The 72,089-nt window shown below is 36.9% G+C and overlaps 2 protein-coding genes across 5 annotated transcripts; both read left to right on the top strand.

Moving 5' to 3' along the window:
- The first annotated feature begins 3,458 nt into the window (after window positions 1–3,458).
- On the top strand, window positions 3,459–21,729 carry pycr3 (pyrroline-5-carboxylate reductase 3). Its single transcript, XM_028804252.2, has 6 exons — window positions 3,459–3,723; window positions 5,756–5,820; window positions 12,691–12,870; window positions 13,992–14,204; window positions 16,102–16,194; window positions 21,216–21,729. The coding sequence occupies exons 1-6, from the start codon at window positions 3,636–3,638 to the stop codon at window positions 21,396–21,398; spliced, it is 822 nt and encodes a 273-aa protein (XP_028660085.1). The 5' UTR covers window positions 3,459–3,635; the 3' UTR covers window positions 21,399–21,729.
- An 8,344-nt stretch (window positions 21,730–30,073) lies between these two features.
- On the top strand, window positions 30,074–71,403 carry eef1db (eukaryotic translation elongation factor 1 delta b (guanine nucleotide exchange protein)). Of its 4 annotated transcripts, XM_051929200.1 has the most exons (10): window positions 35,535–35,545; window positions 39,481–40,802; window positions 48,385–48,517; window positions 57,842–57,913; window positions 63,882–63,950; window positions 65,199–65,283; window positions 66,553–66,668; window positions 70,143–70,349; window positions 70,682–70,876; window positions 71,300–71,403. In XM_051929200.1, exons 2-10 carry the CDS (start codon window positions 39,481–39,483, stop codon window positions 71,336–71,338), a joined length of 2,238 nt encoding a protein of 745 aa, XP_051785160.1. In that variant the 5' UTR covers window positions 35,535–35,545; the 3' UTR covers window positions 71,339–71,403. The 4 variants fall into 4 exon arrangements, with proteins under 4 accessions (XP_028660082.1, XP_051785160.1, XP_051785161.1 ...); XM_028804249.2 differs by lacking the exons at window positions 35,535–35,545; window positions 39,481–40,802 and adding an exon at window positions 30,074–30,194; XM_051929201.1 differs by lacking the exon at window positions 63,882–63,950.
- Window positions 71,404–72,089: the final 686 nt, after the last annotated feature.

Here is a 72,089-nt window from a genome sequence, read left to right as displayed (position 1 = left end):
AATGGAAGGACCAGGAGAATAGACTCACCAGGAGCAGGTCATTCCCCAACACAGCAGGTGGCAGTGTTCCTCAGGGTTAAACCTGATTAGGACACCCGCAGGGCTGCATGGGAAATGAAGACCGGAAACACAACCCTGTCGGGGTCTTTGAGGTCTGCCAGAGGAAGCTGTCAGGGGAGGACTGCCCTGGTTTCCGAATGACCCGGAAATGCTGAGGCAAGAGACCGAAAGCAATTTCTGGGTCTGGCTTAAAAGATAGCCCATTGCCTCATTTGGATGGAGCCAGAGTCGGGAGGGTGAGGATGATGCTTTCCCTTTATTGTAATGTGCTTTGGTTGAGGAATGAAGGAAAAGTGTTTCCAGCACTTTAATAAAGCCTTGTGAGTTGCTGGATTTGTGCCTGTGCCTGTTGTGTTGGGGTTTTGGGGAGCTGGTGCACCCCCTGGTGGCCACAATATTTACAAGAGAAAGAATGATTGTAAGACGGACTTGTTTTTAGTGAAGACTTCATCTGCATCCATAGACACAAGAACCATAGACACGTTCAATAAGCTGCCACATAGTGTGGTAGACAGTAGGACTTTTGTGAACTTCAAAACTCGACTTGATGTTATTCTAGAAGAATGAAGTGGATAGGAATGGCATGCTTTGTTGGGCTGAATGGCCTGTTCATGTTTAGATAGTTGAAATATTCTAACTTTCACTAATTTCTGTGAGCCGCTTCATTTGCATTAAGAACATTTAAAAACCTGAGACCGATCAGCATACTGAGTTCCAGTTACTCCATTCATTATTCTCATTTTTTTGGGATGCTTGCTGCACAGAAAGTGAAGTCTGTATCTTTGACTATATTCCACAAATAATGGATTAAGAAATGATTCAGACCCCTTCACTTTCTGCACACTTTATTGTTTTGTAGATTTAATTTTAAATGGATACATTTGCCATTTTTATCCATCAATGTACACTCAGTAAACCCTAATGAAAAATGTGAAAGCATGTTTTCAGAAAGGTTTGCAAATTTATTAAAAATCAATAACTGAAATCTCTCATTCATTTAAGTATTCAAACCCTTAGTTCAGCCCTTTGAAGAAGCCCCTTTGGCAGCAATTACAACTTTGAGGCTTCTTGGGTAAGTCTCTGCAAGCCTTGCACACCTGGATTTGGGCAGTTTATCCCATTCTTTCTGTCAGATCCTCTCATTCTTCCGTAGATTGGATGGAATGTGTCAGTTAACTGCCACTTTTAGATCTCTCCCCAGATGTTGCATGGTCTTTAAGTATGGGCATCAGTTGGACCATTCAAGGACAGTAAGAGACTTGTTTCAAAGGCAACTCTGGTGTTGTCTTGGCTGTGTGCTTCAGGTCATCAAAATGCTGAAAGATGAATCATCACCCCAGTTTGTGGTTGTGTTCATGCTAGAGCAGTTTTTCCTCAAGTATTGCACTGTTTTTGACGCATTCATCCTTCCCTCAAATCTGACCCGTCTCTCTTTCCCTGCCACTGAGAAGCATCTCTATAGGGCACCAGACATTCTGCTTGGGGTTCTGCCTAAGGAGTTCAGTTTTGTCTCAATGGACCAAAGAATATTTTTTCTCATGTTCTCTGTGTCATTTAGAATGTCACATGCTTTTGATTCAAGAGTGGCTTCTGTTTAACCATACTACCATAATGCTTGAATGATGGAGTGCTGCCAAGACTGTCGTCCTTCTGACAGGATTTCCCATCTCAGCAGAGGGCTGCTAAAGCTCTGTTAGAGTGACTATGAGGTGTTTGGCCAGCTCCCTGAATAAGATTCTAGGAAGACTCCTGGTGGTTCCAAACGTCTTCAATTTTACAATTACTGTGTTCCTGGTAACACTCCAAGCTTTGCTTGTATGCTCCTTGCGCTGTTGTATGCTTCACTATGGTTTGATCGTGGAGGTCTACAAAAATTTACTGGGAATTCATAGCTTGGTTATTGTCCTGAAGTGCACTGTGAATTGTGTCTTTATGAAATGTCCAATCAATTCTGTTTGCCACATGTGGACTCCAATCACATACTAGACACATCTTGAGGAGATTTAAAGCAAACAGGATGCACCTGAGCACAATTTGGAGTGCTGCAGCAAAGGTTCTGTATCTCTCTATTATAATAAAAAAATCCAGGGACGAGACGAGACTTTTTATCCTGCGACAAGACGTGACTTTTTCAGAGAGATACTTTCACGTCCTGCAAGATGAGTCTTTGTGCCAAAAGATTTAACCACGCCTGGGGCCATAAATAAAAGACAAAGAGTAGATGACAAAGCAGAACGTTGTAAAGAGGTTCAAAAACGCTGGCGTGATACAAATGCAGAGCAGGTTAGATAATGAAAGTACTAAAATTCGAAAATCTCAAAAAAATGACAGTAAAGATCACATTAGTGCAAACGAACGGAAATTATTACTCAGTGAAATAATGGAACAGAGAAAAGAGATCGAATATATTTTTCAGAATAAAACTTGAAGTCGGAGACTTGTAGATTGTCTAATTCGTGTTGCCATCAGGGAAAACTAGTGTTTCTTCCCAATGAAGAGACGTATCCGTGAGAATAAAAAGCTTTGTTGTTTGGTGAAAGCGAAATCCACATACGCAAGCGGCAGAGACACGAAGTGGCTGGCGCATAGCGCAGGCCGGGGGGTTGGTGAGTGAAGCAGAAGTCCCCTAGTGCTTATATAAATTAAACATATCAGTTTTTGATTTTGAATGTATTTGCAATTTCTGAAAACATGCTCTCACTTTTTCATCATGGGTTATTGAATTACATTGATGGGCAAAAATGACAAATGTGTCCATTTACAATTACATGTACAACACAATTAAGCGGGCAGAACGTGAGGGGATCAGAAACTTTTCTGAATCCACTGTAGATAATTGTCTTGATGGGGACTGGAGCCAGAGATCTGAGAGCTGACGCTGTGCCACTCTGAAACAGTCAGTGTTTCACTTCAATGGCCAGAGAATAATGTGCATCACAGACCATGGATGTTATAAGCTATGATTTGTGATACAAGTTTAACATTTAATAGACTCTGTTCTAAAAAAAGAAAATAATGAGTAATAAAATTAACAGTAATTCAAAATTACATTGTTTTAATTTACATTAAATTAGATACAGATAAATGATCCTTGATGAAAAAACAATTGTAATGAGCCTTTAAGCAAGTCTTTAATGATTGATGAAAAGGAAATAGATTTCTCATCCTCAAAAAAATAATTCTGTTTCAAAAAAATATATTGTACATCAATTCAAATTTCGTAAAAGTACTTCACACTTTATTATAGATACTGAGCTTCCTTCAAGTTAAACAATGACTGGACATTAAATTATAAATCGTTTGCCTGTCTTCCTTCTCATTGTTCTGTAGTCCTTGCGGAACCAAATATACGATCCTAGTGGTGACGCGGGGAGCCCTTAGATAGGGGGACATATTGGTCTGCGTCAACACTATGAAAGGAGGCGGGCTGCTCTGCTAACAGAAGTAGTCACACAAGTTACTGTTTGCCAGTTCTTGTTAGGTTTTTTATTCACATACATCAAAAATACTTTCATTAGGTTTGAACAGTTTTACAACTCTCATAAAATAAGACGCTTATTGTATTGAAGTACGCAATGTCTTTTGATATCACCAACCTTAAAGTGGGGTTTATTGGGGCGGGGAAGATGGCACAGGGCATCGCCCGGGGTCTTCTGTCATCGGGTAGGTGCCTGTGATTTCTATACTTTTTTTGTTGCATTTTTCAGTATAGCCACATACAATGTGCAAATCCTGACTTAACCTGGAAATACTATAATAATTGTAACGTTCATTGTCATTGTAGCGTAACCTGGACATAATATAATGATTGTAACGTTCGTTGTCATTCTACAGTTTTCTTGTCTGACAGGTAGCAGCTGGTCTCATCACTAGATGCCCCAATGCTGTTGAGCTCCGCTGATCAGGTCGCTTCGGTGTCCACTCCAGCGAGACTGCGATCTCCACGTGTGGGCGAGTCCGAGTCCCGATGTCAGTTTTAAAGCTAACTCTGTCGTGGCCCCGAGCCAGGGTTGCCAAATCGTTAAACAATATATTGATCAATGACGGCTCTAAAGTCGCGTAGTGGCGCAAAAAACATAACGTAGACAAAGCAACACACCAGAAACCGGTTTGGGGGGCGAGGATCTTGTCACCCAAAATACTGCGTTATTAAAAAGGGCACCTTAACCCTTGAAAGCCCAACTTTTCTCGCGGACGCCGATCTAAACTGGCCAGTTGGGTGGAAAAAAAGCACTGTACAGTATATGGAAGATTATTTGTGCTAATATTAAATGCAATCTATCCAGTTACTGCATTGCAATGAAATGTAGGCCTATATGCACTTGGTACATTTAATGTAATCGTGTCATGATTAAGAAGATATCACCGAAACGAATGATTGCTTTACACTACTGCACGCAATTTTCGCAATTTTTTGCAAAAGCGTATTGTATTTTAATTCATATTTATAGATCATCTGGCTTAATTTAAAGCAAATCAAACATGTTGCATTTCACTTAACCTCTGCTCCGAGTGGATTGAATTTTGATTCAAGACACGCATTGATTGTGCCAAAACAGAATGTAATCAAATGACCAATCTGCGTCAAAAGGTGGGGACAAGTGGCGACACCAGTTGGGATAAGAGGCCTTATAACAAATACAGTACAGGGTGAGTCAAAATTAAGTTAACACTAATATTACTACTATGTATATACTTATATAAAACTTTTATGGACAATTTATGTGCCACATATGGAAAATGTGTTGAACATGATGGCGAACAGGCTGAGACATTCCTGTAAATCATTTTGCACATATGAAGTATGTTCTGTGAATAAATTGTTTCCGCCATTCAAATGTTAACATAATTTTTACTCTGACCCCGTATAAGCATTCTGTATGTTACTTACAGTCTGTGTGTGTTTGTATTTATTTATTTGTCTACCTATTTGTGTATTTATTTAATTGAGTCAAATTTCCCTCTTGGACAAATAAAGTATCTCTATCTATCTATCTATCTATCTATCTATCTATCTATCTATCTATCTATCTATCTGCCTGCCTGCCTGCCTGCCTGTCTGTCTGTCTGTCTGTCTGTCTTTGTGGTTGTTATGGATTAAATGACTATTTTAGGATAGTTAGGAAAATATTTATATATTACAATATGTTTATTAAATAGTGAATATTGCCACTTATGCTGCATTCTCCTTCTGAGAAGTCTAACTTTTATTAACCTACATTCGTATACAAATAAAGTGTCTCACGTTTCTGAAAAATACTCATTATCTTAATCCTGTACTAATAGTTTATCCTGGATTAATGGTATTAATCCTGTTAATCTAAATGCAAACACAGTTCAAAAGTTGTACATTTTACAGTGATTATACTGTTAATTATTTCTTTTACTTTTGTGACAAATTTGTATTATATTCATTTATAAACTCCCTTCCAGTACAGCTCTTAGAATTATACAAGATACTGTAAGTCTTTCACAGATAGAGAGGAGAATGTGACATCAGTATTCATGAAAGAGAGTAAGATTTGAAAAATGTGGAAGATCAAGATTAGATGTGGCAGGAAAAGCATGCGGTTGGCTATTAGAATGACATACCTTACATGTCAAACTAGACGCTTTGTTAATATTTACTTTTAAACTATAGTCATGCCATCTTTCATCTGTAATTGTGTAATTTTGCACGTTTCATTTTTAACAGGCAAAGTCCAGCCTAGTTCTGTGATTGTAAGTTCACCTTCTTCTAAAAACCATGGATTCTTCTTGGTAAGTTAGCTTTTGAAGGTAACTGAATAATAAGGCAATGTGCACTATATTTTGTAAAAATCAAAGAATAGATGAAACTTAATTCTGTGCTGTAAAGTTAAAACCATAATGTTAAAGTGTTCATTTTTGAGCATGGAATTATACTTTATTAATCCCCAAGGGGGAAATTGTCTTTTCGCTTGACCCTTTGGGGGTAGTAACAGGATTTGAACCAGCAACCCTCCAGATAGCAGCACAGATCCTTAGCCACAGAGCCACCACTCGTTCTAATTATTTGTGAATACGTTTTATAGGCAGTATAGTAATTCCTGCCCTCTGATGTATTTGATGAATTTATACTTCAGATAAAGCATCACCAGGTCTAAATTTTTTCTTTATTTGTCAGATAGTGTTTGACATACAATACCTCCACCCAGTGCCATTGAATAATTAGGAATAACAGATGGGATAAGCATATATAAAGATACATTCATTGTGATTTCTGCCCCTACATTGCGTGCATGTCAACGTATCATGTTCAACTGGAGGTACTGTATCTTATCCAAAATGCAATGGAAAATCAATTTTTTTCACTATCTAAAACTAGAAAAAAAGTTTCTTTGGAAGTGATGGTAAACATCTTTTTCAGAATTTGGCAAGAATTTATTAATTATTAATGTTTTTCTAAAATAAGACTTCCAGGCCTCTGCCTCCATTCTGTTTTCTTTTTGATATAATAATATATGTGAGGAATTGCTTTATAATGGATGTTTTAGTCACATAGCTTTCCAAACAGGGTAGGGTAACGGCAATACTCCAATTGGTAAGAGAGTATTATATTTTATTCTCATTTCATGATTTTTACTCTGTTAAATAATAATTAATTTTTCTTTTACATATTTATAGAATTTCGTGAGTTTGACTCCAATAAATAATCATTTTTCTTTTGTACATTTACAGATTTTACTAATATTCTGGCCTCAACATGGTGTTGGGTGCCAAAGGCGCCAGGGGAACTTGGCCCCCCTAGTATGATATAATCCTCCCAACATCTTACTTTCCTTTTGTTATAATCCATTTTAATTTAAAAAATTAGTAACCTTCATTTATGTCTTTTGTAATCATTTGTTTGTCTGATGTGGAGTTTTTAAATATAAGGATTTCAATTTTTTACTTCGTTTTTGTAATAAAAATGTATTTGACATAAATGAAATATTTTGGCATGTTCCCATGATGTCATGTTGTTTTTCATGGACTCAGCTATTTTCCCCATATACAGTAATAATAGCATTACTAAGAAACAAACAGCATGTGACATCAGAGATGTGACCACATAAAGGCCAAGCGGCTCACTTCCACAACGATCTGAGTTTGCAGATAAACCTCTAAAAGACTACCACACATCTCTGTTTACTTTTAACTCCCTGGCATATGAAATGTTTGGCGTCATTACTGGCTAAAAGTTTTAGTTTTGTATTTGTGTTTGGCGAAAGAGCTGATTGTATTCTGAGCTACAATCTTTGTGTATATTTGATGACATTTCTTCTCCTGGTCCATCTCTTTAAAATACTGTCTCTCAGCTTTTTGAATCAGTATACCTTTGAAAATATTGTTTTAGTATATTTTGATGGATTGTTTTTACTTATAATCTGACATTGTCCGGCAACATGATCAGCAACTGTAGTTGTCAAGTCTGACATTTCCTCCCCTCTATGACTGAAAATAGCTGGAAAGATTGTATAATGTGACATGGTGTACATAAATCCAGATTAGGACCAAATATGAATGTGTGAGGATAAAATTTGTACACTCGAAAGCCTTCATTTGTAGAAACGATATGAACTCCTTTCTCAGGTTGTGCAACATAACACCCATCAGAAATGCTTTCTATCACCAGGGGCCTCATGTATAACGCCGTGCGTAGAACTCACACTATAACATGGCGTAAGCACAAAAGCGGGATTGTGCGTACGCACAGAAAAATCCAGATGCAGGAATCTGTGCGCACGCATACTTTCACGTTCTTCCACTACATAAATCCCGATTTGCGTGAAAAGTAACGCACGTGCACGCGCCTTCTGTCCCGCCCCAACTCCTCCCAGAATTACGCCTCTTTGAATATGCAATCAATATAAATAGCCTTCTGAGAAAAGACAATGTGAAAAGCACAAGGGAAAATATAAGAATTTCAGCGAATACCAAGTGGAGGCAAAGGAAAAACGTACTATTTGTTGGTTTAAACAGTGGTATAATCAACAAAAGAAAGTTGATCGAGTGACAGAGTGTCGGAAAAACTCGAAAGATCAAATTCACAAAGTCGCACAGTGCCCGAAATTAAAAAGAAATCACATATCAAAGTCGCCGTGAAAAGGCGACTCGCAGCAGACCGTCTGAGTGTCATATGAAAGCTTATTAGGGTACAGACAAAAAACATAGGCACACAGTGGGAAAAAAGCACGAAATGTCAACTTTAATCTCGAAATTTCTTAAAATCGTTTATTTTACTACCGTAGTTTCTCAAGTAGCATGTTAAATGCTTTTTTCTGTGTTTGATCTTCTATGTGCTCTATGTGTGTGAATCACTACGTGCTTCCGTTCTTTCTCTTTCTCCGACAGGACACAGAATGCATTACATTCGAGATATTACAGCTCTCTGAATAATTAAAATACTGAGATGTATACGTGATATCATTTTCATGATGATAGGAATGAAAGCATGTTATTAAACATGGGAACATGGTGGCGCAGTGATTGTTCATATCTCACGCTAGAGGCTTGTTGCACCATGTGTGACCTTCGATGAAATAATTTATTACAGAAGTACTGTCTCTTTCAAACGTACTAACCTCCAATTCCTGTCCATACTTTTCTTTCTCCAATCGCCACACAATCAGCTCTGTAATAGACGTGAAGCCATTTGTAAGCTTAGAACGCCGATTCTTCAAAACTTTTAAGGAACATTGAAATATCTTCGTAGTACATGTTTAATTATTCTATTCGTCTATCCTTCCAGTGTCGCGTCAGCACCAGCAAGAATACAGCACAAGGCAGGAGCTATCCGTGAACTAGCTAGCGCTGCGGCACCGTGTCCTCACATGTTTAATTATTAGCAATACAGATTATTTAAATGAAGTTTTATCTGTATACTATAAGCAACATATTTTGCTGCATTTCATCTTAAAAATGATATTGTCATCATACGCGCTTTATAAAGTAGCGCAGGTTGTGCAATATTATAACTGTAATGCAAGTTTACAGTGAGGTGATTGAGTGCGTTTATAGTTCTTGGGATGAAACTGTTTCTGAAACGCGAGGTCCGTACAGGAAAGGGTTTGACGCTTTTTGCCGTGGTTGAGGTAGTGTGTACTTGAAACTGTATACCGATAATTCTCTTTCCGATCATCTGCTGCTGTGATTTCCCACTCAGATACAGTGATATAAATACTCCGAGTGGTGCAGTGAGAGTAATGTGGAAAAAGATGATCTGCTGTGGCAACCCTTAACGGGATCAGCTGAAAGAAGATGCAGTGAGAGTTACAACGCTAAAGCAGTTATAGTATTTGGAATACTATGGCTATTCCCTGGACCATTATATTGCTACAGGTTAATTACAATCAGATGCATTACACTAATAAACAATATGCAGTTAATTTCAGTGTATTTATAAAGCCGCGCCAGGAATGTGGATTTAAGAAAGAAAGGGTGATCACACAGGAACAGTAGCACTGCTTTGACACTGGGTGCCGCCAGTCTGCAAAACCGGGCGGATAAATTGCGTACGCCAAGGAATGAGTTACCGTGGAAATGTGCGTGGCTTTACGCCAAGTTTAGGTTTTATACATCGCGATTTGAGCGTGGAAAGGTTCGTACGCAACATTTCTGTGCGTACGCACCGTTTATACATGAGGCCCCAGTTCTTTTCAGTTTACTTGCAAAATCATTCTAAATTTAAAGAATTCTGAAGGATAGACTTGAACAAAAAAAAACAAGCCACCATTGTAGCTGATGTTTAATGTGCTTCTCGTATCTTTAATATATAGTGTGTTATGTAAGATTTTACTAACTGGCCTCATATTCACATAACATTAGAATTAACATAAGCACAATTATTTTCTTACCCAAATTTTACTGCCTTGTACACTATATTTCAGTATATTTGAGCAAGCTATTCTTTGAAAAAATAAATGCAGCTATGACAGTTTTTATGAGGAGCACATAAAGGCCTGTTTGAAACCAAAATCACAAGAAGGTGAGGATCGATGTAATTGTGTGTTTTTTGTTTGTTTTTTTTAAATTGGGTGGCAACTTGCAAACATACTTTGTGACTTCCGTACCTGTCATAGAGCACTGGAAACATACCCATAATTCTAGCAATTGAAAAAAGACCTTACACTACTATTTATTTATACTCTTTAACAAAGAGACTTCTGTTAGTTACACCACCACAAATTAAATGTGCCCCCCTGTTTAAGAATACTCAGTGTTTATTATATGTAAAGTTCAAGAAGATGAAACCTTTCAAGACTTCTGTACTAATAATATAATTGTAGCATTTAAACAGCTTTACTACAAATATTATTTCATGACTAAAACATTTCTTTCATTATATGTGTGATGTTTATCTGTCACAAAGAAGCCTAAAAAAGAGGAAGCAGTCATCAAAAAGCACATAAAATGAAAGACCATGCAACAAACAAACAAAAACAAATCTTTAATATCTAACAATTTGGTAAGTAAAATGAGAAGAACAAAAGGCAAGGCAGTAAAAGAGCAAAGACAGGTTTTGTCTACTATCCAAAACCTAAAAGCAAACAACTCTAGCAAACTTCAACCTTAAACCGTACCTTAAGTAAACCAGGAGTCAAAACCAGAGAATCCAAAAATAAAGAAACACTCACAGGAACAGGTTTTCAAACAAGTAAGCAATGCCTAAGCTTTTAAGCCTTCAATAGCTTTGGATAAAATAATCCTGGGACCAGTATTTCATCTTCCTAATCAGGGGGCCTGCCTCTTTAGGCTTGACATACAGGCAGCTGGAGAGGTAACAACAAAATTAATAAACACCATATCAAGTCTGCCGGTTCAAATCTTGTTACTGCCAGAAGGGATCCTACTCCATTGGGCTCTTGACTAAGACCCTTATCCTGAAAATTGCTCAAGGGATGCTGTACAATGACTGACGTTGTGCTTTGAACCCCAAAGGTCATGCAAACAGACAATTTCCCCTCTGCGATTAATAAAGTATATAGTATATCAAATACAATTCACAATATTACATAAATACAAAGATGAAACAATAACATAATATGACAAATGTATTTTTAAATAATGAAAAAAGGTTAAATTAACCACAAATAAACTTGAACTAGGACAACCACCATGGCTGTACCATAAAAATATGGAAGTTATATTACAATGACTTTACTATGTGGTAGCAATGTTGGTTAAGGAAGCATGACAGAGCAATGGGAGTTTTTTTTTTTCTGTAGATAATGCAAAACTGGGAACAGAGCCTTCTAATTAGATTTTAGGACAATTAATGGAAGTCAGACCTAGAAAAATGAATTTATCCTTGATCTAAACAGGTTTTAATCTATCTTAAAATTGTGCTTCACCTGTGTTTCTTGTGACTTGCGCTGTCTAAAATCACTTCCAGGATTAGATCCAATTTACCAATGCTGCTTTTAAACAATTGCCTCCTTCAGCTGTTTGTTTTGTTTTAGTCATCTACTTTAACTCCTTTGGGCTTCCATTTTCATGTATCTACTAGCTCACCGTAAACCTTATCCTTTAATAGCCCCTTTTGAGTTAACACTGAAATGGAACACAACATGTCAGTGAATACTCTGTCATAACTTGCCGTGTCATTTTGCCTAACCAGAGGAATATTGAGCTGCCTGTTATAGTGCAATGGGAGGTTATGTTCAATATTCCTTAAAATAAGAGAAAATTAAAATACATTATGTGAATTGAATAAAAATGTTTCAGTACTAAGGGGCTCTGCCCCCTGCTCACTTCGCTCACCAATCCCTGGGCAGGCGCTATAAGCCAGCCACTTCGCGGCTCTGCCACTCACGTATGTGGATTTCACTTTCACCAAACAACAAATCTTTTAATTCTCATGGATACGCTTCTTCTTTGGGAAGAAACACTACTTTTTGTGGATGGCAACATGAATTCGACGATCCACAAGTCTCCAACTTAAAGCTTAAAGCCGAACAATATCTACATACTTCTGTCATATCACCTTTGTTCATATATTCGATCTCTTTTCACTGTTCCGTTATTGCACTGAGCAATAATTTCCATTTGTTAGCGCTAATGCGATCTTTTCTATCAGTTTTTTGAGACTTTCGAATTTTAGTACTTTCATAATCTCTAACCTGCTCTGCATGTGTATTGCTCCAACGTTTTTGAACCTCTTTATAACGTTCCACTTTGCCTTCTACTCTTTGTCTTTTATTTCCGACCCCACTTGGAGCTGAGAGCGCAGAAACTGTGTCTGACAATAGCATTCACACGAATGAGAAGTGAGGAGGGCAGGACTTGTCAAAATCTCTTGGCAAAAAGTGTCATCTCACGGGACTTGAAATTATCTCTGAGAAAGTCTCATCTCAGGATTTCCTTTTATAATAGAGAGATATAGCAGCCCCTCATTAGTGAACATGCTCAGTTAATACAAACCTTTTAGTCAGATTAACCAACCTGACTACTATACTTTTTACTATAGACAAACTTTATTACACACACTGTTTATTTCATTTTGTCTAAAACTATTAACTATGAGTGAATGCTAAGAAAATTACTCTAACATTTGTAACTGGAATTTGCAGGGAAATGTTGAACAATTTTTTCTTACTAAAGAAATAAATTCCTGTTTTTTTCTTTTAGGACTTTGGAATTGCAACAACACACTCCAATACTACTGTTGTACAGTCTTCTCACATTATATTCCTGGTAGTGAAACCACATCTGATCTCCACAGTTCTTAATGAAGTCTCTTCATTAATCACTTCACAACAAATCATCATTTCAGTAGCTGCAGGAATCACCATAGCTAAACTGGAAGAGGTACAGTAAATGTATATGAAATATGTCTGTCAGAACAATGTAATATTTCAGTATACTATACTGTGAGATCAGCAGGAGAATGCATATAGCAGTGTTTTGTATAGACCACCATGTCATGAGAATAAAAGAAAAAAAAAAACTTTTGAAGAGACATTGAAGCCTAAGTGCTGCATCATGGCCTGTCACAGATTAATGACGAGACAGATGTAGACCCCAATCATTTGGGCTCCTCTGTTGCAGAGAGCGTGAGAGTGGCATCTGGCAGAGCTACTAAGATTTCAGAAGGCATTAGTTATGTATAGAATTTATTTGTAAAACTAATTTATAAAGCTGAAATATATTGTGGCAGAAGTGCTTGGTTGGCACCGACCCGACACAGACTGACACTGGAGGCACATGAAAATAAAAATAAAAGATTTACTTTGTCTTCAGCCATGGGGTATGTCTTCCCCGTGTCCCACAGACCCTACACAGTCCCCAAAAACACACCAAACGAAACCACCAACACACTCTTCTTCCTCCACTCCTCCCAGGCAGCTTCTTCCTCCTCCTCCTCCTCCTCCTCCTCCCGACTCTGGCACCTCGAGTAGTGGCTGCAGGCTGTTCTTATAGCCCACCGAGAAGTGCTTCAGGTGATAATTAACCTAATTCAGGCTGCACTTCCAGGTGTGGCTGCATTCCAGCCCATACGGATTCGTTAAGCCGTGCAGCTCCTTTCGGTGGTGGCCACATAGCCCAACAGGGCTGAGCCCTGAAGTCCCAGGCCTGTGGCCCCAATGTAACCCAGGAGGGCTGCCACCACGCGTTCTGGGGGATGTAGTGTGCATCCCATTGCTGCTCCCCCAGATCCAGTGTCAAAGGGTGTTCCGTCCAGGCATGGGACCCAGTCATCCACCACAATATTTAGAATTACTGTATGTAAACCTTTCTGAAAACATGTTTTCACTTTGTCATTATGTGTTACTGAGTGTACAATAGATTGATTTTACATTAAGTCTACAACGCAATAGACTGTGAGAAAGTGAAAGGGTCTGAATACTTCCTGAATCTAATGTAAGTAAAAATCTGAAGATATTATGTACAGTTTTAATTGCAAGGTTTTTTTTAATTACATTCCACAGTTACTTCCACCTAACTCTGCAGTGCTTCGATTGATGCCAAATTTGCCATGTGTGGTTCAGGAAGGAGCATTATTGTTCTCTCGTGGCACACATGCATCAGAGAAGGAAGCAGATCTGCTCAGATCCCTGCTGTCATCTTGTGGTCTGGTGGAGGAAGGTCCTGAATCATTCATTGATATTCACACTGGACTAAGTGGTAGCGGAATTGCTTATGTAAGTAATAGAGAAGCTTTCAGGTAAATTTGTACAAAGCTATTTTATGGAATACAAGCACAGGAGCCAATTCCTTGGATGCCTTGGAGCTCGAGCATCCCCAAAATGTCTAACTTAAAACATGAAAATAATGCACAGCCTACGAAGATTCATCATATTCAAATGCTTCTTGACTTCTAGAAACACTTTGTCTCTTTTCAACTTGGCTTACTGGAAGGACAAACCAGACTTAGTCTTGAATAATTTGGCATTGATGCACGAAACTCCATAGTAGAAGTTATGAATAAATTGGAAAATAAGCACAGTACAAAACAAAATGTATATGGATTATTTTTGGAAAAATGTACTTTATATGAAAAAACAATATAAAAAAGCACACAAAGTAGACATTTAAATGGTAAAATATCTAAATACAACCACACATACACACAAATGTAATGCATTTCGCAAAACACAGCTTGCCTCAGTCCTAGTAATTTAGACCAGGCCAAGTGACTGACCACATAAAAAAAAGATCTGAATTCACTTGTGATTGGTTTGTTCAAATCTAAGGTAATGAGAAACAAATAGCAACAGTCCGTGCTGCGGCGATCAAAGACACCAAAGATCAAAGCCATCATCTTGCCAGGTGTAGGCTGGCCATCAATGAGATCTGTGTGTTGTCTGTCTGATCAGAATGCTGACCCCGGAAGGCACATTTGTTTTTGTAAAGTCCCAAACCCCTTACAAAACTACCAAGTCTCAGGCCCCAGGTTCAAATCACACCTTTTATTAGACAAAATGCATTTGTTACAGGCTTCTTCAGACAGAAGCTGCACAATTCTCTGACATTTTTTTCCTTCTTTCTCCACTCCTCAAAGGCAAGCTTTGTCCTCTTCCTCTCCTGATTCCAACTCTTTCGAGTAGAGTGAATCGGCTTCTTTTATGCTGGACCACGGTGTACTTCCAGCACCAGAACATTGCACTCAGGAAGCACTTCTGGGCAATGATGTAATTGCCACAAAGTATGGCAGCTTCAGAGCAACCCATCAGGGCTGCCCTCCAGGGCTCCCATGCAGCCCTATGAGTATCCAAAGCATGGCATTACCACCTAGCATATGAGGAAACATATGTCTTTGGGAGGACACCTCCTTTTTGTCTATCCACTATTCCTGACCCCTGTTTGAGGCAGGGAGTAGCACCCATCCAGGTTAGGATGCCCATCCATCTCTACCATTGAACCTCCTTTGATATTTTCTCCCAGTTAGCCAAGGGAATTCAAGCCAGATGGAAGGTCTTTCTATCCATTATATTGTCCTTCAATGTCATCCTCATGGCTGCAAGAAAGAATGCTACACCTCTTCCTCGGGATGCTCTTCCATCATTTTGCATCATGTGTCTTCATGGCTTACCATTCCGTTAAGGGAACACCTGGCATTCCAGTGAGGACATCAGAACATCTGTGACAATGTTTTAAAGAAAGGATGTGTTTGGAGTGTATATACTGTAAGTCATGTTTTGAGGAGGAATGGGCTGAATTGGTTTGTTTATGCAGAGAATAATGCTTAGAATTTCTTCAGAAGTGGTGCACTGTAGTGGAGGCAATTAAAAAAAGTCATTGACCTAATGCCTAATATTTGTGCATTATCTGGTTCATTTGGGCAAACCTTATTATTGGCTATTAAAACATTTGTATTTTGTGTGAATTTAAACGCAGCAGGAGTCACTCCTTGATTTATATATATATATATATATACATTTATACATTTATTCTGTGAATTGGATGGGCTTGATGTAAATAAACAACATAGTTCCAGAGAAAAGTATTTTAGTAATTCTGAACAGAAACTTAAGGGAATTTCTGCAAGCTAAGTATTTCTGGACCATTGAGTAACCATGGAATCTGATTATTTCTTAGGTTTACATGTTTGCAGAGGCTATGGCAGATGGGGCTATTAAGATGGGGATGCCCAGTTCACTCGCCCATAGGATTGCTGCACAGACAATACTGGTGAGCGATTGCTGAAGTACTGTATATATGGATACTTTTGAAAAGTGTTAACATTATTTATTTGCAGTTATTATTTCTCAAGCAAATAATAGTGTGAAAAGCTAATAATGTAGAATTAATTCTGATGCTGCTCAGTGAAATGTGTGATAAGCCAAGTTTAGTTTAGAGGGTCATTATTGTCACATGTACATCATACTGTGATATTCTTGCTTGCATGTTCTAATAAGCCTAAAACACGTCTCCAGCATCATGATTAGTGAGTTATCATTACCTTTCTTCAAAATTTCTGACTTCCTTACCTGTAAAATCTCAGAACGTATTCGTCATAACAAATAGGTAGATCTGAAAGGCACTATATTACAGACTTTAGTCTGTATTGTATTCACTGTATTGTGAATTTCCCATTGGGATTAATAAAGTATCTATCTATCTATCTATCTATCTATCTATCTATCTATCTATCTATCTATCTATCTATCTATCTATCTATCTATCTATCTATCTATCTATCTATCTATCTATCTAATTTTAGTGACTGAGAGTGATTTGCACCTGGGACTTTTATAATGGTCATGAATGTATTTTCTTTCCTTGGGGTGCTTTAATATTTCATCAAGCTCATGTCAATGTTTAACTGTAACTCTTTTTTTATTTTTACTTGTACAGTTGTTTCAGAAAGTATTCAGACACCTTCACTTTCTGTACATTTTATTGTCTTGTAGATGTAATGTTAAATGGATAAACCTACCATTTTTTTGCTCATCAATCTATGCTCAATAACCCATAATATCAAAGTGAAAACATGCTTTCAAAAAGGTTTACAAATTTATTAAATGTCAAAAATTGAAATCTCTTATTCAGACCCTTAATTCAGTACTTTGTAGGAGCCCCTTGGCTGCAGTTACAACTTTGAGTTTTTGTGGGTACAGGCTTTCCACACCTGGATTTGGCCAATTTATCCCACTTTTCCTAGAAGATTCTCTTAAGCAGTGGCAAGCAGTGCCTTGTCTTTGCTAGATATACTTCTTGTAAGTTCAATTTTTGTCTCATCAGAGTCTTTTTCCTCATTTTCTCAGAGTCCTTTAAAGTACCATATGTGTTTTACTCAGGAAGCCACTGTACCATAAATGCCTAATTGATGAAGTGCTGCTGAGACGGTCATCCTTCCAATAGGTTCTCCCATCTGAGCAGAGTAACAATTGCTTTTTTAAACCACTTCCCTGACCAAGGCTCTTCTTGCCTGGTTATTCCATTTGGCCAGATGGCCAACTCTAGGAAGAGTCCTGGTGGTTACAAACCTCATCTATTTTACAATTATTGAGGCCACTGTGTTCCTGGGAACACTCAAAGGTTTAGAAATGGTTTTATACCCTTGCCCTGATCTGTGTGTCATCACAGTTTGGTGGTCGAGGTCTACAGAAACGTGCTTGGTTTTTGTCCTGACATGCAGTGTGAATTGTGGGACCTTAAATACACAGGTGTGTGCCTTTGTAAATGATGCCCAATCAATTAATTTTGCCACAGGTGGACTCCTTTCAACTTCTAGCTACATCCCCCGGATAATTAAATGAAACAGGATGTGTACTTGGGCACAATTTGGAGTACCACAGCAAATACTCTGCATACTTACATGAATGAGTGATTTCAGTTGCTGATTTTTAATAAATTAAACCCAACAGAACATCTGTGGAGAGACCTGAACATGACAGTTTACAGATGCTTCCATTACAATCTAACAGACTTTGAGAGGATCTGCCAGGTGTGGGAAGCCAGTAGAGACTTATCCAAGAAGACATGAAACTGGAATTGCTGCTAAAGGGTCTTCTGCAGTAGAAGGGTCTTCTACGTCTAGCTGTCACCCCTTGTTTCTTTTTTTTAATTCTGTGAACTTGATGGGTTCGATGTAAATAAACAAGTGAACAGAATATTTCCAGGGAAATTGAGTGATTTTGAACAGAAACCTAAGGGAATTTCTGCGAGCTAAGTTTGAATTTTTAAGGAAAGGAATACTTGTATGCTTGAGAGTGTTCAGTTTTTGATTTTTAATACATATGCAAACCTTTCTAAAAATATGTTTTCACTTTGTCATTATGGGGTTTGAGTGCAGATTAATGGGCAAAAATGGCAAATCTATCCATTTAAAATAAATCTACAGCACAATAAAATGTGCAGAAAGTGAAGGGGTCAGAATACTTGCTGAATCTACTGTAATTGAAGAAGCAGAGATCTGAAGATGTTGTATACAGTTACAATCACTGTGTATGAGCTTTAGTCTACTCGCATATATTTATTTATTTAATTCATTAATTCATTTTTTTAATATTTTATTTGAAGAATACAATGCAATGACAACACATGATCCAGTCAGATAAAAGAATAAAATATAGCAAATGCAATAATATATTTAAAAGACAATCCATAAAACAAAGTACAGTACTCCACACCAGCCTGACTCAGATAACTACAGCTTTTGACAAGAGAGCACCATCTGAAGTGATTCTTCGTATAGAAGAAAACACCAATAAAACAGACAGGTTCACCACAGGCTGAGCGTGTTTGCTTTACAGTTACATTAAAAAGTAACAAGAAAAAATAGAAAAAAGCATAGCTTGTTCCTTTGCTCAGTACTAAATAGTGAAGAACTTTGTGAACTCTGTTTCTCTTTTAAATCTTAGCTAAATAAAACATTTTGGATATCTTATTTTGAAATGTTTTAAGTGTTGTTGCGAACTTTCTTGTTAAGTTAATGTAGTTTACACAAAATGTCACCCTTTTGTCTTGCTTACACTATCTTCAGTTCTCATGATACCATTTACTTCTTGTTGTGATTTAGGTATTTTAGTCTGAGCTGCAATTACTGAAAGTCTTCAGAAAGACTGACTATGTCTGCCATTCTGTAATGTTCACATTATTGAGGCAATCTGTTTCCTTTAGCTAAATACAGTAAGTGTTTCTCTGAACAATTTGCCAACTTTGTGCACCTGTCCTTTGTGGCGGATGGCCGGGACCCTCCTTTGGTACTGGATCCGGAGGAGCAGCCATGGGATGCACATTACGTCCCCCGGAACACTTGGTGGCAGCCCCCCTGGGTTGCATCGGGGCCACAATTATGTTACACTAGAGCTCATCCCTGTTGGGCTCCAAGGCCACAGCCAGGGGGAGCTGCATGGCTTAATAAGTCCATGTGGGCTGGAAAGCAGCCACACCCGAAAGTGCAGCCTAAATTAGGTTAGTTATCACCTGAAGCACTTCTGGGCGGGCTATATAAGAAGCCAGCAGCCACCACTCGAGAAGCCAGAGTCAGAAGGGGGAGGACAACGTTTGCCAGGAGGAGTGGTGGTGAAGAGTGTGTTTTGTTTTGGTGCTTTGCTTTAATTTGTTTGGTGTGCTTTTGGGACTGTGTACTGCCTGTGGGACACAGGGAAGACGTGCCCCACAGGTGAAGAAAAATAAATCTTTTTGTTTAGTTTTCACGTGCCTCCGTTGTCAGTCTGTATCAGGTTGGGTGCCTATATAGCGCCTTTCACACCTTTTAAGGATGTACTTTTTTTAGCCACTATGTGAGCCTGAAGCATTTTTCAAGCTGCCTTTCTTTTCCAAGCCTTAAAAACCCCTTTTGGAGTAAAGTATGGCTAAACCTTTTTCATTCAGGACTACTGTTTATCTTTAATAACAGGATTTACTTTTTTTAACAATTTTACCTCTTATGTGTTAATTATGTGTGCCATCCAATTCTACATCCACACTGCTCCGTTTTCATTTTAAAACAGGCATTTTTAAACAAAAACATTCTCTGTCCACACTAGTGTTTTTCAAATTTTTTATCAAAATATCTCCGCCCTCTTTAAAACAACTAAAAACGCATATGATGTAGAAGTTTGACTACACTGGACATCATAAGAAACAGGAAGAGGAAGTGTTCTGCTTGACGGGATGGTTACGCCATTGGCCACAGGAGTTATTACAAAACTGTAATTACTGATAAATTATTGGACTTTTGTGCATGTATGCATCATTCAAAGGGTACAAAATGACATTTAGATGCATAAAGGTAAGCAACACAACCAGCACCATTGAAAGCAACTCCTCTATGTCCACTATGTTGGAATGTTGTTTTCTTCTGTGAACAGTGACCAAGCAGGGAGTGAAACATTGTAATGAGCTGGATACAATCAGGAAAGGGCCATGAAATAAGCAGAAACCATTCAGAGTGTGATTAGAGTCTTGCATTTTCAAAACTCTTCATTTTCACCCATTCACATACTCCACAATGTAATGTTTTCAAATGTATAAAGTTCTGGAGAGAGCTGTTAAAAATCTCCATTTTCGAGGGTTATCAACGCTGAGGTATTGTGGGCGAAAGGCAAGAACCGAGATTAATATATGTGTTTTTAAACAAAAACGTAGAAGTGTGAATGTAGCCTAAGTGTAATCAGCAATGTACTTACTTTTGAGTTGTACAGAAGTCCAAGATTAGATAGATAGATAGATAGATAGATAGATAGATAGATAGATAGATAGATAGATAGATAGATAGATAGATAGATAGATACTTTATTAATCCCAATGGGAAATTCACATTCTCCAGCAGCAGCATACTAATACAATAAATAATATTAAATTAAAGAATGATAATAATGCAGGTGAAAAACAGACAATAACTTTGTATCATGTTAAATGTTAACGTTTACCCCCCCGGGTGGAATTGAAGAGTCGCATAGTTTGGGGGAGGAACGATCTCCTCAGTCTGTCAGTGGAGCAGTACAGTGACAGCAGTCTGTCGCTGAAGCTGCTCTTCTGTCTGGAGATGATACTATTTAGTGGATGCAGTGGATTCTCCATAATTGATAGGAGCCTGTTGAGTGCCCTTCGCTCTGCCACAGATGTTGTGCATGATGTATTTTCCACAAATGTGTAAAACTTATGTGCTGTATGTTGGATGCTTTTTTGATTGTGTAACTCTTAAGGTTTTATTTGTAACCATGAGTTTTTCTTTTTTTTCTGCTTTTTTTAAACTGTAGGGTGCGGGGAAGCTGCTACGGGACTCTGGCCAACACCCAGCTCAATTACGGGCTGATGTCTGCACACCAGGTGGTACCACCATCTTTGGTTTACATGCACTAGAGCGAGGAGGCTTGCGCTCCACGACCATGGATGCAGTTGAGGCAGCAACTGAGAGAGCTAGAGAGCTGGGAAGGAAATAAACGAGGGCTATGCGGAAGTCTTAGGTCCAGTGTCCTGACTGAAATTCCAAAGAATACTGCCAATAACTTATACCTATACCACAGTCAGTATGCACTGTGTTCCTGAAATTTTGGTCAAATTCCAGATGCAGAAATTAGCTGTTCCAAAATTCATGTTTAAGTCTTTGACAGTATTTATTTAATTCCAAAAGAGAAAAAAAATGTTAATAATTAAAAGGAAAAACATGTTCCTGTTGACCAGGAATGTTGCTGGGAAAATAAAAACAAGTTACATTGTGCTTATTAGAGCTGATTTTCTTACAGCATAAATAAAAACCCAATTTCTGATTAATAGATGACCTTGTCAAGTTTTTTTCAGTGTTATTTTGTTATTCTATCCAGTGAATTTTGATTTATTCTTTCAGCTTGAGTGTGCACTCTGAAGAAGTTGTTCTTTGTTATTGTACTCCAAAACATAAAATTAAAGAGTTTAAAATTAAATTAGATTAAAAATGGTAGATTACTGTGGATTACATGTTCTCTGGTGTCTGCATGAGTTTCCTCCTAGATATGCAGGCTAGGTTAATCGTCAATTCCAAACTGGCTCAGTGTGAGGGTCATGAGATGGACTGGCGACCACTCCGGGTTTGTTTTTTTCTTCCTTTCATCCAATGCTGGATTAAGTAGGTTTGAGAATCTACATTACTAATCCACAGTTTTAATTTATGCACGGAGGCACCGACACGCATGCACAGTGCGCCGCGGCGCCCCAGAGTCAAACGCAGTGGCTTCCCTGAACTCCGTAGGTGGCGCCCAAACACCACAACCCACAGTCAAATGCAGCGGCCTCCCAGAGTCAGTAGTATGTATGTGCCAGCAGTCTGTGTGGCATGTTTGGGATACAAACAATAAACGAAGGCACCTACCACGCGCTTCACAAACACCACAAGCGAAGAAATCACGGCTCCAAAACGAAACACCTCAAGTAACAGAAATACAAAAACGAGCCCATATGGATAAACATCTACCTAACGACACAACCACCGAACAACAAAGATGAGACACAACACCACCTGTAAACTAGACTTAATGAACGAAGGCGCCCACACGAAGAAACCACTTTAGTTCAAATAGGGTTATTCAATTAAATGGAAACTTTACCATGTCTATGATCTGTGAACTAAACCTGAGGTGCAGCGTGCACGCCAGATTGTACAGCCGCCCGGACAATGAACGAGTGCGCCCACAACGCGCTTTTGACACAGCACAGGCAAAGGAGGCACGTATGCAAATGGAGGGAGCTCAACGATTAGTATTACAAACACGAGCCCATATGGCTACGACCTGTAAACGAGCCCGTATGGATACATGTTTTTGAATTAATGGGAACTTTACCATGCCTACGACCTGTGAACTAAACCTGAGGTAAAGCATGCACGCCAGGTTGTACAGCTGCCCTAACAACTATGATAATTATTAAATATAGCAAAGCAATGTTTGGATATTGAATAAGTTAATTGTAAAAATTGGACTGCATACAAAGTTCTGTTGTTATGAAAAGCTGTGAAATGCACATCTAGAGAGATGTTTACTTTTTAATTAATTTTTGAAGGCCCCTAAGGAAATCAGTGTTTTTCTTGATTTTATTTTTATCCAAGTAGCTTGGCGTTGTGAGTATTAAAAACACAAGATTGAATCCCAGAATGCTTGTTCCATTTTGTAACCCATAGCATGACACAACCAAATTATGGGCTTATTTGTGTGAACTTTAAAATTGTGATGCATTTTAAGGTATATGTTGGTGTTTACTGTGAAAGTTTCTAGAAAGAAAGAAAGAGAACGAACAAACAAACTGACAAAGAGGAGCTGGGTTATTTCATTATGCAAAGATTTTCAGGTTAGAGTGTAGCATTGGTGCGTATTTGTGAGTGTGCCATATGGTAAGTTGGTTTTTGCCATACTGCCCAGTGCTGCTGCATTTGGCTAAAGCCCTCTATGTTCTTGGAATGGAAAGAGTGTGTGCAGTATTCAATTTAATTTAGTAAGTCCTCATTTTTCTTAGGAAAGTTTTTGTTGCCTTCAGCTTCTGTAAATGTTGCTAATAATAGTGGAGCTAACTTATTTAAAAGCATCTAGTAATTCTGAGAGTGTCAGGGGTCTATCCAGTTCCACAGCAGCAAGAGTATCTAACTGTGGCATTTGTAATAAGTCAAAGAACTCATTAAATTGTGTCTTATCTTCTTTAGACTGAGTGGAATATAAGGACTTGTAGTACTCTCCAAATGTGTGGGTTATATTTTTATGTTTATCTCAGTCTATGTTGGTAATTACTGTTATTGCATTGCGGACTTCCTGCTTGTGGATTTGTTGAGCTAAAATCTTATTGGCCTTCTGTCCATGTTCATAATAATGATGTCATGATTTAATGAAGAACTGTTCCGTTTCTTTAGTAGTCAACAAGTTAAATTCTGATTGCCAAACCTGTCTTTCCCTATAAAGTGCCTCATTTAAAGACCTGCCGTATTTTAGATCTATTCTGGTAATTTCGCTGATTAACTCGGATGCCTTCTTGGTTTCCAATTTATTTTTGTGAGAAAAATATGAAATAATGTGTCCTCTTAAAAATACCTTTAGAGTTTCCCAGAGTATACCTGCAGAGACCTCTGGGGATGCATTTGTCTCCACAAAATAATCAATTTGCTTAGATATGAATTCTGTACAGTGCTCATCCTCTAATGACAGGGAGTTAAGACACCAGCTACAAGATGAGTGTTTAGGACATAGTAAGTTAAGCTCCATGATCTGAGGGGCGTGGTCGGAGATAATAATAGCATCATACTTACATGATTTGATATTGGGCAAAAAATTATTGTCTATGAAGAAATAATCAATTCTTGAGTAACAATGATGAACTTATGAGAAGGAATATGCTCTAAGGTTAGGATTTAAAAACCTCACTGGGTCTGATAAATTCTGATCCATTATAAACTGTGTAAATATTTTTGCAGTATTAGATGTTATTGCAGCTGTAGCTGAAGACCTATAAACACAATTAAAGGCTCTGGCCATTATCATTTTATGAGTGTTCACATTGGGAATGGATGCAGATACATTTTGGAAAAAATCTCATCATCCACGTTAGGTGCATATATATTTATTAGAATCACTTCAGTATTAAATAAATTACCAATCACTATGACATATCACCCTTCAGCATCAAATATTATGTCTGATGTTAGTTCTGTGTATTAGTATTCCCACACCCCTAGTTTTCTTTGTATAACCAGAGTGAAAAATGTGGCCAATCCAAGTCCTTTGCAACGAAAGTGGTCCTTTCTTATTATGTGAGTCTCCTGTAAAAATACTATCTTGGCATTTGAACCTGTTCAGTGAGTGAATACCTTCTTTCTCTTTAATTCATGATTGAGATCTTTGACAATGTGCATGATACAGACCAATCTCACTCCTGAATAATGGAGTTAAGATACTCTAAAAAGTTCTAGCCAGAAGGTTTGAGAAAGTGCTTCCTTTTATGATATCACAAGACAAAACTACATTTTTTAAGAGCAGACACTTAGCTTCTAATCTTTGACGTTTGTTTAGTATAATTATTCACCCATTAAATCTAGCACCCCAGAGATCTTACTATCTTTGGATGGAGAAAAAGCATTTGACATGGTTGAATGGGACTACCTATTCACCACATTGCACAAATTTGGGTTTGGCCCAAACATATGCGCATGGATCAAACTACTCTTTACTAGTCCAGATGCCTCAGTTCGTATTAACAACATTATTTCGGACTACTTAAAACTAAAACACGGTACTTGACAAGGATGTCCCTTATCACCATTGCTTTTTGCAGTCGCCATTGAGCCATTGGCTGTTTACTTTCAAAATGTATCAGAGATAAGAGATAATGTATCCAGAGATCAGATTTTCAGAAGATATCTGCACTCAAAATTAATTTGAATATAAACGTGTGCTATTTCCAGTGAACTCTCTAGCACACAACACTTGACTGGACATCTTCCCATTTATCTTAGCATGTCAGTTTAAATATCTAGGAGTAAATATCGCAAGTAAATATAAAGCTCTTTTTCAACAAGATTTTGCTGTCTGCATGGAAAAAATTAAACAAGATGTGAATAGATAGTCCACCATAGACTAGAACTCCCATGATGCCCTGCGGATGTCTGTACCATGGCTCACTTGATGGGTTGCTGCCACCCAGTACAGGGAGACACTCTGCTCACAGCAAGCAGTCACCCATTGTCCTGTCCTTCCAGGTACCCAAGCCCAACTAGTGTGCCCCTGTGTGGTTGCTGGGACACCAGCCTCAGTGTAGCTTCCGCACAGAAAGGGAGTATTGATGCCGCCCCTCTGACCTCCCTTTCCCATGGCCTCCTTGCCAGGCAAAGGAGAGGGATCCATCCTGGCAGGGACGCTGGTTGGTCCCTCACAGGCATCACATGTATCCAGTCTCCTTGCAGTGTTCACCTACTTGTACTTCAACAGGCTCTCCAGTCATCTTTCTGATCATCTTCATGAAGAACTTATGCTGACAGGTCCATTCCCTTTCATGTATCTTTACCGTTTATGCCATCTGTTATTATAGTATATCTGCACTTTATTTAGGTTTATGTTCATAAATCTCCTAACATTCAAACCTGCTTAATCCAGTTTCTTGGGGAATGGGACACCAGGATGGGCAGGCCCCAATAAATATGTTAAAGCCAGCTGGCAGTGGAGGCAGGGAAAACAACTCTAACACATTCTAGAGAAAATAAACCGCTGAGAACCCAGCATTATTATTTTAAATAAAATAAAGCACTGTTTGTGCTACATCTTTAAATCTAATTTTTGGCACCACTTAAAGATTTGTAATATTAGGTAAGTAATAACTGATTTAGAGTTGAATTACTGCCCAGCCACCTTGTGACAGATTGACTAAACATTGTCCCCCCCAGGAGAAGAATTCATTTGGTAGGTCCTGATTGATGAAAAGGCCAGAGGCGTGGCAGGACTTTTTCTTCTACCCTTGACACAAGTAGCTGGTAGGTTTTTATTTTAATTCATTTGTCTATTATCATTTTTGCATATATAAAAAGGACAAATTTCTGGTACATGTTCATCTATTAAGTGTACTTAAGTATTTTGTGATTTATTTATTTAAAGCAATGCTCTTGTTACTTTTTGTGGGATGTGTATTTTGTACAAATGAATGTTCTTGATATTATTACTTTGGTTTGGTTTATTCTTTCCACTTGTGAAAGGAACAATATCAATATGATAATAATATATTTGTACAGTGTTTTTGGGGGGCTTGTGCCTGTCCTTATGTCACTAATTATGTTTCATGTCAGGGTACCCTAGCATAAATAACTGACTATATGAGTGCCGCATGATTGTTGTTTCAACTTTCATAACCATTCATCCATTTTCAAATATATTTTAATTCAGTTCATGGTCAATTTGAGTCAGACATTATCTTGTATTTGATGGCAGCCCATCACAGGGCACATACTCATCATACCCATACTGGGATCATTTTAGAGTCTTCATTTAACCTAACATGCATGTCTTTGGGGTATGGAAGGAAAGCCTGAGAATCTAAAGAAAAACCAACGCAGACACAGATAGAATGTGATGTTTTATTGTGGAACGATGGCTTTATGTAGTTTCACAGATACGTCCTCCACCCCAACTCTTATACTCTCTATCTTTACACTCACTTGGCTGGATCTGATTGCTACTGTGACTCCATGTCCCCCTCTTGCCTAATCTCCAGACCCCAGGTGGAAAGAGAACAATAAGGCAAGTATTAATGAGCTTAATATACCAAAAAACAGAAGCAAAGCAAATGGATGTGACAAATCACCATACAACCTGGATGTTTTAGCTGTTGTCAAAGTCACACCCAGTGTGTGCAGGTGTTCAGTGTGTCTCACATCATGGGTCTTCTGGTCCTAGTTCTTCCCTCTTGTTCTTTTCCACTTGAAGTTGATGACTTTTTAAAGCTTGTCAAGGCCAAGGTGAAGACCTCTAACCCCTCTCTGTCTGGTGTCATTTTAACAGACCATATCAGCAAATGTTCATGAGACGATGTGCAAAGTTATCCAATGTTTTCAGAGCCTCGTTTTTTACACACATAATCAATATGTTTAAAACTTGACTTTTCTTAAAATGTAGGTTTGCCTGCCAATAAACTGCAAAAACAATTTAAAAATTCCTTCTTTACTAACACTTCCTGTTTTATGTGGTTTGAGCAAGCTGTTATTGCAGTGACCAAAATGTCAATTAAAAAAGGAACTAAGAAAAATTAACAATAGTTCATTATTATATCACAATTCTTTATTATGAGCTTATCTTCTAGAATACTTTTAACATCATAAAGAATTTTTAACATCTTAAACTTTTTATATGTTACTTACCTATGTAGTTTGTGGTGATGGCCAAGAAAAATGTTTAATCTCATTCTTTCATAGAAAATGGACATAACAAAGCTTCTGATAGGATGGGCGCCAGTGGTGACAAATACTGAACAACAGCAAACAATACAGAAATGTCCATAAAAAATCGCACTCTATTCTTGTGTTGCATAATCCACGTGGAATAGATGAGGATCTGTCTGATAGAGGCAGATATTTTTAGTAAGATCTGCAGAAAGCATATTACTTCCATCTACTATATGGAAGAATTACTGTGGTGCTTATTTTTAAATTCATTTAGCAAGTCCCATTTCTTTTATTAACCAAATGATAATAAGGTGCATCCATTAGAAAGACCATTGGACTGGATAAACCCGTCCGGGAATGGATTCCCTAGTGAATATGTATATGTGTTAATATGCCCTGAAATGCCTTGCCTACTGCATGAGACTTGGTGGTTGACTCCTGAAGTGTAGTAGTTGATGCCAGGATAGATGCCTGCTCACCACAACCCCAAATCAGACAGATGACATCCCAACAACCTTGGTACCTTCTTTCCACAACCTTGTGATGGACTCTTTTACCCACTCAAAAATTTTTCATGGGAAAAATTCCAAATGTGAATCCAAAGAATGAATTTTAAGACTCATGTTGCAACCTAATTCCTTAAACTTAACTAATGCATTTTTCACAATTTCTTTATAATTTGGATCTTTAATGTTACCTAAACATTTACCAATTACTTTCTTAAATAAAATCCAAGCCTTTCATTCCAGGTCTTTCATTGCTCCATCAAATTCTACATCAGAAATTAGTTTTCTAATATCAGGTCCAGCAAAAATGTCCTCCTTTAATTTAACCTCAAACAAACCCAGAAACAGACTCAGTCTTTTGATAGGGCTTTGACAAGTGCTTCATTAAACCAAGCTTAATTTGAAGAGGTGGTAGCAACACTTTATCTGGTCCTCCAAGATAGGTGTGATGATATTTTTGGCACCAAGCTCTAACTTCTTTCCTAGCTGGCCATTCCTTCTAAACCCAAAGTAAATTATTGGCTCTGCTGCCCCACTCACAGAGTAAATGGGGAATTTTGCATGCCCTGAATGTTAACATAGTAATTAAGATACACAGAATGATCAGCTCCCCACATATAAACCAGTGTTGCTCATTTTAGTTCATTCTCTCAAGATGTTTTTCAGAGATCTAGTAGGTTTCTTTCAAATGCACAGAGTGGGCAACAGGTATTGATGTTTATGTATTACGTTATAAAGAAACTTCTAACCTAACCTTCCAATCTCTGCTGAGTTAACTGTACTTATGCCAGTGCAGTAAAGAAAAGATCCACCTTTACTGAAATGTGCTACAAACTCCTGTTCTCTATTTTGAAATTAAAAGAAAGTTGTGTCTGGATGGCAGTAAGTTTTGATCATTCTATTGAACATTTTCACAATACATGCTACTACCTTCAGCTATAACTCATCAGTGTTCAATTCCAGCTATATCCTGACCTTATTTTCGAACAAACTAACTGGTGAAAAATTGTTAGCTGACAGAAAAAAATGGTTTTCATTTTTTAATTCGGCCCATAAAATATATAAGAATTATTCCATAAAATATATAGGAATGACATGAAATAATCAAAACAATTTTTCAATATATGATACCTGCGATTTAAATTCTGACATTGGTGCAACAAAATCAGAATCTGTTTCTAGATGGTCCCATTATTTGCAAATAAGAACATACTTATTCTGCACACTCTGCTCATGGCAGATTATTAAAAATTAAATAGCACAAGACTAAATAATACATTATGTGGAGTATCACAAATAGGATTTTTAAAAGATTTTAGCCACTCGTCCTGTCGGTATGAGGAATTGTTTAATAATAATAATCATCATAAAAATATGTCTACCTTTCCAACTCTAGTTATAATCCTAATACTTTTTCCATAACACATCGTGTTTTATCGAATTTAAAAATGTCGCAATCGCTAATTATAAATTTACTACGAACCACTCCCACTTATTTTTTACTTCCTTGGCAGAGTAAATAGATGGCGCCTGGTCTCTTTAAATTTAGTGATTCTCCATTTTGGACCGTACCAACCGCTCACTCATCAGAGGGACACAAATTCAATATCACAGTATACGGTTTCGTTTGTCTCTATTTCTTGTGCTTTATTACTCATCACGTATTCTTAATAACTTCCTCTCGTTTCATTAATACTCTTAAAATATTTTCTTACTCAACCGCAGATAAAGCGATGCATTTTCGATTCCCCCCAGCGTGAATGAGAAGCGTCGTCCGGCCCACCTTGTTCTCTTTCCACTTTCCAGGCGGCACGAGGCGGGCTGAGGTCTGAAGACAGGGCAAATATAACGCGGTGAGACGGTGTATTGTGCCTTTATCCATATAACTACAGTTGTGTCTAGTGCTTCCAGGGTGTCTTTGAGCAAAGCTAGGCCGGGAGCGTCACGGTTAGGCCTGGTCTGATTTTGCAGCCGGTGACAGGCAGTATCATGTGGCTAAATAGTAAAGGAGTGAGGGGAAGCACAGTAATGTTGGCAGAAGGTGCCTAGTCACGTCCAAACACTCCGTTCAAGTATTTTGTGTGAAGTTCAACAAGGTGATATCGCTAATCGTACCTGTTATTGGTCCCACTTGAAACAGTCAGCAGACTGTTGCCCTTAAATGCCGTATATTTACTATTTAATTTTTGCGTGTAAAGTCGACTTGACAGTATTACTTTGAAGCGATTCATAGCATTCACATCACCCGTCACACCGTCTTGTGTGTGTACGTACGACCACTTATCTCACTAAGATTCCAGAGTTTCAGATTTTAAGAATTAGGGACTTGAGATAAGTATTAATTTGGAATAAAATTGCCCCTTAATGTAAACCTTTTTCGGGTACTGACGCGATATTTTTGTTTAAATTGTATCTGCCAGTTTGGTACACAAACCTAGTAGTGTTGCCTTTGGCTTTCAGAGCAGCAAAAATTCGTCAGGACTTGATTTTGAAAAATGTAGGAATGCTGCACCAAGCACAAAAGATTGCGCTACAAAATTGTACTGCGGCTGACGGGGAAAAACTGTTGATCTCAAATTTCTTTTGATCCCAGGTTCACTTTGTTGATCGAATACAGTTGAAATCAGGATTCTATAAATAAATAAATGTACTGATCAAAGTTGCTTGAGAAGCATACCAAGCCAGGTGCTTTTCTTGCTGGGTCATCCCAGACATGTTAATTCTTTTTTACAGACAAAGCTTTTCTAGATCTGAATCCACAAGGTCATCTTTAGCATATAGCTGATAACTTGCAAATTGTAGGAAAGAACATTAATATAAAAAGGTAAAGGAGAAAGGTCTGGACAAGAATAATGGAATGTATTCATGGTGCTGAGACTTTGGGTCAGAGTCTTCTTCCTAGATTGTTTCTGCATGCTTTAAACTAAGTTTCTGCATGCTTTAAACTAGATAGACACAAGTCTGTGTAAAGTGCCATTGTCATAATGGTAATCTTATGGTACCCTTTAAAGGATCAGTTCACACTGCTGTATCTCTTAGAACAATATTTATGTAACACAGAAAAATCTTTTGAGTCAAAGGTGATAAATGGTTAGGACTTTCTTTTCATAGACATGCTACAAACGGCCCTTTTCCAGTACATTGTAAAACTACTTGCCAGAGTTGAGATCCCGGAAACATGAGGGCTGTTGAAGCAATGAAATGTTCTTGTCACATCTCCATGAACATTTGTTATCAAAGAGCCTAGTGACATGATATATTGTTATCCTGAAACAGTCCATCTGAATAAGGAATAAACTTTACCCATTATGGGATTAACTTGGGAAGCAATGGTGTTCAGATATGCCTTGCCGTTCATGTGCCCTTTAGTGGTTATTGGGGGCCCAGATGTGTGCCAGGAAAACATTTTCCTAACACCATTTGCAGTGCCACCACCAGCCTGTATTGTTAACTCCAAACGGGGTGGCTGCATGGACTTCTGCTACTAGCTCGAGATTCTCATCTGTTCATTACCAAGATGTAAAATGGTCCGGAATTCTTAAGTTTATTTTCTTAGATTCTTTTATCCAAAGTGACTTGAAAAACAGGTTATTATAATCAAGTAACCATCAGCCTGGGAGGACTGTTTGATATCAAGTATTACAGGACAAGACTAAACGGAGCCCAACTCTAGAATGGGTAAGGGGAAACCTTATGCAACCCCCAAAACATGACTGTTTTCCTTTGTCATGCCATCCGTCCGTTTAGTACACAAGTACCCAAGATTACAAAGTTGATCTTTTCTATTGAAGCTCTCAGAACATAATGCAAGCTTGATACAGTTCTTAGTTACAAAAACCTAGCCCCTAATCAGTTACACAGAAATTCACCAAACATGAGGGTCTTCAAATGTTTTTTAAACACAATGAGGGAGGCAGAATTTCAAATGGAGGTGGACATCTTGTTTCACCAGCAAGGAGCTACACGTGAAAAGAGCTGGATTGAAATTTGATGTAACCAGACGCTGTTTATCAGTAGACCTGAGTGGTCGAGAAGGAGTGTATTACTTTATGAGCGTCATTTATGTATATACACATAAATCAAGTAATAATAGCCATTAGCAATACTAAAACATTAGAACACTCTTGGCGAGAACAGGCCATTCAGCCCAACAAAGCTCACCAGTCCTATCCACTTATTTCTTCCAAAAAAACATCAAGTTGAGTTTTGAAAGTCCCTAAAGTCTTACTGTCTGCCACACTACTTGGTCGCTTATTCCAAGTGTCTATCGTTCTTTGTGTTAAGAAAAACTTTCTAATGTTTGTGCGAAATTTACCCTTAGCAAGTTTCCAACTGTGTCCCCATGTTCTTGATGAACTCATTTTTAAATAACAGTCTCGATCCACTGTACTGATTCCCTTCATAATTTTAAACACTTCAATCATGTCACCTCTTAATCTTCTTTTGCTTAAACTGTATAGGCTCAGTTCTTTTAATCTTTCCTCATAATTCAACCCCTGTAGCCCTGGAATCAGCCTAGTCGCTCTTCTCTGGACCTTTTCTAGCGCTGCAATGACCATTTTGTAGCCTGGACACCTAAACTGTACACAGTACACAAGATGAGGCCTCATCAGTGTGTTATAAAGGTTGAGTATAACCTCCTTGGACTTGTACTCCACACACTGTGTTATACAGTATAACCTAATATTCTGTTAGCTTTCTTAATGTCTTCTGAACACAGTCTGGAAGTCGATAGCTTAGAGTCCACTATGACTCCTAAATCCTTCTCATAAGGTGTACTCTCGATTTTCCCACCTCCTGTTGTGTATTCAAACCTAACATTTTTACTTCCTATGTGTAATACTTTACATTTACTGACGTTAAATTTCATCTGCCACAAATCTGCCCAAGCCTGTATGCTATCCCAACTCCTTCTGTAATGATATAATGGATTCCAAATGATCTGCTTATCCACCTATCTTGGTATCATCTGCAAACTTAACCAGCTTGTTACTTATATTCCTATGTAAATCATTTATATATATTAAAAATAGCAGTGGCCCTAGCACTGACCCCAGTGGAACACCACTCTTAATATTCGCCAATTCTGAAGAGGTTCCTCACACCATCACCCTCTGCCTCCTGTGTCTGAGCCAATTCTGCACCCATCTAAAAACATCACCCTGAACTCCCACTTCTTTTAATTTGATGCTCAACTTCTCATGTGGCACCTTATCAAATGCTTTCTGAAAGTCAAGATAAATAATATCGTACCCTTTTGTTGCCTTCTCATAGAATGTTAGTAGTACTAGGGTGTTGTACCGTGTTAACCATTGTGAATGTAAAGAAAAGCCAAGCAAAATGACACAATTGACAAATGACAATTACATCTTGCCTGAAGAAGGGGCCTGAGTTGCCTCGAAAGCTTGCATACTGTAATCTTTTTAGTTAGCCAACAGCATGTTAGTAAAACACAACCTCCCTCTTCTGAACCAATGCTGACTGTTCAGAATAACTCCTGTCCTTGCCAGGTGTTGCTCAATCTTATCCTTAATATATACATTGACTGCTGTGTAGGCATGCTTCAAGGATCAAACATCTTTTTCCCTCTCCTAAATTGTCCATTTTTGATGTTTCTGTGCCTGCTGGGGATGTGCTTTCTTGATTTTTTGTTGACAGAATTGGCACCATACATGATCTGAATACATGGTGCTTTCTAAGAGGACATTCTATATAGTAGTTTTGAAATTCCATGTGATTTGCCTAATTGTGGCCAGTCTGTTTCCTTGAATGATCAGTGCCATTTATCTTCGAACTCATTGGTTCACAGGCAGTTCTAATCTTAATCCAGATTTCGCACCATTCTCAGTAACCCTTGAAATGGTTGTGCATAACCAGTGATGCACAGCCTTTTGGCAGATGTTAGATCTGTCACCTCTAGCACCATCTGTCATGCTATGTTAAAAGTTCCTAAGGTGTAACTCCTTTTTTTAACAGTTCCCCCGTACAACCAAGTTATAACTGATGATAGAATTGCTGGTCTGACAGATTTACTGTATACTGCTATTTCTCAACATATGACATTATGGAATTTAGAATTAATATGAAGGCTGGATCTATACCTAATAAATTGACAGCTATGTGCATTTGTATGAATGGCTGTCAGTAAGTGTATGTGTGTATGGTTAAACACTTAAGATGAGTACTGCCACAAAAAAAAAATGCTTGGAAAGAGGAAAAGACCCTAAATACATTAGAGTACATTTTGGACAGAAATGGGAGCACCATGGATTGGGATGCAGAATGTATCTTTATTCTTTTTGTATTTGCCCAAAATCTTTTAACAGAAGGTTTGGTCTTAAGGGTAGGTTATTCTCTACAGTGATGGGCATGATGCATTTAGTATTCAGTAATTTATAAAGCATTATGAAAGTGCACATTCATTGTGGTTTTAAATGTACATCATGCAGAACCTCATTACATGTTTGCAAATTGTTGATTATACATGGGGTCTTTTTTCCCCCCACTTCTTTTATAAATCGGAATACTGAATTGTGCATTAAGGGCCCATTTATATCATCATCAGTTAACAGTGACTACAGTATAATGACAATACCTCTTCTACCTAATAGTATTTTAACATGGAGTTTTCACAGGATATGGCTACTTTTGGCATCTACCTCTTAAAGCTTGAAACGTGTTTGTAAGTAGAGCACATTTTGAAATTGCTTGGTTCAAATTATTGATAATTAAGTCTCATGCGGTAGTCAGACTGCTTTTTTGGTTTTAGAGTTTTTTTTCTTTTTTAAATAATTTTAAATAATCTCTGTTGATCGTTGCAGTCTTTTTGTGATTTTGTGATTCATTTTGTTAAAGATTTAAATGTACCTGAAACATTCATATTCTAGTGCAGTGTAAAGTAATGACTTTTTGCAGTTTACATATCAGTTGTCATTCTAGAAGAGTTCACTTAGGTAAGCAGTATATAGTGTGAAAAGTTGAAATGGGATTTTGCTCATTTATTTTTAAGATGTTGTACTGTCCTGCTAAAAGGTGGGTCTCAATGGTGCATTTCTTAAATAGCACATATAGTCTGTACCAGTTTGCATAAGTTCGTTTCATGCCTAGAAAACAATTACTGTAATTCTGTTCTTGAATTTTGTATCCCTTCTAATCATATTTGTACATCTTTTTTCTTCTGCTTTCAAGGAAGATCCAAGGTAAGGTGTGCACTTTCCATAATGCTCTGAAAGAACACTCCTTTATATTTTAAGTAGCTCTATGCTAAGATGCATTATTGGAGTGAAATGGATTAGTACAGCTCTAAAGAGTCCGTGAGAGATGGGTAGATCTCATTAAATTAATTTTTAACAATTTAATATGTTAGCTACATAAGGTGTAGTGTATACAGAAGTTTATTTCTTACTGTATGAGGATGAAAACTGTTGACTAAGTTTGTTGTTGCAAAGAAGTGGAGTCAAACATTTAATCACCTTAAAAATAATTTTAATTGTTTTTAATTTTTTAATTAACTCTTCTGTCGGTAATGCTTCAGCATTTCTTTTTGAGGATTTCTTAGTCTTTGCAAGGTTTTGATTTTATATATTTTGCATTTATTAATTATTAGAAGCTATGGTAACCTAAATAATATAGCACTGATTATTTTTCTAAACTAGCTGATTATTACTGAGGAATGATTTTTCTTTTCTTTGCAACAATCGAGTACATCTTTTTTTTTTTCTTTTTACTGAAAGGGCTAAAAGCTGAATGTCATTTGCATGTTTCAATCCAACATCACGTACCATTATGTGTATTTTGTATCTTAATATTTTGTTTTGACTGTTCATTTCATTTTTTTTTTGTTTGTCTATAAACATAAAACGTCTCTGCATTATGCGTTGCATTTTAAGAAACTGCCTTCCATTGTTGAAATGGTAGTTTGGTGCCCATTTAATCCAAAGTTCTTATTATCAAATATTATGTGCTACATGTTTATATTGACATCTTTCATTATATTACATTGGGTTTGATCCAAGTGTTTTGAAGATCTTTTATTTCAACAATGGTTTTTGCAATTGATACATGTTGAGCATCCCTAATTTGAAATATCTGGGACCAGTAGTACTTTTGAATATTTTCATCATTTGGAATATCTGAATATATATAATATGATATTTTTGGTTTTGAACCCAAGTCTAAACACCACATTTATGTTTTGTATACATAGGATGAAGTTAATTTTATACAATATTTTTTAATATTTTTGTGCATGAAACAAAGTTTGTGCAGAGTAGCATAAGCCGAATACCTGTATCAGCTGTTAAGCAACAATAACAATAAACGTTGGGGTTTCCCTCTCCACCTGCGATGCTGTGCTTTAATTAACAGGTTACTGTATGCAGAGAATAAGCAAAAATCTCAATGAGTAATGCATATACATATAATATCTTGTGTAATATGCACAAATTGAACTAATTTTAATTCACTAAAAATTGGGGTACACATGATACACGAGACATAATTTTAAAGCAATAGTTTCTTACATAAATCAACATAAAATGTCTGTTGCTGTGTGCAGTCCTCTTGTCACTGTGCGTTCGGTGTGTCTGGCTGCAGTGGCAGTGCAGGGGGTTTGATATGGGGTTTGCGGCTGCCGGGCTGTTTTCTGAAAAGCACACAAAGCAGTGGTTTCACATACAAATAAACAAAAAAACAAATGTTGCTGGTTCTGTGGCAACTCTTGCTGCGTATTCACCATATCTGGCTGCAGCGGATGCGCAGCGAACAACATAGTCTGGTTTGTACCTCTTGGAATTGTAATTGGCGGTCCTTCCAGGCAAATGTTGCCGTAGGTGCATCAGCTGCACAAACGTATTCAGCACCGTGATCAGCTGGAGACCGGTCAGCTGATGTCGGTATGCTGGTACCTCACTTTCATTTTCGATCTCAATGTCCAGGTTACTTGTACCCAAATCAGAGTCTGACAAGTCAGATTCCAATTCAGAATAATAAAATATATGCAAAACATTGTCCACTGAATATTTTGCTTTGCACATTTGCTTCACTTTTTTTCAACGTTTAATACAGCTGATTATCACCCTCACCCCTCCTGTTGACCAAAGTCAACATCTGTCCAAACCCTAACCCAAAAATCTTGAAAGTTAAGGTTTCACATTAGATATGAATTTCTTTTTTTACCTGCAAATTATGGGATAAATCAGTATATGCATTATATGTGAGATTTTACAGTAGATCTGGCAGTGACAATGGCTGATAACAAACCTGCACAAGCAGAGCATCAGAGACTTTTCTAAGCTTTTTTTTTTTTTGTGTGCCATGCTGCACTCATGAACAGCCATGCAACTGTTATTATGCCTTTCATCCTTCAACCAAGTGGTGCTTAGTGTTGCTTGATAATTCATGGGGGAACCGGCCCAACTTCCACTTGTGTAGTGGTGCATCATACCCTTTGAAATTCATATCGGTTGTAAACAGTATGTAGAAGCTCTTGTGTTATTGACATCTGCTTATCAGTTTTTTAAAAATAGTGTGAACATTGGTCAGATCCTTACAGAAGCAAGTGGAATTTTCAACTTGTAGCATCATTTCAGAGCTCAAAAGGTTTTAGATTAGGGATGCTGAACCTGTATTGCTGCATAGATATGTAACGTGTCCATTTTTCTTTTGAGTTTCTGATCCTGATTTTCATTTATGTAAAACTTTACAATTGTTTAAATCTTTTCTTAGACCAGGTAATGTTTCTGTTCAGTTGTTTTGAATGTAAACAATTTTATTTAACAATTGTTAAAGCGATTTTGCTCAAGATTCTTGTTAAATCTCACATTTTACTAAATCTTCATGTAGTGAACAAAAATCTTGTGCTTCCCAGATTAAAAATATTGGAGCTAATGGTGTAGGTGTCCTACACTTGAAATGTGCATGGCTTTATTTATTTATTTACACATACTTTTTTATGCAGTTTATACACCTGTATTACACATGCATATTCCCTTTATACACTTATGTTGTACATTGCAATATCTTACTGTTGCAAATTAGAATTGAAAAGGAGATATGTTATAACATGAACATATGCTACTGCCAGAGCTGCAGAGAATTGGTGTATGTAGTCCTTAAAGAGATACCATCATGGTATATGTTAGGTCAAAAATGATCTGAAAAAGTATGTGCATTAAACTACACATTTTCAATTAAATATGAAGTTGGCTGAAAGCCCTTTCTTTTTCAGTTTTTCTTTTGTTACTGATGTAGATTCTAAATGCACTTCCTCCATGCTATGCACCTTTATTCATTTCCTTTAGACATTTATTCATTTACTTTAAACACAGTTTTTTAAAATACCCAGTGGGAGAGTATTGCAGACCTAGAGTAAAGGATGTATTTAATTTTTTTCCAGTTGATTTGTTTTTTGGTTTGCTGATAATTTATTCAGTGCCACACGATAAATGTCCCAAAACCTAATCACACATTTAAAAAAAGAATGCAAGTTCTATCTCTGTAAATGAGATTATAGTCTTAAAAATATAGCTTTTACAGGATCTTATGTTTTGGTTTAAAAAAATTTGTTAAATTTTCCTGAGTTCTGACTTTGACATCATGGTGAAACTGCGTTAGGGGAATGCAGTTCCAACCAGGCCCCTGGTTATATGTATTTTTGTACATTTTTATTCCAGGTCGGTTTTCTCCTTAGACTACAGTTCTCTCCTGCATCTCAAAGGCTTGCATGTTAGGTTAATTGGCAATTCCCAATTGGCCTATTTTAGGAATGTCTGGGAAAGAGCTCAGTGATATGTGGTGATGAGATGTTTCCAGCTTCCTACAAACCTTTGAATGAAAATTGATAGAACAATTTATTCTAATACACAATTTAAATATATCATTTTTGGCAATTTCTTTTGTGCATTTTTATGTGTAAGGAAAAATTGGATTTGAAACTTTTAATATAACTTAGGCATATTCTCATATTAATATACAATTACTATTATTATTTATAGGAATGAATTTGCATTCTTACATTTCTCTTAGATCAAACCCAAAAAAAGTGCTGTATGTGCATGTTACTTGGTTGTAGCCATATCCTGTCACTGTGCTTGTGTTCTCTGGTTTTCATTTTTTCTCTTTAATGCTGCAATTTGGAAGATGAAGATGCAAAAACACCCATTTCTATTGGAAACTGTATGGATGGACAAGCTAAAGTATGACGAAGCTGAAAAGCTTTATTATGAGGGACTTGCATCTTTGGCAGCTGTGATGGAGCAACCACAAAACCTGGCTAATTCTGTGAAAGACTTGAACAAGGTAGATGACAGTTCCTTAGTTTCTTCCACCGAAAGCAGCAGTCCAGATGGGGAATATAAAAAGGTAATAAAGAAACAGAAAAGAAAGAAGATGTCACAGAGAGTAAAAAGTCAGTTGGATCAACAGGAGATAATGCTGCTTGGCATGCGTGAAGACACTATTTGGTTTAAAAAATCGCAGTATGATGCAGCTGAGAGTATGTATCAGAAAAGACTTGCTTCTGCTTTTCATCTGTCTCCTAACTCAGATTTGCACAACCAGAGTAGATTAAATGATATTCCCCAAGCAGCAGCATGCAACCATAGTGATTTGGTTGCCTGTCATCATGTTGTTAAAACTGTCTGGATTAATAAACAAATATTTGATGATGCTGAGTGCAGTTTTATGGAAAGAACACTATCCATTCCAGATTATTTACCAGTTGAATCTTTTCCTGTTAACTTGCCATCTGCAGAAAGAACTCCTGATGAAGGGTACATGTCTGGAGCGCCAACCCCAATAATGCAAGGATTTCCTTTGACTGCTAATTCAAACTTAAATGCAGTAGGCCTAAGTCATCCAATTAATGGCCTGCCACATTTCTCTGTTTGTCTTCAAGAGCTTCTCTCTGGTGTTTGGATAGAGAAACCAGTATATGATCTTGCGGAAAAGACTTTCTATGAAAACCTGTATGATGGACCACCATCTCTATCATCTAAGCAAGTTGGGAAGAAAAAAAGCAAAACTGCCAAAAGTCATGAGACTAACATGGAAATGGATTTAAATGAGGCTGGAGGAAGCAGTGATATTTTTGGCGATGCTATTGGAATGGAACGCAGTATTTCTAACATAAAGCACAAATCAGTAAAATCTGATAGCTGTTGTAACCGTTTACCAGACGAGTCGGTAGGAAAGAAAAACGGCAGTAAAAAGGTTTCATTTGAAGGGGAGAAACACACACAAGGCAGGAGTGGAGGCTCATGTGGTGCTCTACCTTTTTCACAGGAGGACTTTCCTTCCACATTTCAGTGTTTCCTCCATTCAGATAGTGAGTATATTTGGCTGAGGAAATCTCAATTTGATGCTGCAGAGAAGAATTTTTACGAGGCTGTTGTGGATAATTCAAGCAAGAAAGCTTCATCAACGTCTAGGACACCTCCAGCTGCACGTTGTCAGATGACAAAGTAGGGCAGTTTTATGTTTTTATAATTTGGGTTTAACAAGAAATCTTTTCAGCCAAACATTGAATATTATTAAAAAAAATTGTGAATTGTAAATACAGTGGTGTTTGAAAGTTTGTGAACCCTTCAGAATTTTCCATATTCCTGCATAAATATGACTGAGTAGATATGGAGAACCCAGCTGAACAAATGAGACAAATGTATCATACTTCATCATTTATTTATTGAGGAAAATCATCCAGTATTACTTATCTGTGAGTAGCAAAAGTATGTGACCCCCTCTTGTAGAAAAACTGTAGCTAAACATTTCCGGTAGGTCATGATCAGTCCTGTATAATGGCTTGGTGGAATTTTAGCCCATTCCTCCATACAGAACTATCTCAACTCAGATGTTGCTGGGTTTCCTCAAATGAAATGCACACTTCATGTCCTTCCACAACATTTCTATTGTGGAGGTCAGGACTGTTGAATTGGCCATTCCAAAACCTTTATTTTATTCTTCTTCAGCCACTCTTTGGTAGAACAACTTGTATGCCTGGGGTGGTTGTCTTGCTGCATGACCCAGTTTCTCTTGAGATTTAGTCCACAGACAGATGTCCTGACATTGTCCTTTAGAATTCGCTGGTATCATTTAAAATTAATTTTCTTGTCCACAATGGCAAGCTGTTCTGGCCCAGACACAGCAAAACAAGCCCAAAACATGATACTACCAACACACATCACAGATGTGATGAGGTTCTCATGCTGTAATGTAGTGTTTTTCTTTCTCCATACTTAACACTTCTCATTTCATCCAAAAACTTCTATTTTGATCTCATCTGTCCATAAAAGATTACTCCAGTAGCTTTTAAGCTTATCCACATGTTCTTCAGCAAACTGTAGATAGGCAGCAGTGTTTTTGGACTTGTTAACATTAAGCAATGTGAGAAAGGCTTTTAGTTTCTTAGAAGTTACCCTTGGTTCTTTTGTAACCTTTTATATACCTTGCCTTTGGAGTGATCTTTGTTGGTTGACCACTCCTGGGTAGAGTTACAATACTCATAAACTTGCATTTGTACAAAATCTGTTTGACTGGATTGGTGCAATCCAAACTCTTTATAGAGATGATTTTGTAGCCTTTCCCAGCACGTTGAGCATCAACAATGTCCTTTGTCCATGGCATGCATGATACAGTGATACTGCACAAACATGTTTGATGATGAAGCCCTTCGTATTACCCTGTTCTTTTAATATGAACGTGGTGACCATACACACCTGACTCTTATCTCACATTTAAATTACCTGCTAGCTTCACATACATACATACTTCACATGCTTTTGCCACTCACAGATATGTAATATTGGGTGATTTTCCTCAATAAATAAATGACCAAGTATGATATTTTGGTCTCATTTGTTTAGCTGGGTTCTCAATACCTACTACTTGGACTTGTATATGCAGTAATATGGACAATTCTTATGAGTTCAATATCTTTCAAGGACCACTGTATATACTGCATTGCAGTCATACACTTTTCTTAAAGTAATGGCTGCAGGTTTACATTGCATGTTTATTCAGGCAATGTTTTTGAACTGTCTTAGCTCCTTTTTTCCATTCCCCTCTACTCAGTTTTGTAGATAAATTGATCCATAGTAGGTACTTTTTCAGTGTTTGTTCAGGAGCAATGGAGTGGCTCTTCTACAGATCACATGAAAGTTACATATTAGATTGATCGGTCTATTCCTCTGAGATATAGATGAAACAAAACCTGTCCATCAGCAGAGTGGTGTGAAAGAGTAAATGTTTAGAGTGAGTTTAAATGATTTTGGAACCCTTAAAAGCATCTATTCACAAAATGTAAAAAATTCTTGCCTTGTGTTTGCATCTAGGTGGGAGACCAAATTATACACCATTATAGCATTTTAATTCTACCTAGGAGATGTAGGAAGGTGTTGTACCAGGAGTACACTGGATTCCTGGAAGTATGGAATCATTCTCTGATTATCTGATTTGTTACAATGAAAACCTTCAGCCGCTGTAATATAATTGACAGTTGTAGGAAAAGCATTAATAAGATCATTTCCTTCACACTTTTTACAGAGAGAGGTTATGTTTATTATTAACTGTAATTTTTGATATTTTGTAGAGAGGTTAAAAGTTTTGTCTGAAATCTATCATGATTTGAATACCCCAGTAAGTTCATGCAGTGGAAGCATTTTTGATGTAACGCAACTACAGTACGTGCAGCTAGGAATGTTAAAGGAACCAATACTTTCAGTGCCAGTCTATAGTAATGTTCCCAAAACACACAAGCTTTGTTTCAGTTTTGAATGACAATTGGTACTGCATTCATGTGTCACTGCACGTAAACAAATTACTCAAGAAGGCAAAGTAATGCGCAAGAAAAACATAAATAAGAATTACACATAAAAACGGTTTCTAATTGGTTTTGTACAGTTTGCAGTCATGAAAGAAACATTGCATGCACTATTCACTGTGCATTCCAGGATTTTGTGACATTTGAAAATTGAATCAGTTTGACTTGTGCATTAATCTTTAGCTTGTTTTTACCAAGCTAATGATGCAAATATAATTTCAGCTGTTACAAACCTAAAAGCGGGGATGCTCTGACAAACCAGATTTTAAAAACATTAACACTTTAAAAAGTTTTTAAAATTAAAATACCCAAAATTATCTTGGAATACACTAATTCAACAGTGCAAAGTTAGTAATGTGTAAATTTTCATATTTATTAAGTAGTGTTTTTCAGTGCCTGGAATGAAAATATCAAGAGAATAAATCTGTAATGTGCACATGGTAAGAGCAGGATAGTCCATGTGGATATCATCCTTTATAAACCCTATGCTGTAATCCCTTCAAGATTATACAATTTCCCACAGTTTTCGTTAAAAACTGGGGATCACCATGTCCATCACATATTAAATGTCAAGCACTAATTTGTAATTTGATATTTATGAATGCCAATATATTCCTTTAATGATACTTGGGTAACTTCTTGATGTTGCTGTTACTACTGTGGTAAAGTTTTTGGCAGGCAGTGAGGTATAGTGATTAAGGCTTTAGACATCCATCCCTGAGGTTGTGAGTTCAAATCCTGCTACTGACACTCTGTGACCACGAACAGGTCACTTCACCCGTCTGTGCTGTAATTGGCGGAAGAAAAAAAATGAAATAGTTCTCTCAAATAACATCAGCCAAATAAGTAAATGTATTAGTATTTATACTTTTTACATTCTATTACAGAAAATGGCACAATATTGTTCACTTTAATGGAGATTTTTGCTTCCAGTTATTGAAAGGTATTGTGAAATTTCACAGGTACTGGCATCGAATGCTAAAATTCTGGTATCGTAAAACTCTGTGCATATTATCCCACTTGAAAAAAATGCTTTGGGCTTTTTATTTTGATCAGTGAACACTATCAACAGAATGAAGTCTCCTCTCTGTGTATTTAGATTAAATTTTTCCATCTGCTAGACTGTTTTTAGTGAGATGTTTGAGTATGTGGATGAGGAAAGAGAGACACTTGGATTTTTGAAACGCTCGTGATATCTTCCTACAATAAAGATTAATTTTGAAAGTAGAAGCTATTGGCCCCAGAAGTAACCTACAAAACTGTATATCAGTTTGGTTAGCCATCAGATGACCAAGAGTACAGATAAGAGGTGAATGCTTCACAGGTGAAGACTGCTCATACCTTTAGTCCCTCAAGGTTCTGTCCTTGGACTGTGTGTTTTCCAAAAACTTGTGAAATTTGTAGATACTAAAATTGGAAGGATGGCAGATAAGTGGAAAAATCTAAACAATCTTCAGGATGCGATGAGCACTTAGAAAATGTAGTTTAATGTAGAAAAGTGCAAAGGGCTACACATAAGAAAAATTAACGTTATAAATAGAGGATGGTAGAAATTGTTTTACATGAAGCAACCTTAGAAGAGGATTTAGGGCTTTATGCTGATTCAATGTTTCTATTATCTAAACATTGTGTGGAAACCTTTATAAAGGTAAATCAAATATTAAGTTATGTTGTAAAAAGTTGACTATAAATGAAGACACTAAATATTTGAACAATATGATTTACATTATGAGGTTCTGGCCGCCATGCTCCAAAAAAGACACAGCAGCACTCAATGCGGTACTGAGGAGTGCAACCAAGTACATACAAGTATAGAGCTAATATGTGAGAGTGCTTTATTTATTGATAGTGATATTGAACTGTTAATTATTTACAATTCCTATCCAGTATTTCTGTTCAATAATTACTAAGCTTTAAATCAGCTATTGTACCTGGTGATTCATTTTAGGATGATGCTGTGTGTGTGTGTGTGTGTGTATATATATATATATATATATATATATATATATAATATGCTCACTGTATAATATAGTGAGAGAGAGATGTATATAGATATATACATATATATATACACCCTGCCCAGCCTGTTCAAATAGTCTATAACCCAACAGTTTGTACAAACTGCTTTGTTTTGTTTAAACTCTCAAAGAAAAAAAAATAATAATAATTATGTGAAAAAGTCATTCAACAAAAATATAATAAAGTATATGTATACCTTGACATAAATAGAAAAGTGCACATTACAATCTTTTTATAACTTTGATTTGAAATAGCATTTTTCTAGCTCCCTGATTTTTAACAACATCAAAAACGCATCATTACTTATTGTCTCACCTTTTACATATCCTGCCTAATCAGTTTCATTAGGGACAGATTTTTCTTCAGGAAAATTAGTATTTCAGCTGGAAGTCTGTTTAGTCTTCATTTTATTAATTATTTTGCAAGAAGTAAGGAAAATCCCCTCTGTTTTCACTCAGAAGTGTTCAAATTATTTTAAAAAATAAGGTTAAATGTTTTAAGTGCTCCACACTTTTTTTTTCTATTTTTACAGGTTTTTTTTTTCATTGTGCATTTGTAAAGCATGACATGCTTATGATTAATGCACTGTTGTTTAACCTCCTTAGCGTGAGTCCCGAGCGATACTCAGGCTCCGAAAACCGTGCTAAAAGCGTTAGTCCCAATTGTCACTCAGGCAACTGCACAAATGAGTCTTGCGTAAACGTTACAACCGAGAATCCGTAAAATGCACTTCTTTGGAGAAATTATGTTTTGACTGTTTTCACTAATTATGAAATATCTGCACTTTACCAACAATGAATACTCATCCAGCACCCAAAATGAAGAAAATTTGGGAGATATACCAGGCAATTGTAGTAAAATTTTGGGTTGTTTACATTCCAGACCATGATGTCAGCATTGATGAAAGTGTCATGGCTTATAAGGGCAGACTGTCATGGATACAGTATATCACATCAGAAAGAGCAAGATTTGGCATAAAGCTTTACGAGCTTTGTGAATCTAAAACAAAATACATTTAGAATTTGGTTCAATACACAGGGAAATGCAATTAGTACACCGTTGCTACGTCATCTGTGCTGACTTTGATAGATGCTCTGTTGGATCAAAGTAACTGTGTAACCATGGACAGTTTTTATGTTTAGCCAGAGCTGTTTAACATCTTGCTGCAAAGAAAGACCAACGCATCTGGAACATTGTGTCCTAACTATCATGGCATGCCTGAAGTCTTTGGCAGAGCTAAATTACAACGTGGTGCGCTAGTAGCTTGGCAATAGTTCTCACGCTGAAATGGAAGGAGAAGAAAGATGTTTGTTGTCTTCGCACTGTCCATAATGCAGCTACAGTCACTGTACAGGTAAAAGGCAACAAGCAGGTTACAAAGTCTTGTGCTGTGGTCGACTACAATAGCACGATGGGCAGCGTAGATCGTGCGGATCAAGAATTGACTTTCTGTCCCATTATGCGGAGACAACAAAAGAAATACTACAAAAGGTTATTTCATCATCTGGTGGAATAGTGCATTTAGAATGCGTTCGTGTTATACAAACAAAAAGCTGGCAAAACTGTATCTCATGCAGACTTGACATGCCAGATTGTAGAACAAATCTTTTGCTGCACATCCACCCGTGGTCGACCCAGCACATCATGGATCAATCCAGAGTGCCTTATTGGTAGACATTTTATTGATTATATATCTCCAACAGAAAAAAATCAAAACAAAATCCAACTCACACCTGTGTTGTGTGCTGTTCAAAAACTGATAAATCTGGAAAGAAAATCTGAAAAGAAGCACGCTGCTATTGTCCCGACTGACAATAGTACTCGTTTTGAGATTATATACTGTTTTGGCATCATTAGTAATATTATTATTACTGTTATTTTTTTTTATTCATCATCACTATTATTATTTGTATCATCATACTTTTGAGATTTAATAAAAATGTAATGGCAATAAAAAAATGCAACGCTTTTTACATGTTTTTTTGGAATAGAATTCAACGCTAAGGAGGTTAAAGAAGGACATGAACACTTGAATGAATGTCATACCTTAAAACACAGCTTTTTATAAAAATAGGATTTTGTTTGTTCACAGAAAAAACCCAGGCAAAATTATTGCCTGTGGTGGTTCAAACACGTCCAGCACAGTCATCAGTTCTATATGTTTTCCAGCTATGCTGCTTTTTGTTTGTAGAAGTAGAAGATGTAGATTAACTGCCTGCCTCTTTTATACAAATTGAAACATAGTTTTTCACACATGTAATGACCGTATTTGTTGCAGAATCGGATTGGATTCTTTCATTTCCTTTTCCCCAATGTCTGATACAAATTTTTTTTCTGTTGTTGTCCCAGCACCATACTTTTTTATCTGATTGGTTTAATCTTTACATCCCTATACTAACGGGCAAGTCCTCCTCTGACAGTCTCGGGGAATTAAATATCTTTAGAGCTGAGAACTCTGCAACAGACTACCGAGTCATTTAGTAAAACCAGAAAACCTGACAACCTTTAAAAAGTGTCTGAAGGAATTATTGGGATAGCTTCGCAATTAGTTGAGTATACAGTCTTGATTGGACTATAAGGTCTCCTCATTTTTCTAACTTACGTTGTCAACTGTAGTTTCATACATTCTGGGCTGTATGTTTAAGAATAAATTATTATACAATACATTTTTTGTTTTAAGGTAAATATATAAGTCAAAGGTTGTCCTTGTGTTACTAATTCTGGCTTAATGTTACACATTTGTACTGAAGTTTTAAAATATCTTACCCTTTTTATTAATTGAATTATTTGTTAGCAGTGTTAACAGACAGAATGTTGGCTAGTTATTGAGCAGTGATGATCATGGAGTAAAATTATACGTAAAAATGTGAGTTTCTTGCAGCAGCTGCAGTGCCAATTCAAGTTGAATGCAAAAGACCTTGTTTTTTCAATTAAAAACAAAATAGTTTAATTAAAACATTATTTTAGCTTTGTCCAGTATGTCTAAGTACACATTTACAATCAGTGCTTAACCTACACATTGAGAAACTATTGTCTCGGTTCAGATATCTTGTGGTATAATTTTGGTGGTCTCTTTCAGAAGTTAATTTTTTTTCATCAAACTATGTAAAAATTGAGATTTTTCATGTAAATTGACAGTTTTGAGGATTCAAGTTTATTCAGGAAAAAAAAACTTTTGTGGTTCTAATTAAGACATCATTTCTTTACAGCACCATGAGCACTGAATACCTCTCTCAAGAAAAGATCTGGTTCGACAAGTACCGTTACGATGACGCAGAGAGGCAATACTACGAACAGATGAATGGCCCAGTTTCTCTTGCTGTTTGTCCAAAAGTAGCTCAGGTACAATTGTTGGTTTTGGGTACATAGGAAGGTTTTAAAGAATTAATTTATGTTTATCAATTGACCATAGCTAAAAACTAGTTATAAACTGTCTCCATTTAAATGTGTGTTATAAATTAAAATTCTTGTCATACACTTTCTTGAAATGTTGGAATATTTTGCCAAAGAAGTATGTTTTTCCCCTAGGACAGTCCTGTTGATTTTCTGAAAAGTATTAGCAAAAATAAAGGGATCTATTGACAAAAATCAATATTAAATTAATGATTTACTGTATATTGAACATATTTTCTTCGTTAAAATTTAATTGTCAGAGTCTTATCGCCTCAGATGCTTATTTTAAAACTTGTTTGGGTCAAACTTGGTTCAAGCAGTTTTTCACTTAAGATTATAAATTTGGGAAAACAATTGAATTGGGCCTTAGTTGACTGTTTTGTGTTGACCTCCATTCCTTGATTTGTACATATGCAAAGTGTGGACGATATTTGTGACTGAAGACAGAGAAGAAAATTAAAATTAGTCAAAACCTTTTATTAATACATACCAAGCAAGGGTAAAATGTCAGAGAAACACAGTCCCAGGACACCGCGCTTCATCTGCCTCGAGCGCAGATGTCCTTGTTCTTTTATACCTTTCTAATCTCCTGATCGTTGACCACGTAAGCAAAAAATAGCATCCTGACTCATTGTACTTTTCCAATTTTGTAAAGTCATTACCCTAAAGGTATATTTTCTTGTCACACACATCATCAAAAGAAACTTCCAGAAAGTATACATGCTTCTTGTCACGTACGCAAAACACAAACAAGTTTCATCACTCTGTCCTATTTTCTATACACACATACATTTTGTTCAATTACATCTTTTTTTGTTTCCACACTCCTCCCTTTTTGAACAAAAATGATGTGGGCCTATATAATTCTATCTTGAAATGGTTGATGAAGGGGAAGGGGGAGAGAAAATGGAAGAAGCTATACGAGACATGCACTCATCATGTAGCACATATGCCCTTTCCATAGAGGCGGTAAAGTACTTAGATATTATATAGCAAAACAAAAGGATAATACAACAACCAACCAGGAGGAGGAGACAAAATGTCACAACCAAAGAAATAAAACAGATCTTATTCATTGTCCCCAGGATCCGAAGGAGGATGCAAACCACTGATCCCAAGGATTTGTAATGCCAGAATTAGTGGAAAGTTCTTTAGAAAGAGCAGTAAGGCCTGCCAATGCACGAGTTATTGATCCATCTGGCGCGGTATTATTTGGAATATATGTACAACAAGCATCACCAAACATAGCACAGACACCTCCCTTTTCTGCAAGTAACATGTCCAGGGCTAGACGATTCTGCCAAGTCATCAGAGAAGTACGATCAAGCTGTTCATGTATGCCTTCAATAGCGTCTTTGGTGAAATTAAGGAAACGTTGTTGGTTATATTAAAGGTAATTAATCCAGTCTACATTCTTATTGATAGTAATTTGGGGTATGATAGATTCAAAACCAGCTGCGACTTGATCCCTAGCTTTAAATCTGTCTGGGACACCCCTAGGGACTCCAATAGCATCTATGTATACTCCAGGGCCATGTAAGGAGAGGGAGGTAAGGATAACTAATTGGATTGGAGCACAGGTACCAGACCAATTAGGGGGGAAAGGTGGCAAATAATTTGGACCTACGACACATCCACCAAATATCTGATCTAGGAGTGGTTTGGGAGAGAAGAAAGAAAGACAGAACGGTGTTCAGAGAAAAGGTAACCTGAAAAGTTTGAGAACAGAAAAAAAATGGTAAATCTCCTACCCATGTCGCTCCATTAGATTTGAAACATGTATAATTTCCTTCGTGAGTTAGAAACATAGGGGTATCCATGTGACGGGTGGGGGAAAAAAGAATAGATAGATTGAACACTTTGAACTAGAGAGGGGTTTCTTGGAAGTAGTGAATAAATACAGAAGGCAGGGCAACCCCACGGGGTCAGAAATGTTAGATAATGGAAAAGGGACTGTAGCTAAATGGGGACGGGCTGCAGCACACGCATAACAATGAGAACGATTAACTTGCTTAGCTGAATAGAGAACCCACTGCAACCATCTATTCTGATCCCCATAACCAGTTTTCTACTGAAAAAATGGATGAAAAGGTGGAAATATTCATAATCTTAACAGGAGAAAAATCTGAACCAAAAGTTGGGGAGATGGGTGTGTGTGCCAGAGAATGAGGGGTGTGTTAGTAACAGGATCGTCAATCTTAATTAGAAATCTCCCTAAAGGGTCTGTTCCAGATACATATACCCCTAATACATAAATACCTGAGTTACAATGGTTGTCAGCACATACAATGAGAGGCATGTCCTTTTATGATAGAAAACCGATTTTTCAAACCGTATTTTTGGGCCTCAAAAGGTTGATAACCCCAGTTCTCAGTTCCAGTGTTAGCAAAAATCCATTGCCAGTTGTCGCAGTCACTTCCCCTCATACACACGTATTTGTCAGATCCGGTCCACTAGGCTTGTCGACCAGTCCCACAGTTGATAATAGAGCAGAAATCAAACTGCACTGATGTGGTAATTCCCAACGGGAAAGTCAAGGTGACCAGGGCAGTAGACAATTGAAAAGAAAAGCATAGTAGCACAGCAATCAAGGGTGCCATCTCTTGCAATGTGAGGCGTGAATCCAGGCAGGCAGTCCTTCAACTTTCACGGCGTGTGGTGTGGATAGAAGAATTTGGAATGATCCTCTCCTCCTAGGCTGATGCCAGTGTTTCCTCCGAGTATCTCGAACCAGGATCCAGGTGCCCAAAGGAATTGGTAAATCCTTGGAAAGGGGGCTGGTCCTCCAGGCTTGATTAACCTGCTGGTGGATTTCCTTCAACGAGGTTCGCAAACCTGCAAGACTAGAGAGAAAATCATTGGGAGAAAAGGTTTGTTAGTGTGTTTATGAGTCCAGACTCCATCAGAGAGGGACCCTTCTTTGGACCATTTTCTCCTTTCGATATCCGTGGCTGCATTCTGTAAAGAAATAATTTGATTATCAGGGTCCTGGTCATTTCTCTGTTGGAATAAAGAAATTGGTGTGTTATTATATGCAGCCTCTTTAGCAAAGTGGTCAGCTAAATCATTCCCTTTGCTAGCAGGATCCTGTTTTCCTGTGTGAGCTTAACATTTAACAATCGCTAGCTCCGATGGTTTGGTTATAACTTCTAAAAGGGATTCGATCAATTTCTGATGTTGGATGGGTTTGCCAGTACTGGTCTTAAGTTGTGCTTAAGGGTTATCTATGCAACGTACTTAAACGCGTCTTTTCCTTCATGCTTATTATTAACAAGGAAAACATACGTGCTTGAACCTTTATTCGTATCAAGTGTGCTGACCACTGCGTCACCATGCTCTTCCTTTATAGTACCTAAAATACACAACTTCCATTCATATCACAATTAGACACACACATTCATATCACAATTAGACACATTCTGCTTATCGCCAAAAAACTTGTCTCCCTTCTCATGTAATATTATTAAAAGAGCATTTTCCCTTCAAACTTGATCAGGGTTTAAAAGGAAAAATACTTTTGTATATTTACAAGCCTTAAACAAAAGTGGAGACAATTCATTTGCGCCAAACCAATTACACAAATCGATAATTATCTTTTTCAGTTTTTAGTTAGAGCTCTCCAGGACTGGTCTTAAATTCCCTTAGTTTCCATAATGTTCCATGATCATGGCAGACTCCAAAAGCATACCTGGAATCTGTATAAATTGTTACGATCTTCCCTTCGGACAGCTGACATGCTTGAGTGAGTGCTACGAGTTCAGCTGTTTTGTGCACTTAGCTTGATGAAATTTGATTTGCTTCCAGCAGGCGGTCCCCTTGGACCACTGCGTAACTGGTTGAGGGCGCTCCATTTTTCAATTGTAACATTTGACAAAGTACAGAGTACATTCTGATACTCATAGGGATCCCTTTTAATACACTCTATAACACACAAAATCACCCAAACCATTTTCAACACACTTCACCCCAGTATTATTCTATATTTACACTATATTTGGAAACAATGCAGCAAAGGAAACAGAAACAAATGGACTCTGAAGAAAAGCAAGTTCAACTCTTCAGGACAAACAAACATAAAACAGCCTCTCAATGATGTTAGCTGGTGTTAACACAATCCTGCTCAGCTCACAGCAAGACCGCATTCCCAGAAAAAGGCTACAGTCACAATGCACAACTTTAAATACACACGTCACAAGAAAAAAGGAAAGGACAGAAGAAATTTCATGAGAACTACATCCGTGCTTGCTAATACAGCTTCTGTTGTTGCAGCCACAGCACGAAGACACGGAGGAAATGCTGCGGCCACTGGATCCAGTTTTTTAGAAAAAATAAGTCACCGGTCTTTGTTTATCTCCATGTTGTTGCGTCAGTACTGAATTCATAAATCCCTGCTTTTCGTCCACGAACAAAGTGAATGGACGAGAATGATCAGGCAACCCTAGCGCAGGCGCAGATAAAAGAGTAGCTTTGAGGTTACAGAGCCTTCTCAGCCAGTTGTTGCAACGGCTGTGCTCTTTCAGTAAAATTTAGAACCCACTGTCTGTAGTAGCCCAGAATACCTAAAACAGACATAACCTGTTGTTTTGTTTAGCTGCAGCTTAACCTTAGAAACTTTATGGCCATTTTTCCCCCAGAAACAGCAACAATTTCTGAGTATCTATTGTACAATCTTCTTTCCGTAGCGCTACATATTATTTCCATCTACATACTGTATCAATGTACTACCTTTTTCCGGCCAGACGCCTTCTAAAATTTTGGGCAAGAGCTTAACCAGAAACACAAAGGGCTTCTCTGTATCCCTGAGGCATGACGGTCCATGTCCATCGGCGGTACCGCGTTTGACGAGATCGGGATGTACGGCGGAGATGCCAGCCTCTGCTTCGGGAGACAAAGGATATTGGGCACGGTGCGGGTGGAAGGAGGATTTCGGGTGGATCACCAGAGGCTCACAGTGGGCTATCCTTTGAAACACTACTTTAGTTATTAAATGGTCAGGAGTATCAAAAATACCTGGAGTAACTTGTAACCAGTCTGTTCTTTCAAGGCATTTTTCCATCCATGGCCCTATTTTCTCCCATTAACAGTGTGTGATTTAGCTAAGGAAAAATATGAGGCACTATTTTGCCAAGATAATATATGTGCTGTGAGCATGTAAAATGAACAGAAGCAGCTGCCTTTGTGGATGAAATAAAAACACAGTAGATATAAAGGGTTTCGGGGCAAGTACCAGAAGTAAGGAAAGATTTTAGCCAGGTGGTGTCTACTTCTATAGGGAAGTATTGGGCAGTACAGTGTAAAATGTCAGGGGCCTGTAAATAAGGGGTAATTTGACACAACAACTTGGGGGTTGAACAGAAAAAACAAAGCTGATTCAAAAGAAAACGATGCAGTAAGGTATTTGGGAAAACAATTGAATTGGGCCTTAGTTGACTGTTTTGTGTTGACCTCCATTCCTTGATTTGTACATATGCAAAGCATTTTTCCCCTCTTAAATAATCTTAACAGGTGAAAGCACCTTATAGTATCAGTCCACATGTGTAATGAAGCTATTATAGGACAAATGTGTGAAAAAGTTTACATTTTGTTTATGAAGCACAAAAGAAAGGGGTAAATTAATTGATGATTCATGTTTCTAGTAAACGGAAGGCCATTCACAACTCAGCCTTTTATTGCATGGAATATCTAACCTAACAAATTCCAGTCACCACAACTAGTTACTCCTGTCTCTGTCATAACCCCCGCACATGGTCGTAACTCTAAAATCTGCCCTTTAGCTTGTTTTTCTCATCATTTTGGGTTATTCTGGGCACAGGGATGGCTTTACATTTTTTACAGGTACATTTGGTCCCCATTGCCTTCACCTCTGCATCATTCAGCAGCCATTAAAAGGCCATCATAATTGGTTAAGGAAAATGTGCAACCGCTAGTTGTTAGATGGCAGAGTTCTGGCCATGTTTTAGTTCTCTCCTGAGCCAAGCCTTAAATTGACCTTCTGGCCCCAGCTTTTACACCTAGGGAGAATTTAGTCCTATCTATCTTCCATGAGATTATGTTGTATTTTGTTGATGGTATAAAATATGTGCTGTTGGTATATTTGTCAAAATATTAACATCCATAAAGTGAGCCCCTTTTTTTGCAAATCATGTTACGGTAAGTATTTTCTTTTTTTTTTTTTTTTTTTTTTTTTTTTAGTATATCCATTCATCAGTTGTCATTTGATTGTTAGCTGAAGTATTTGTAAAATGCTGAAGTTGCTTATTCTTTGACTCTATAAATTATACATTCTTTTGCAATTAAGTTTAATTTGTGATTGACTGTTGTTTAGTCTAAAATTGTCATGGTTTTCTTTTAAGATCCTTGATGCTATCTACATGATAGAGATCATATGAATGCTTACAAATACGGCTTTGGCAGTTTGGCAATAAGCTGCAGATCTGTCCTTGATTTGTATTCTTGAGGTATTCGCTTCAACAGAGATGGTGCTTCAGTAATAATCAGTTGTAGATTTTCTTTTACATAACAGATTAAAAACGATACTAAAAATCGTAATTTTATGGATTAGATAAAACTATATATAGCTTCTATTGTCATTTTTTTCTTTGAAATATTAGCCTTTAAAACAAATCAACATAATTAAAATGTCAGTGTTTATTTATTTTATTTACTCTACAGATATATAGGTATTTTTTCATCAAAGACTTGAGTGTGCTGTCTGGTCTTTCCATATTTTCGTAATTTGGCCATTTTTGAGATCTGACTGCATTTTGAGTAGTTACTTTTGTACACGACATAACAAAATCACAATGATTACAAATGCAGGAGTCTCTACAAATGCTCTAATTTTTGATGATCCTGACATTTGAGACCGAAAGAACTTGATAACAATTGCAGTTAAGAGCTATCTGAAGTGTCTGCTTTTGTAGTGGATTCAACAGCGTCAAGTTAGTGACATCCTCCCAGCCCCTCTGAATTAACACAACGAGCACTGAGCTGCTTGTAATGAGAAAATATTCTTGGACAGCTTCATAGTGTTAATTTTTAATGATATTTTTTGTGGGTTTAGGGTGAATTTCAAATTTAGTGTCCTATTATGGATGTCACTGAGGTAATATTACAAATAAACAGCTTCAGACTTAATCCAGGAGTTTGCAACGTATGGCTTGTGTCAGATATGACCTGACAAAGAAAATCATCTGGCCAAAAAGCAGCATGGAAACACTGTACCTTTTACAAATTAGCAATTAACATAAATTCTTGCCCACAACAATACAAAACTGCATGTTGAGCAATCTTGTGGGACAGAGCAAAAATTTTGAATAAGAAATCTCTCTATTATATAAAACAAATCCTGGGCCGAGACGTAGCTTTTTCAGAGAGATACTTTCAAGTCCCGCGAGACGAGACTTTGTGCCAAGAGATTTAACCATGCCCAGGGCCAGAAATAAAAGACAAAGAATAGATGACAAAGTAGAACGTCGTATTTGGTTCAAAAACGTTGGCGCGATACACATGCAGAGCAGGTTAGAGATAATGAAAGTACTAAAATTCGAAAGTCTCCAAAAAATGAGAGTAAACATCGCATTAGTGCAAACAAATGGAAATTATTACTCGGTGAAATAACGGAACAGCGAAAAGAAATTGAATATACTGTTCGGCTTTAAACTTTAAGTCGGAGATTTGTAGATCATCTAATTCATGTTGCCATCAAGGAAAACTAGTGTTTCTTCCCAATGAAGAGGCCTATCCGCGAAAATTAAAAGATTTGTTGTTTGGTGTAAGTGAAATCCACATACGCGAGCGGCAGAGATGCGAAGTGGCTGCGTAGTGCAGGCCAGTGGGTTGGCAACGAAGCGAGCTGGGGGCAAAGTCCCCTAGTAACCAATACATTCAGGTAACTCTGATCACCAAAACAACGCATGAAAGTGACAAGAGGTTTGCACATGTTCAAAAATCTACTTGTCAAATTTGCGTCTTACTACATATTATTACAATTTGATTGTTTTTGATTAACTGAGTGCCAGAGACAGCATTTTTATTTTTATTTGAAATACAGAACATTAGATGCAGTGTTGTCAAATAGTACATTTTAATACAGATAGTGGTTTTAGAATGCAAGGCATGTTAGTTTATAGCTGTTAGTTATTAGAAGATCTAACAGTAATTCATATACCTTTTAGTATTTGTTAACCGTGATTAGTGAAATACTTTTGCAGTATTAGAGGAGAGAGAATATTTTGTGTTTAAAAAAATCTGATCTGTATTTTAAGAAAGTTAAGTGTTTATTCCTGTAGAACACAGTTACATTTTAAGAATTCCATTGTACTCTGTACAATAACAATTGTTGTACATAACAATACTGCTGCTACAGCTGCAAGTACTACTGGTACTGCATTCTCTATAGTTTTGCCCTTGTGACTTCTGGCATCTTTTCAGTTTATTATTTGTTTCTGGTAATTGGAGGAACTTTGCCAGTGGAATGGGATTCTTTAGCTCTAGAGCATTACATTACTCTTGTACTTGTAAATTGTGTGAGATTATTTTGGTGAAATTATCTTCAAGTAATTAGAAATCAATAATGAGTCTTTCTAATCTCAAACTACATCAGAATTCAGTGAATGACTTCGATTTAAAAGTAACTAAACACATTGGTTTGATTGCTTGCTTATTTTTTTTTAAAGAGAAGTAGGTAAAATATATATTTGAGGCCAGTATGATGTTAAATTATCAGAAGAGTACCTTTTATACAAAGTAGTAGTAGTAGAAAATACCCTTTATTTTTCCTTATTAGTTTTTATATTATTATATTTTGATCAAACTAAACTTATTGTTCATAGGGGACAGTACCTGTGTTTATTCCAATTGGTAGTTTTTACATTTTTAAAACTCAAGAGACTTTGGCATACATAGTAACTCATTCATTACATGTGGGCAAGTATTTTTTTATTTTATTTTTTTATTTTTTTTGAGAAAAGATACATGAGGCTTTTAAAGTACTGTAGGTACACTTTTAGAATGAGAAGAAAAAAACTGGTTATTTACCACATTGTTCCAGCAAACATGTATATAATTATGTAATTTTCATAAGTAGTGCAGAGAAAATCTAAGACTGATTATCTTTTACATTGGTTTTAATGATTATCAAATGCGGCATCAGAAATTGAATTCAGTTCTTGATCCTTGTAATGTTCATAAACATCACATAATAAAATATAAAGGCAGAAATTATCTGCTCTTGTATGTTTGACTTGCTTCTTTCTGCCCCTCTCCCCGCAGGAGAATGGAGCAAATACGATCCTGCGAGACATTGCAAGAGCCAGAGAGAATATCCAGAAATCACTAGCCGGAGTGAGTACTGCGTTCTCTCACCCAGCTTGACCACATCATCAATAGTGTGATTAACTCACTCATCATAAAAAAGCAAGTGTGGATGAACTAAAGCCATGGAGTGGCTTAAGTGCAGTCTTACCCATTGTTTCGTTTGCTCATCTTGTACAATCATTAACTAACCTCTGCATCTTCAGATAGCCCACATTTCTATAGCCATCAGCATTATAGAGACTTGTAGTCTTATTCAATCCGGAAAAGTTGATTTCAGTGTTTCATTCGTCACTCTTAGTATGCATTATTAAATAGTCATAACAGAAAATGTTGCTGCATTGTACTGGTTATGGAATTCTGGGCTCTCCTGCTTAAGTATAACCTTTTTTTGTTGCCATGTGGCGTTTTCCAGTGATCACACACACACCAAATGCTTGGTTGTTGTCGTCTGCATGCTTATATTTGATTAATATTTGTGGTGCAGTATTTTAGTTCTCAAGCATGAATATTCTTTTCTGTTTATATACCCCTCTCATCCAAATGTGGGTGGTCCTATTTTATCCCATCAGCCTAACACCTTAAAAATAAATTTTTGTTCATTTTTATGCAATGAAGTACATTTTAAAGAAAGGTTATTTGATATGTGTCAGTACATATCAAACAAAAGACTCCTCTCACAAAGGCATGATGTGGAGACTACAAAACTACTTGAAATCAGTTTTTACAACTAAAGATTTCAACAGGTTGAACTGAGTTTGGCAATTATCTTAAGTGCAGCAGGTTGACACGTTTTTGCCATTAAAGATATGATTGCAACTTTGACTTTGGCCAAATAAAAGGGGAACAAATGCATTAAAATATATTGCAGACTTAAATCCAAATAATCTTAAATATAAACAAATCAAAATATTATAGCATATTACAGTCATATGAAAAAGTTTGGGAACCCCTCTTAATTCTTTGGATTTTTGTTTATCATTGGCTTAGCTTTCAAAGTAGCAACGTCTTTTTAATATATGACTTGCCTTATGGAAACAGTAGTATTTCAGCAGTGACATTATGTTTATTGGATTAACAGAAAATATGCAATATGCAGCATAACAAAATTAGACAGGTGCATAAATTTGGACACCCCAACAGAGATATTATATCAATATTTAGTTGAGCCTCCTTTTGCAAATATAACAGCCTCTAGACACCTCCTATTGCCTTTGATGAGTGTCTGGATTCTGGATGGAGGGATTTTTGACCATTCTTCCATACAAAATCTCTCCAAATTTGATGGCTGCTGAGCATAGACAGCCTGCTTCAAATCATCCCATAGATTTTCAATGATATTAAAGTCAGGGGACTATGACGGCCATTCCAGAAAATTGGACTTCTCCCTCTGCATGAATGCCTTTGTCGATTTCAAACTGTGTTTTGGGTCATTGTCTTTTTGGAATATCTAACCCATGTGTAACTTCAACTTTGTGACTGATGCGTAAACATTATTCTGAAGAATTTGTTAATATTGGGTTGAATTTATCCAACCCTCGACTTTAACAAGGGCCCCAGTCCCTGAACTAGCCACATAGCCCCACAGCATGATGGAACCTCCACCAAATTTGACAGTAGGTAGCAGGTGTTTTTCTTGGAATGCGGTGTTCTTCTTCCGCCATACAAAGCGCTTTTTGTTGTGACCAAATAACTCCATTTTTGTCTCATCAGTCCAAAGCACTTATCTGGCTTGCCTAAATGAGCATTTGCATACACCAAGCGACTGTTTGTGGCGTGAGTGCAGAAAGGGCTTCTTTCTCATCACCCTGCCATACAGATGTTCTTTATGCAAATTGCACTGAATTGTAGAATGATGTACAGATTCACCATCTGCAGCAAGATGTTCTTGCAGATCTTTGGAGGTAATCTGTGAGTTGTCTGTAACCATTCTCACAATCCTGCGCATATGCCGCTCCTGTGTTTTTTCTTGGCCTGCCAGACCTGCTGGGTTTAACAGCAACTGTGCCTGTGGCTTTCCATTTCCTGATTCCATTCCTTACAGTTGAAACTGACAGTTTAAACCTCTGAGATAGCTTTTTGTAGCCTTCCCCTAAACTATGATACTGAACAATCTTTGTTTTCAGATCTTTTGAGAGTTGCTTTGAGGTTCCTATGCTGTCACTCTTCAGAGGAGAGTCAAAGGGAAACACAACTTGCAATTGACCACCTGAAATACATTTTCTCATGACTGGACACACCTGTCTATGAAGTTCAAGGCTTAATGAGCTAATCCAACCAATTTGGTGTTGCAAATAATCAGTATTGAGCAGTGACATGCATTCAAATCAGCAAAATTACAAGGGGACCCAAATTTTTTGCACAGCCAGTTTTTCACATTTGTTTTAATTTCATACAACTAAATACTGCTTCACTAAAAATCTTTGTTTGAAAAACACCCCAGTACTCAGATGTTCCTAGGAAATGAAAGACGTACCACTGTTCTTTTTTGTTGAAAGTAAATTATTATGCAGACTGAGAGGAGTTCCCAAACTTTTTCATATGACTGTATGTGCCTCATTTCACAGTAGTATATTGTGGGGTCCTAGCAGTTCCAGTCTCTTGTTAGACTCTAGTAGTGGAAAGCTATGGAAAATTAAGATTTAGACATTATTTAAAAAATAGTTGCATTAGTATACAAAAGGGAAGCTTACAAGAGTTTTATTTTCAAACCTCGTGTGCAAAATTACATTAAGATTGATTCTAAAATAGGACATCATTATATCCAAAAATACTTCAAAACGTTTTATTAAGAAATGTTCAAGACCAGGATGCTTTGCATGAAGTGTGACATTATGTGTACTCCCTTAGTGATATCTCCTTTACTTCACACATTCAGATGTAATGGTTAAATGTATATAAAGTTCAGGTGTGATGTGAATTTTGGAAGGGTAGCAAATGCTGGAAAGGCAGAATAGACAATTTAGAGAAATTGGATACATTAAAGAAACAAAACAGAGTGTTGACAACCTTGAGACAGTGTGCTGCTTCCTTTAAATGTTCTATCATCTATAATGCCTAGAGTAACAATAACTAAATAAAAATAACATAAAGGGGAGAAAAAAGACAAAAGTTGTATGAAGGTTGGCTTTTTTTTGTTCCCTGATGAAAAGGCAGGGCCAGCATGTACAAGTAGTATTTTAAACATTTTTAAACTGAAATGGGTATTTAGAGGTACTGATTTTGTAAATGCCCAAAGATTGGTTTCTGTGTATTAAAATATTTGAATGACATGTTTCTAGCATTTGTGGTTTATGGTGTATGATTCTTGTTTAAGAATCAATTCAATTCGACATGGGAACTGAAATGTGCAAAATTAAGTATTTTGATACTCCTTGAGAGATTTTGTCCTGGTTAACATATTCCAAGATTAGTGATGTGTATAACAGGGAAGATTCAGTTCACATAGTTTTGAAAAAAATTACACCAAAATTAATTTAGCTGGTGATTTTGCAATTGCAAGATGTGAAGCATAAAGAGTTATTGGTAGGTTTAAAAGGTTTTTCTGGAGTAGAAGTCAAGCAGTATTGCTCCCTACAAATTGCGTATACTTTGATGTTTACCTGTGTTTCTTTCCACAGCTGCATAATACAGGTAGTTGCCTGCGCAACAATAAAGCAAATACTATTTTACACCTTTTATTTGTAGAGGTGGAGTGCTTTTTTACGTCTTGCTGCATATTTTGTTGAGCTATCAGACATCTACAAAAAAGAGGCACAATTGGGCACATTACTAGGTTTTCCCCACCTTTCCTAGCAACCACCCTTTTCTGTTTCTCGATTAATGCACACAAAGATTTTGTATGCTTCGTGGGGCTTCAAGTGTAATTTTATTTCCGTCTTTGATGCATTCATAGAATTTTGATCACCAGGGTTGTCTTCATAATTGGCAAGTGACTGTTTTCTCAGCAGTAGAAACACAACGTATGTCTGATAGCTCAACAAAATGTGGACATTTAACAGGAAAGTCTGGTGTTACAAGGCAGTTTCAGTACTGTGTATGTTCTTGCCAGTGACATCAGTACAGTATGGAAACCATCTATTGGATCAGAAACTGAATGTTTTAGCGTTAAATATTAAGAATATTTGAAATCCAAGAAATTTCGTAAATGTTTAGCAAAAGAAGTCGGCACGTAAAAGTTCACATAATTCTGTTACTTAATGTCAAATTACATTAGCTCAAAATTTTCACATTTAATTTTTAGCCTTTTTTTGCATATTATACTTGGAGTACAGGAAGACTCTACTAATTATTCCATGTGTTATTTCAGTATAGCTAATTGATGCCTAAATGTCCTCCTTTTGTTATTAGGACAGCCTTTCTATTTTTCCCATCCGCCCATACTCGATGTGTGCCAAAGGCAGCAGCAAAGTGAGCATGAAGGGGGCATTTTATAACTCACTTGCAAGCTGCTTATGGATTCTTCCAGTTCTGTTTGTTAGAGGATAAGGAGAAAAAAAATTTGAATAGTGGTTTGGGTAAACTTTAATAATAAGACCTATTTATACCATGCAGGGTACACCACTTTTTTTAGTTTATATACGCAATACTCATTTCCATTTAAAACAAATGCCAAGAAGTAAGTTGCCTATGTAAATAGAGAGCTACACCTCACAAATATTTATCAAACCCAAGGCTAATCCACAGTGACAAAGAATACATAGTGTGATACTTTAAGCCAAACCTTTGAAACAAAACAACTTGGAAAATATAAGGTGTCATTTTGCTTGGCTTTTCTCTACATTCATAATGGCTAACACGGTACAACACCCTAGTACTACATCTCTACCTAAAACACACCACCTTTTTAAGTAGATCAAATGCACAGATTTTGATTACAGTCAAATAAACTGTAGATTCACATTGATCTGTAAAATAAAATTAAAGAAAAACAAAAAAAAATGACAAAGTACTCATGGACTTCTGGATGCTTAGTCCTTGAAGTGCGATCCTGTTGCAGCTTGGCGAGGAACAAAGGTAGAGAAACCCATGGCAGCACAGGTGCTTCAGCTTTATATGCAACATTTTGAAAACTTACTTGTTACCTTTTAACTCCATAAAAAATATACTCTTCTGCATACTACCAGCCTTCTTGTATTCAGATAAAACAGCCCACCCGAAAGCTGCGCTATCAAAGGTTATAATTATTAAAGTAGTAACTGCTTACTGACCTTGACAACTGATTTATATGTTAATAAACTTTGCTTACTGCACTGTGTCCTGAATCCAAGAAAACTATGACACTTGTTTTCTTAGTATACCCATACAACATGCTTTGTAATACTCAATTCAGGTTTTCAATTTTGAATTGATATACATATGCAAGGATGCTATATAGAGAAAACAAGATTTCAATAAAGCATGTTGTGGTTGGAATTAGGTGCTAACCAATTTTTGAAATTGCTGAAACAGTTTTCATCTTCAGATCGGTTGTGTGTTTTAAACAGTTGTTATTCACACCCCTGAAATGTAGTAATCAATGCATTTAAGAATGTCTTTAAGTGTAGAAAATAAAGATCATGTAATGAGTAACATGGATAACATGTTCCTACAGGCAATTTGCTACTTTTTAATTATTATAATATTATAAAAAAAATTGTGTGTATGAATAGTGGTGTTTGTTTTGGTGGGCAAGAAGTATTGCTCAGATTTACAGATCTTCAAATTAGTGCATGTTGGTTGGAAAAGTTGCCAAGGATATTATGTTAACACATTTGTATTAATTTCAACTTTTTTGCCATTTCAGCCTTGAATTTTTAAAGTGTTTAATGAGAGAGAGTTTATTCCTTGAGGAATAATTATTCTGTTGTGATTGGTCTTAAGTAAGCATGTGTCTGTCAGCTTGCTGTGCCTTTGTAATATGCTTCTTTCCAGTTCTTTTGCATGCTTCTGTCTATTCCTTGGCATTTAAAAACTTTAAGCAACTCTGTTCCTCCTCAAAAACACCTCCACTTTCTAGATGAAGACCATCCTGTTGCCCTGTGGGAACCCTCCCATCACGCAGAGCCCAAACCAGCCATCACAATCTGTAAGTGTCCCTTCACTTGACAAGAGAGGACACACATTTGTGGCATGACTATTATGAATTAAGTGCAGGTGGCAGAAAGTACAGTACTGGTAAACTATATTTTGTTGTTCTTGCAGCATGTTTAAATTTGACAGTTTCACCGTGCATATATATATATTTTTTTTTTTTTACCAAATAACATAGTTTTCTGCTATTTAAAAAATAATTAATATTTTTTTATTACTACTATTTGCTTTGGTAATCATTCTTAAGACCGTTCATTTGTAAAGTTACCGAATTGCCTTTAGAAATCTGTGTAGAGTTTAAGGGATTTTTTTTTTTTTACTTTTTATCTACCAAGCAAATAAGTGACATTATAGGTTAATCTTTGAGCTAGTGGTATGATCTTTTGGTTGATTAAACAAGGTCCACTTGTAGCCTAAAAGCTTGGAAAACACTGCCCCAATTTTCTATCACCTACAGAAGATACTGTAATGTTTTTGATGATTTTTGTCTTGATTTCAGTGGAAACTTTAGAAATATGCAACCTAGATCAGAAGTAGAATTCTGCTTAATGCTTCTTTTAAAATCTTAAGCTTTTTCTGAATGAGAAAGTTTTAATGAATGCAACAGTAATTCTTGCAATGAGAGGATACCATAATCGCTGTATAATGTATATTGCACAGCTGACTGAAAAGGAGACAATTAGCATTGAAGTAACACTAGCAATTCTGCAGTTATGGTAAGCAAGTGCTTATAGCAAACATATATAAATTATGATGTATCTAAAAACTTATTTAAAAGATCATTTTGCTTTCTTCTGGGTTGCACAATAGATTACCATAGACATTAGCATAATTGTCAATTCTGAGTTCTCAGATTTTGTCCAAAATACAGTTGGCATAACCAACTCCCTCCTCCCCTGAAATTATATATTTTTTTCCAGTCACAACAGTACAATCAAATATTTTAAATATCTAAAGAGATTTTAGAGTTTAACAGTATTTGCGCAATTTGACTGCTCAGTTGAAGGGAAGAAAACACATATCTGATGGACGGCACTTGCATTTGAGCTTCATTTGACCTGCTTGCTTCATTTTCTGTCTTTTACTGCTGTCTGTCCCTGTTTCTGTTGTTCTTTGACTTACAATTCTATTAAAATACAGCTAATTAACTTTGTGGCTTTGGGACTTACCTTTCTATGACTAAATGAGATATCTAATTATTAAGATTGTGACTTTTGTTTTCCATGTGTTCTCTTTATCACAGAGCCCTGTTGGGCCAGCTGGAGAACAGAGTGAGTTGGTTACTAGAATCGGCAACCTTGAGCAGGAGAACAAGCATCTGCATGCAGGTATAAGTTGAATATGAATTATTCTGTGAGGGGAGTAGCATGTTAGTGTTGTTACCTTAAAATGCTTGAGCCCTGAACTGGAACCTGACTGGTTTACTTTTGTGCATTTGTTATATTTTCCCATTTAATTTTATGGGTATATTCCTAGTGTCCAAAGTCATGTTAAATGACTCTGATATTTTGGTCTGTATAATTGATTCCATGCAAGTATGTGAGCGTTCCCAACAATATACTGCTACTAATGCCAACTCCTTTTGTCTGTTTAATCTATGATAAGCTGTGGCTTCCTTTTAAGCATGAACATAACTATAAAGCAAGCATAGAATAAGAATTTTGTTGAAACAATGGCATATGTCTCTTACTTTAATTTTATTATACAGTATAAATTCAAAGTTTGAGAAGTGTGTATATCTGTCAAGGACAGACCTTGCATAATTTGCTACTCAGGCAGTTGACTTGAAATATGTAACATGAGCACCAAAATTTATATGTGGTTGCTCTGTTGGATTACTGCTGTTTATAATAATTTTATCTACATGATGACATTTTGAGCCTGTTTGGTATACTGCTGTTATTTTGGTTCTGTTCACAAAAAACTTAATGTTTGAAGAATTTCAAGCAGAAAAACTTAAAACAGTATTTCCTATATCCATCCATCCATCCATTTTCCAACCCGCTGAATCCGAACACAGGGTCACGGGGGTCTGCTGGAGCCAATCCCAGCCAACACAGGGCACAAGGCAGGGAACAATCCTGGGCAGGGTGCCAACCCACCGCAGGACACACACAAACACACCCACACACCAAGCACACACTAGGGCCAATTAAGAATCACCAATCCACCTAACCTGCATGTCTTTGGAATGTGGGAGGAAACCGGAGCGCCCGGAGGAAACCCACGCAGACACGGGGAGAACATGCAAACTCCACGCAGGGAGGACCCGGGAATCGAACCCAGGTCCCCAGATCTCCCAACTGCGAGGCAGCAGCGCTACCCACTGCGCCACCGTGCCGCCCTATTTCCTATATGCTCATCCAAATACTGAAATAATGTTGTCTGTTTGATAGATGGACTTATCTGAAAGAGCCATGTATCTTCCACATAAATTGAAAGAGAAAATGTAATAGTAGTAGTAATGGTGCATGTTTTCGTGAGTGAAAGTGGTGGACTGTGCTACCCGTTAATTAAAACATAAAGAGTGAAGCAGATAAAAATAGTTACTTTTCAAACAAACTTACAGACATGTCTTTTTCTGTTTGCCCCTTTAGTGGTTGAAGACCTTCGGCTTGCCATTTCAAAGTTAGAAATACGGTTGACAACACTGGAAAAATCACCAGCAGCCAGTGGTTCAGCTCCCACAAATTTACCAGCTCCTCAGCCTAAAGTAGGTCTATTATTGCTTTTTTTCCAATGGCTTTTGCAGAACATGATTAAAATGTATTAATTTACCTTTTTTAAAGGTTTTGTTTATGCTTTTGCTAATGTTACATGAATGTGTTGTATCTTGGATATTTTATGTCATATTAATTAGTATCAAGAAACAATATCTACATAAGAAAATGTGAATACTCTCTAGTAACCATTAATGACAATAACTCATTATGTAGGTACACAAGGAAAGAAGGGAATCTACCACCATTAGCGATGCTTCCATCACTACTGATGTAAATACGCTGATTTTTCTCTCCAAATGATTTGATTGTTAGTCTCAGGAATAGGCTGAGCTCAGAAATCAAATTTTGGTAATGAAGTTGAAGTGCTCCTCTACGTGAAGCAGTAGTTGTGGAACTGCAAGTGTTGATTTGTTGTCAAAAGGTAGCTTGTAAAAAGAGAATGGCTGGGCAGAGTATAGGAAGGAGAAGATCTGAAATAACTGCCTTTCACATTACAGAAAGAGGAGCAATAAATGAGAACCAGGAATCGGAGATGATGTTTTGTTCATAAAGAGGAACAGATAAACAAATGTGCTGTCTGTCTAAACTTGAATTTGAAGAAAAGGGAGCCGACAACAGAGCCATGCATCTTCCTCATAAATTGAAAGAGAAGATGCTTTAATGATGGGCCTTTTTATTTTGTACTTGAATTAGGAAGATTTAAAAAGGACTGTCATCGTTTGAGTGTGGACAGTAAGGGAGTGGAGTATAGCAGCTCACGTTTTGAATTAGAAGAGGAACAGATTGATTAGATCTACACTGGAGTACACTTTAAAAGCATGGTGCACTAGCATACATCTAGCAAGGGTGTAAGTTCAACAGTATGCACAGAATAATGCTTACAAAGGTGCTTGAATGAGAAAAGTGCCATTTCTAAAATGTAAGAAAAAAAATGTATGCGTTGGTGTACCTAAATGGAGGCTAATCAATGGCACCATCCCAGGAAATGCATACTAATGTATTTAAAAGAAAACTCTTGACACCGTCTCAAAGACTGGCTTACCTAATTGATGACTTGGCTCATCACAGGTTATATGCTGGTGCGAGGTGAGATTCAAATTAGTTATTTACCCAACAAAAACTGGTTATTTTTGCATTCATTTTATATATTTGAATGTTTTTTTTGTTTGTTTTTCTCCAAAATGTAACACTTTATTTTTTTATATTGGAAGACCACAAGGCTGTGTAAATTAAAATAAATATATTTACTAAGTTCCTTAAAAAGGACTAGTTAAAGTTTCTTCTACAAAATGATATTATATATATACTAGGGGGCTTTGGCCCCTGCTCGCTTCGCTTGCCAACCCCCGTTTTTGTTACACAGTTTTAAGATTTTTTTTTTTCTTTCAATTGTCGATATTTCATTAGTTTCACTTTTATTTCTGAACTTCTGTAAAAACAATATTTGGAATCTTTAGAGTCCTAACGTGCTGAATCTTTCAAATGATGCCAGTGAAACATGTGTTTAATGACTTTGTACCATAATTCAGGATAGGTTTCTCTGTTTGGAATTTCAGCACAGACAAAACGATCTACATCATCAGCAGTTAATAATTTTTTTTGCAAAGTAACCAATAAATGCATGTGAGGTAAACTCCTTTTTTGAAATTCTCTTGACTTAAACTTCAAAGCCTTACAATATTTACATACTTCTGACATATCACCTGTGTCCATATATTCGATTTCTATTCGCCTTTTCGTTATTTCTCCAAGTAATAATTTCTCTTTCTTTGTGATAATACGATATTTACTTTCTTTGTTTTGACACTGTCGTTTTTTTCTGCTTTCATATTCAGTATCTTGCTATGCATGTGTTTCACGCCTATGTCTTTTTTTTGAGGCTTTTGAATTCCAGTTTTCATTATTCTCTAACCTGCTCTGCATGTGTTAGGAAAATTATAAAGTGTAAAAAAAAGAAAGTAAAGATCGCAGGAGTGCAAACAAATGGAAATTATTACTCGAAAAAGGGAAAATAATCACCACAGACCAGGTGTCATTAAAAAAAAAGCAGGATAAAGCGAGGTCAGAAATAAAAGACAGAGTAGAAACAAGGGGGCCAACCACATGCAGAGCAGGTTAGAGATAATGAAAACGTGAATTCAAAAGACTCAAAAAAACACAGGCGTGAAACACATGCAGAGCAAGATACAGAATATGAAAGCAGAAAAAAAATGACACTGTCAAAACAAAGAAAGTAAGCATCGCATTAGTGCAAAGAGAGAAATTATTACTCGGAGAAATAACAAAAAGGCAAATAGAGATTGAATATATGGACATAGGTGATATGTCAGATGTGTGTAAATATTGTAAGACTTTGAAGTTTAAGTCAAAAGAATTTCAAAAACGGAGTTTACCTCACATGCATTTATTGGTTACTTTGCAAAAAAATTATTAACTGCTGATGATGTACTGTAGATCATTTTGTCTGTGCTGAAATTCCAAACAGAGAAACCTATCCTGAATTATGATACAAAGTCATTAAACACATGTCTCACTGACCTCATTTAAAAGATTCAGCATGTTGGGACTCGAAAGATTCCAAATACCATTTTTACAGAAGTTCTGAAATAAAAGTGAAACTAATGAAATATCAACAATTCAAAGAAAAAAAATCTTAAAAGTGTGTATCCGTAACAACAAAAACGGGGGGTTGACGAGTGAAGCGAGCAGGGGGCAAAGCCCCCTAGTTAGTGTGTGTGTGTGTATATATATATAATATAGTGAGCCCCCGCCTATCGCAGAAGTTACGTTTCAGACCCACCCGCGATAGGTGAAAATCCGCGATATAGAAAAACCACTTTTTTTTTTATATAGATTTTAAGCCTTAAAATACCCCCCCACACGGTTTAAACATATGTAAACTTATTAAAACACATATGATATGTGGATGTCGGGCTAAGGATATGAGTAACATCTCTCTATTATAAAACATTTTAACGTCACGCAGGACAAGGCAGTGAGACAGAAAGACAGAAGCTGTACAGGCTTTTAAATGATTGACATGCAGAGCGACAAGCAGAACAAGCATCTTGGCAGAAGCAGCACAAAGTCCACTTCTCCTTAGCATGCATTCAGCTCTCTCTTTCTACCCCCACCCCCAACGTGTTCACAACGGCGAAATGGCAGGAGCGTAGTGCACCTCCGGGGGAGGTGGTGGGGGAGTTTGAGCGAAGCGATCGAGGCTGGATCATCTCAGACAGACACTTTGATGACACGCCCCACTTACAATTTAAAACAAGTTCATTGACATCTAACCTAGCAGTTGTTGGAATGCTTTTGGCGAGAAGCAGAACATGCAGCTTGCCAGCAGCAGCTGCAGAAACCCAGCAGACTTCTCCTTAGCGTGCGTTCAGCCCTCGCCCCCCCCATGTAAAATGAGTACATACATATACAGCACTTATCCTTTTACTTCTATATTTATGTAGACTGTTCCTGCAAGACAAAATGAAGCTAAGGAACCAGCTAAAGAGGAGGAAGAAGAAGATGATGATATCGATCTCTTTGGTAGTGATGATGAAGAGGACACTGAAGCTGCACGCATTCGAGAAGAACGGTTAAAACAGTATGCAGAAAAGAAATCCAAAAAACCTGCTCTCATTGCAAAGTCTTCCATTCTGCTAGATGTTAAACCGGTAGGAGTTCTCACCCTGTCCAAATGAATTTATTTGTAAATTTAACATCAGTATTCTTCATGCAACCCCTATTTTATACACCACTAAAAAAATATCCTAGAGACTCCTAGTTCTGCTACTCTTTTCCCTTTGTCTTAGGATTCAGCATCTTTAATGTATTTTTGCCCATTGTGTGTGGTGCTCACATTCTAATATTAACGTTAATATACTTTCAGGGTGTTTATGATAAAATGTAACATTTCCAAGTGAGCAATGCTGAGTGTCCTCCCTTTGCATGGTTTAGTATTGTGTGTTTACAATTGAAATGCACATTAATTGTTTCTCTTCTTTAGTGGGATGATGAGACCGACATGGTAAAGTTGGAGGAATGTGTGCGATCCGTACAGGCAGATGGTCTTCTTTGGGGTACTTCCAAACTTGTGCCCGTAGGCTATGGGATAAAAAAATTGCAGATTCAGTGTGTGGTAGAAGATGACAAAGTGGGCACTGACATGCTAGAAGAGGAGATTACAAAATTTGAGGAATATGTAAGTTACCACTTTACAGTTTGCTCTGCATTTGTCTTAATGCAGCTTTGTTTTTTCCATATTTTGTATTAAATACTGTCGTAATATTTATCAGTGTTATTGTGCTAATGCCAAACATATACTAGATTCCTGCTTTCCACTTTTTTGTTTAAATACACAGGTTATGCCTGACTACTTTCTAGTTACCTATTGCTACTAATTAAGATTTTTATTAAAATATTGCTGAATTTGGAGGAAACATTTGTTGCACAGTAGTGATGAGAACACAGTGAATAATGAAGCCTTTGTCTAATAGTTTTTGCTTCTGTTGTCTATGAAAAGCAGATTTTTAACAACTTGTATGGAGTTTTCTTCATTAAAACTTGGTTTTCTAGGTTTTTTATTACATTCTGATAAGAGGTATCTTTTTATCTCCTGTTACAGGTTCAGAGTGTTGATGTTGCTGCCTTCAACAAGATCTGATGTAATCTGTGAAAATTCCCTGATTGAAACTGTTAATAAAAGTTGAACTGTTTTTGAAAGCAGAAGTAATTTTATTGTGATATTTTATTATTTAAAGGTGGTGGGAAAACCTGGGAATTTTCTAAATAGTGGCAAGAGCAGAGAGGTTGATAATTTGTACAAACGTTGATTTAGGGTCCTAGGGTGGCTCTATTGTCACTTTCAGACTCTTTATGTTGTAGACCTGAACAGTGTGTCGTAAATCTCCACTTTAGCTCTTGTATGTTACCAGTCTGTCACAAAGATACAACTGTAGTCTGTTTGTCCACTGGCATGGTTGACTTTTGCTGTGGCCAAGTACTTGCCTCTTTCTTTTATATCTATGATTTCAGACAACAAGATGGAATTCCAAAACAAGCTTCTGTTCATGTGTTATAACAACATTTTGTAAATTAAGGTTCATTAATGTGTCTCAACACAGAACCAAAGTAAAATGACTAGAGATTTTACCCCAATTATAAAGCAACTCAATACTGCTGTGATTTGATAAAATATTTTATTAGGGAAATTAATGAACATATGTGTTATTTATATTAACAATTATTTATGACAGCATGAAGAGTGTAGAGTTCTGCGTACAGTTTTTTGTGGAATTGGCAATTTTGTCTTTAACTGAAACATATTCATGCAAACAATATTTAAAAGAACTAATGTTTCTACAATTGATTAAAATTGTAGTGAAAAAAAGTTTTTATTTTAGGAATGTATTGTA

The sequence above is a fragment of the Erpetoichthys calabaricus genome, chromosome 6 (assembly GCF_900747795.2).
Source record: "Erpetoichthys calabaricus chromosome 6, fErpCal1.3, whole genome shotgun sequence".
Classification (NCBI taxonomy): Eukaryota; Metazoa; Chordata; class Cladistia; order Polypteriformes; family Polypteridae; genus Erpetoichthys; species Erpetoichthys calabaricus.
This window is presented reverse-complemented; position numbering and strand designations above follow the sequence as displayed.

What these genes read in the sequence shown, in the direction of transcription:
- pycr3 (XM_028804252.2), top strand. Translation starts at nt 3,636, where the DNA reads ATGTCTTTTGATATCACCAACCTTAAAGTGGGGTTTATTGGGGCGGGG. An exon ending in CCATAGCTAAACTGGAAGAG is followed by an intron (nt 12,871 to 13,991) that starts GTACAGTAAATG and finishes TACATTCCACAG; the next exon opens with TTACTTCCACCTAACTCTGC. An exon ending in TTGCTGCACAGACAATACTG is followed by an intron (nt 16,195 to 21,215) that starts GTGAGCGATTGC and finishes TTTAAACTGTAG; the next exon opens with GGTGCGGGGAAGCTGCTACG.
- eef1db (XM_051929200.1), top strand. Translation starts at nt 39,481, where the DNA reads ATGAAGATGCAAAAACACCCATTTCTATTGGAAACTGTATGGATGGAC. An exon ending in GCACGTTGTCAGATGACAAA is followed by an intron (nt 40,803 to 48,384) that starts GTAGGGCAGTTT and finishes ATTTCTTTACAG; the next exon opens with CACCATGAGCACTGAATACC. An exon ending in TTCTGCTAGATGTTAAACCG is followed by an intron (nt 70,350 to 70,681) that starts GTAGGAGTTCTC and finishes TCTCTTCTTTAG; the next exon opens with TGGGATGATGAGACCGACAT.